The sequence below is a fragment of the Rhinoraja longicauda genome, chromosome 32, assembly GCF_053455715.1.
Source record: "Rhinoraja longicauda isolate Sanriku21f chromosome 32, sRhiLon1.1, whole genome shotgun sequence".
Classification (NCBI taxonomy): Eukaryota; Metazoa; Chordata; class Chondrichthyes; order Rajiformes; family Arhynchobatidae; genus Rhinoraja; species Rhinoraja longicauda.
Genome location: NC_135984.1, coordinates 28,231,177 through 28,289,035, shown reverse-complemented (window position 1 = coordinate 28,289,035; position 57,859 = coordinate 28,231,177). Strand labels below are relative to the sequence as shown.

The window sequence follows — 57,859 nt, the reverse complement described above, 5'->3', positions numbered from 1 at the left end:
CTGACTCCGGGGTTGGCGGTGAGTGAGGGGGCCGAGGCTGGTCGCTGGGGGCGGGAGTGAGGGGGGCGGGGCCGGTTTGGGCGGTAAGTGAGGGGGGGCGGTCGCTGGGGCGGGGCCGGGTTGGCGGTGAGTGAGGGGGGGCGGTCGCTAGGGCGGGGCCGGGTTGGCGGTGAGTGAGGGGGGCGGGACCGGTCGCTGGGGGCGGGGCCAGGTTGGCGATGAGTGACGGGCTGGGCCGTGAGTGCAGCACTGGCGGTTGGCGGCCATGGCGCCGGCTGTACGTTGGTCTCTGGGCTTCGCCCTGATGATGCGGTGGGTCTGCGGTGGAGATGGCGCAGGTAACGGGTGGCTGAGGGGGGAGGGTGGCGCTCGGGGCCGGGCAGCGTCTGGCGGGCATGGACAGGCGACGATTCGGGTCAGGACCCTTCAGAGTGAGGACGGCGGCAGCGCGTGGAAATGTTGACTGACAATTAGAGGTTTAAATGAGGAACTCCGAGATGCAGAGCTGGGCGACTCAATGTTGTCCCGCAAGGCTGCACTAACTCCCAGTGTCCCTAATGTACTCCCTTTACACATTCGGATCTAACTCCATCCACAGGTCTGCAGATGACACTATTGAATCGTGAACGATGGTGAGACGGGGTGCAGGAAGGATGTAGAGTGATTGTGGAGAGCTGAGAATGTATAACCATATCCTAATGGGAGTTATTTACAGGCCCCCAAACAGTAGTCAGGATATAAGGTGCAAGTTACATCAGGAGATAAAATTGGCATGTAAAAAAGGCAATGCTACAATGGTAATGTGATGTAAGAAAATAACTGCAGATCGAAGGTATTTATCTCACAAAATGCTGGAGTAACTCAGCAGGTCAGGCAGCATCTCAGGAGAGAAGGAATGGGTGACGTTTCAGGTCGAGACCCTTCTTCAAGTCAAGTCAAGTCAAATTTATTTGTCACATACACATACTCGATGTGCAGTGAAATGAAAGTGGCAATGCCTGCGGGTTGTGCACTGATGTCAGGGGGGCGGGTCATGTGAGATTTCAATATGAAGGTGGACTGGGAAAATCAGATTGGTACTGGACCCCAAGAAAGGGAATTTGTAAAGTGACTCCGAGATGGATTCTTCGAGCAGCTTGCGGTGGAGCCAGCCACCAGGCAATTCAGACAAGGAAAAGGCAATTCTGGATTCAGTGTTGTGCAATGAACCGGATTTGATAATGGAACTCAAGGTAAAGGAACCATTAGGAGGTAGTGACCGCAACATGATAAGTTTTAATCTGTAATTTGAGAGGGAGAAGGTGAAATCGGATGTGTCGGTATTACAGTTGAGCAAAGGGGAGTACAGAGGCACGAGGGAGGAGATGGCCAGAGTTGACTGGAAAGGGACCCTAGTAGGGATGACAGTGGAACAGTAATGGCAGGTATTTCTGTGAATAACCTGGAAGATGCAGGATCTTTTAATTCCAAAGAGGAAGAAAGATTCTAGAGGGAGAAAGAGGTGACCGTGGCTGACAAGGGATGTCAAGGACAGTATAAAACAAAAAGAGAAGGTGTATAACATAGCAAAGATTAGTGGGAAGCCAGAGGATTGGGAAACTTTTAAAGAACAACAGAAGCAACACAAAGAGAAAAGATGAAATACGAAGGTAAGCTGGCCAGTAATATAAAAGAGGATAGTAAGAGTTTCTTCAGTTGTAAAAGGAGTAAGAAACAGGCAAGAGTGGGCGTTGGAACGCTGGAGAATGATGCAGGGGAAGTGATAATGGGGAATAAAGAGTATAAGAAAATAACTGCAGATGCTGGTACAAATCGAAGGTATTTATTCACAAAATGCTGGAGTACCTCAGCAGGTCAGGCAGCATCTCAGGAGAGAAGGAATGGGTGATGTTTCGGGTCGAGACCCTTCTTCAGACTGATGTCAGGGGGGGCGGGACAAAGGAAGGATATAGGCGGAGACAGGAAGATAGAGGGAGATCTGGGAAGGAGGAGGGGAAGCGAGGCACAAAGAATACAGAGCTTTATTTGTCATTCGGTACCGAGGTACCGAACGAAATTACGTTACCAGCAGTCACACAAAAAAAAAGGAAACACCAACACAAACATCCATCACAGTGACTCCAAACACCCCCTCACTGTGATGGAGGCAACAAAACTTCCGCTCTCTTCCCCACGCCCAAGTCCCTGCGGCCGAGCCGCACCGGGCGCTGAAACATCCCGCGGCCGAGCCGGGCGATGGAAGGTCCCGCGGCCGTACCGTGCGCAGCTAAGTCCCGCGGCCGAGCCGCGCCGGGCGATGGAAGGCCCCGCGGCCGAGCCGCACCAGCGATGTAAAGTCCAGCGGCCGAGCCGCACCAGCGATGTAAAGTCCCGCGGCCGAGCCGCGCCGGGCGATGTTAGGTCCCGCGGCCGAGCCGCGCCGGGGGATGGAAGGCCCCGCGGCCGAGCCGCACCAGTGATGTAAAGTCCCGCGGCCGAGCCGCGCCGGGCGATGGAAGGCCCCACGGCCGAGCCGCACCTGGCGCTGAACCGTCCCACGGCCGTACCGGGCGATGGAAGGCCCCGCGTTTTAATTTTTTTTTTAGCGCAAACGGAGAAGGGTCGCATCTCCGTCGAGGAAGAGATTTTTTAAAAGGTTTCCCCCACCCCCCCACCACCCCCCACATATACACAGCTAAAGATAGGCTATTTCATACATCTAACACTAACAAATAGACAAAGAAAGAAGAAAGACAAACAGACTGCCGGCGAGCTGCAGGGCAGCGCCGCCACTTCCACTTAAAGGAACTATCTAAAGTTAGAGAAGTCGATGTTCATACCACTGGGCTGCAAGCTGCCCAGGCGAAATATGAGGTGCTGTTCCTCCAATTTCCGGTGGGCCTCAATATGGCACTGGAGGAGGCCCATGACAGAAAGGTCAGACTGGGAATGGGAGGGGGAGTTGAAGTGCTCGGCCACCGGGAGATCAGTTTGGCCAACGCGGACCGAGCGCAGGTGTTGAGCGAAGCGATCGCCGAGCATGCGCTTGGTTTCGCCGATGTAAATAAGTTGACATCTAGAGCAGCGGATGCAATAGATGAGGTTGGAGGAGGTGCAGGTGAACCTCTGTCTCACCTGGAAAGACTAAGGGGGGGGAATAAAGAAATGGCCGAGGAGTAGAATCAGTCTTCACAGTGGAAGACACCAGCAATGTACTTGAAATTCAAGAGAGTCAGGGTGTGGAAGTTAGTGTAATGGCTTTTACTAGGGAGAAGGTGCTTGGGAAGCTGAAAGGGCTATGGCAATGAAGGAGGCCCAGGACAGAAAGGTCAATATTGGAATTGGAGTTTAGATGGTTAGCAACTGGGAGATCCAGTAGGCCTTGGTGGACAGAAAGCAAGTATTTGGCGAAACCAACTCTACAGCTGGTCTCGCCGATGTACAGGTGGCCAATCGGGAATGCCGGATGCAGTAGACGAGGTTGGAAGAGGTGCAGGTGAGCCTCTGTCTCACCTGGAAGGACTGCTGAGGTCAATAGTCAATAGGTGCAGGAGTAGGCCATTCGGCCCTTCGAGCCAGCACTACCATTCAATGTGATCATGGCTGATCATTCTCAATCAGTACCCCGTTCCTGCTTTCTCCCCATGAATGGATGAATTTTTCAAAGAGAGTTAGATAGAACTCAAGGGGCTAGTGGAATCAAGGGATATGGGGAGAAGGCAGGCACAGGTTACTGATTGTGGATGATCAGCCATGATCACAATGAATGGCGCTGCTGGCTCGAAGGCCTAATGGCCTCCTCCTGCACCTATTTTCTATGTTACCTATTGTATGCTATTGTGGTCATGTATGTTTTGATCTCATGCATGATTTTCCTTGAGCATGCAAATCAAAATTGTTTCCACTGTAGGAAGGAACTGCAGATGGTGGTTTACACCAAAGATAGACACAAAATTGTGGAGCGACTCAGCGGGACTGGCAGCATCTTAGTTTTAGTTTAGTTTGGAGATACAGTGCAGAAACAGGCCCTTTGGCCCCCGAGTCTGCGTCAACCAGCAATCCCCTTACACCGACACTATCCTACACACATTAGGGACAATTTTCATTTCTACCAATCCAATTAACCTACAAACCTGTACTTCTTTGGAGTGTGGGAGGAATGAAGATCTCGGAGAAAACCCATGGGGAGAACATACAAACAGACAGACAGCACCCTGTTAAAGTTCTAACTGCGCTATCAGACAACAAACCACATTAGTCACCTTAAGAATGAAATAATACCTTTTTATTCACGCATACAGCAGTGGGAGAGCAACCCCGAGTATGGCTATATACTCGCTGTCCCTCGTGGCCCCACTCAATTGAATTGTGCACAGAAAGTACATTTATACCGGAGTATTCATGGGTAGTTAATCACACACATTCCTCAGCACATTCCTCTACCAGTTCTTATCTTTTCTGGCACCAGTTCTTATCTTGTCTGGATCAAGTCTTGTCTTTCTGAGTGGTCTTCCTTCGCAATCGGGCATCTTATCATTTTAGTTACAACACCTTGGATCTGTTTCTTTTGTCATGCTTCTTCTTAGGTCCCCTTGGTCATGGCTGACCATGGGTGATGCATCCTAGTTGGCTGCTTGCTCCACACCTCGGCTAGAGCAGTGTCGCTTGTGGCTGAAGACACCAATGCGGGAGTGACAGTCTCTGTCGCAAAGGTCACATTTGTGTGTGATCTCTGGTCTGTTGAAGTTGCTGCGCTCCTTTCTGCGTGCCCGCTTGTCTGCCGCTGCGTTCATCAGTGTCTCTTCCCCCGTTTTGAGATGTTGGTTCAGGGTACCTCTCCACCTCGTACGGTCAGCTGCAAGGCTCTCCCAGGACTCCACATCGATGTCGAGCGCCTTCAAATCTCTCTTGCAGACATCCTTGTAACGTAGCTGGGGTCGGCCGATGGTTCTCCTTCCAGATGTCAGCTTTCCTAGAGGATGTCTTTTGGAATACGGCCATCCTGCATGCGGTGGACATGGCCCAGCCACCTCAGGCTGCGTTGCCTGAGTAGAGTGTACATACTTGGAAGGCCAGCACGAGGCGGAATCTCGGCGTTGGACACTCTGTCTTGCCAGGATATACCCAGGATACGGCGGATGCTTGTAAGGTAGAAGGTGTTGAGTCTTCTCTCCAGTCTGGCATATGTAGTCCATGTCTCACTGCCATACAGCAGCGTGCTGTTGACACAGGCGTTGTAGACTGCTATCTTTGTCTTCACTGTCAGCTTTGGATTGGTCCACACTCGAGTTGTGAGGCGAGCGAGAGTTGTAGCTGCCTTCCCGATCCACTTGTCAATCTCTGTGTCCAAGGAGAGGTTGTCGGTGATGGTGGAGCCGAGGTACGTGAACTGAGGGACGGCATCGAGTTCGTAGTCGTCGATGGTGATGACAGTCGGTGCCTCTGTATTCTGTCCCAGGACGTTCATCTTCTTCAGGCCGATAGAAGCGGTCCATTAGTGACTGTAGTTCCTGCTGGGTGTGGGACACAACTGCTACGTCATCGGCGAACAACATGTCTCTGATGAGAGCTTCACGTACTTTTGTCTTGGCTCTGAGGCGGTGAGGTTGAAGAGCTTGCCGTCTGATCTAGTACGCAGGTAGATCGCCTCTGTTGCGGTGCGGACGCAGCCTTGTTTGACGCCTCTGCGGATGCCGAAGGGCTCCGAGAAACTGCCATTGAACTGCACTGTCCCCTTCGTGTTGATGTGGAAGGATTCTGTCATGCTCTGCTGTTTTGGTGGGCAGCTGATCTTTGGGAGAGTCCTGAAAAGGCCATCTCTGCTGACGAAGTCGAACGCCTTGGTGAGGTCAATGAAAGCCATATACATGGGCATCCGCTGTTCTCTGCACTTCTCCTGGAGCTGGCGAAGGGAGAAGACCATATCTACTGTTGACCTTCCAGTTCGGAAACCGCACTGTGACTCTGGGTAGACACGTTCTGCCAGCTTCTGCAGGCAGATCAAGATGACCCGAGCAAAGACCTTGCTGACGATGTTGAGGAGGGAGATGCCTCTTGTTGTTGCAGTCGCTTCACTCGCCCTTGTTCTTGTCGAGGGTAATGATCGTGGCATCCCTCATGTCCTGCGGTACAGCTCCTTCTTGCCAGCACTGGCAGAGGACTTCATATAGAGGAAGCAGTAAGGTAGTCTTGCAGTGCTTGATCAGGTCAGAGGGAATCCCGTTGCTGCCTGGGGCCTTGCCTGAGGCCAGGCTGTCAATGGCCTTCTACCATCGGCTCTCCATCTAAATCATCCATGGTCGGCAAGGGCTGAGGGGGACACGGTATTCTCTCTCGAGTAGAGGTCGGAGTAGTTCCACCCATCTCTCCATCTGCTGGCATTTGTCTGTGATTACTTCCCCAGTGGAGGGTTTGAGGGGGCCTGTCTTGCTCTGGACTGGTCCTACTGCCTTCTTAATGCCATCGTACATTCCCCTGATGTTCTCTGTTATGGCGGCCGTCTGGATGTCCTCACTAAGCTGTGTCCAGTACTCATTGGCGCAACGCCTGGCAGTCTGCTGAGCCTCGCTCAAGGGGCGGCCCTGAGGATCTGCAGGTTCTTCTCGTTGGCTGACCGCTTGTACTCGGCTAGGGCGGCATGCTTCGGTCGACTTGGCCTTAAACCAGTCGTGTGTCTTTGAGATCTTCTTCCCAAAGCTAGCCAAGGCTGTGTGGTGCATGGTGTCCTGCAGAGTTTCCCACTTCTCTGTTGCAGAGTCTCCAGGATGCGAGGTGCCAAGTTCTCTCTCGAAAGCCTCTGCAAACTGTTGCACGAGGTCTGGATGGGGCATCTTGCTGACATCGATGCGGGGTTTCCCCTGCTTCTATGGTACGGTAGAACCTCTTTGGTTGCAGCCTGATCTTGCAAAACACTATGGAGTGGTCTGTGTGGCAGTCTGCACTGTGGTAGGAGCGTGTGTGGAGAACGTTCTTGAGGGCAGCACGTCTGACTAGGATCAGATCCAGTTGATGCCAATGCTTTGAGCGTGGGTGTCTCCAGGAAACCTTGTGCTGGGACTTTGTCTGGAAGTACGAGTTGGCGATGCACAGGTCACGGTAAGTGCACAGCTCGAGCAGTTGCTGTCCGTTCTCATTCATTTTGCCCACACCAAACTGCCCAAGGCAGGAAGACCATGATTCGTGGTCTGCGCCCACTCTGGCGATGAAGTCGCCCAAGAGAACAAGTTCTTCCTTGCTGGGGATGCTGCTGCTGATGGATGCGAGGTTCTCGTAGAACTCGTCCTTTGTGTCTGATGTGGAGGACAGTGTCGGGGCATACACGCTGACAAGGGTGACTGGGCCTGCGGTGGTGTTGAGGCAGAGAGTCAGGAGTCGCTCTGAGCCATTTCTGCCTGGTTCCACCGTGTTCAGCAGGCTGCCCTTTACTGTGAAGCCTACTCCGTGCTCTCTGGGCTCGCCAGAGTCCTTCCCCTGCCATTAGAACACGTAGTCCTTCTCCTTCAGTGTGCCCGAGTCTGCCAGCCTTGTTTCCTGAAGGGTGGCTATGTCTACGTTGAGTCTCTTGAGCGCGTTGTTTATGACAGCTGTTTTCCTGGAATCGCTAATGTCCTGTGGGTTTCCAGAGAGGCCGGTCATCATTGTCCGGACATTCCAAGTTCCCAGCTTTAGAGCTGGTCTCTATTGATGTGTTCATTTGTTGGCAGGTGCGATGGTTGCGATCTGCTGTTCGGATGGTTCCTAATCCCCGTGCACCCAGTGAGGATAGCAGACCGTGGTGGGACAGCACCTTATTGGCTGGGGGCTGCCCAGCTTGAGGCGGGCGGTAGCTGTCCAGTGAGATCCGAAAATCCCTCCCACCATCGGGAGCAACCCCTGGCGTCTCGCTTTACGCCAATCTAGCGATGACTTATAACCGGTAACTGTTACTCCCCGTGTTGTGTCGACACCGCAGGCGAAGCTGGAGTGTCCTCTCCAGGTTGTAGGTGTAGGTTTGCAGTGATGTGTGGTCGGATGCAAGCCTGGGCGATGTCATATGAAGGACAGGCTGTTGCCCATGCAGCACGTCCCCCCTCTCCACGTCGCTGAACGATCCAAAGAAATAGCAGAGCCGTTACAGTTTGGCACCAGCACCATCGCAGCAGCTGCCAGAATGAGGTTGTAGACAACGACCAACTGCCTTAGGGACTCCGACTCCGGATTATTCTTGAGGTTTACTCCTGGAGCCTTTTCCGTGACTGAATATGGCCACAAGGCAGTGGAGGTTTTAGATCAGACTATTCCCTCTCCTAGATGGACTGCCTTCCTAGGCTGACGAGCCTCATCTGCCCGAGACCCGTGGGGGCGGGAGCGTCTACCTTCCCTGCCCATGTCTATGACACACGGCCACTGCCCATGTCGTATATCTTAATATGCTAATATCAATTATTTTTTCTTGATGTGACATTCTTTTGGATCATATACACAATAGACAATAGATAATAGGTAAGGGGTAGGCCATTCGGCCCTTCGAGCCAGCACCACCATTCAATGTGATCATGGCTGATCATTCGCATTCAATACCCTGTTCCTGCCTTCTCCCCATACCCCCTGACTCCACTATCCTTAAGAGCTCTATCTAGCTCTCTCTTGAATGCATTCAGAGAATTGGCCTCCATTGCCTTGTGAGGCAGAGAGTTCCACAGATTTACAACTCTGACTGAAAAAGTTTTTCGTCATCTCTGTTCTAAATGGCCTACCCCTTATTCTTAAACTGTGGCCCCTGGTTCTGGACTCCCCCAACATTGGGAACATGCTTCCTGCCTCTAACGTGTCCAACCCCTTAATAATCTTATATGTTTCGATAAGATCCCCTCTCATCCTTCTAAATTCCAGTGTATACAAGCCTAGTCGCTCCAGTCTTTCAACATACGACAGTCCCACCATTCCGGGAATTAACCTAGTAAACCTACGCTGCACGTCCTCAATAGCAAGAATATCCTTCCTCAAATTTGGAGACCAAAACTGCACACAGTACTCCAGGTGCGGTCTCACTAGGGCCCTGTACAACTGCAGAAGGACCTCGTTGCTCCTATACTCAACTCCTCTTGTTATGAAGGCCAACATTGCATTGGCTTTCTTCACTGCCTGCTGTACCTGCATGCTTCCTTTCAGTGACTGATGCACTAGGACACCCAGATTTCGTTGTACGTCCCCTGTTCCTAACTTGACACCATTCAAATAATAATCTGCCTTCCTATTCTTACCACCAAAGTGGATAACTTCACACTTATCCACATTAAACTGCATCTGCCATACATCCGCCCACTCACACAACCTGGCCAAGTCGCCCTGCAACCTCATAGCATCTTCCTCACAGTTCACACTACCACCCAGCTTTGTATCATCTGCAAATTTGCTAATGGTACTTTTAATCCCTTCATCCAAGTCATTAATGTATATTGTAAATAGCTGCGGTCCCAGCACCGAGCCTTGCGGTACCCCACTAGTCACTGCATGCCATTCTGAAAGGGACCCATTTAACCCCACTCTTTGCTTTCTGTCTGTCAACCACCGATTTTCCGGCAATTGCTGGTCCTGTGCCTCCTTAAATTTGGACAAAATTACAAGAGTGCATTTGAAATCCCAGCTGGAAATCCCTCAGAAAATGTAATGCCTAGGCTAGATAAGGTGGCCGATCTCAACCTCATCGGGATTTCTGCGCTAATCGGTGGATCGAATATGCCCCCTGCTCTGTATCTCTGGCCCAGCTGAAACCGGTAGTTCCCTTCCCATTGCCGACTTCTGCGGCTGACTTTGTGGTCCCAGAAGGCTGTGTCCTCCGTTGGTCTGGCAAAACTGATAATATGGCAAGACTGTGGAAGCAAGGGTGCTGGAAAATCGGTGGTGGACAAGTAATCACACAATAAACAAGAGTACAACAGGCAGTGTAAAATGAGAAAGGAATCAGTGTAGAATATAGTGTTACATTTACGGAGAAAGTGCAGATGAGTGGTCTTTGATTATGTTGGCTGGCTGCTTCGTAGCATGGTGTTGATGAAGTCAATAGAGTGGTTGATGGGGGTGGGGGAGAGAGAGAGCTAGTTTGTGTGAAGGACTGGGGTGTGTGCACAACTCTGCAGTTTCTTGTGCTCTGGGCAGAGCAGCTGCAAAACCAAGCTGTGATGCATCTGGATAGGCAGCTTTCTATGCTGCATCTGTAGATACCGGTATGGGTCATTGGAGACATGCTGAATGTCCTTTGTCTTCTGATGAAGTAAAGGTATTGATGTACTTTCTTGGCCTTAGTTTGAGCGTGATTAGACCAGGTCAAGTTGCCGGTGATATTTATACCAAGCTCTGAATATCTCAACCATCTGCACTTCAGCTCCATTGATACAGGCTGGGGTTTGTACTCCACCCTGCTTCCTGAAGTTGATGACCAGTTGGAGTCCTGAGACCAGGAGTTTGCAGCTGGGTTTGATGACCCTCTCTTGTGCCCATGCCTCTTCCCTGTCTTATAATAATATAATATAATAATATATTCCTTTATTTGTCCCACCCCTGCACTCCAAAGGATCCGAGTCCTTTATAGACATATAGATTGGGTGAATCAAATTGGCAGAGGTGCTGAGGAAGAGGAGTTCTTGGAATGTATGCGGGATAGTTTTCTAAACCAACATGTAGAGGAACCAACGAGAGAGCAGGCTATTCTAGACTGGGTATTAAGTAATGAGGAAGGGTTAGTTAGCAGTCTTGATGTCCGTGGCCCCTTGGGCAAGAGTGACCATAATATGGTTGAGTTCTTCATTAGGATGGAGAGTGACATAGTTAATTCAGAAACAACGGTTCTGAACTTAAAGAAAGGTAACTTTGAGGGTATGAGACGTGAATTGGCCAAGATTGACTGGCAATTGATTCTTAAAGGGTTGACGGTGGATATGCAATGGAAGGCATTTAAAGACCGCATGGATGAACTACAACAACTGTTCATCCCAGTTTGGCAAAAGAATAAATCAGGGAAGGTAGTGCATCCGTGGCTAACAAGGGAAATTAGGGATAATATCAAAACAAAAGATGAAGCAAACAAATTAGCAAGAAAAAGCAGCCTACTAGAGGACTGGGAGAAATTCAGAGTCCAGCAGAGGAGGACAAAGGGCTTAATTAGGAAAGGAAAAATAGATTATGAAAGAAAACTGGCAGGGAACATAAAAACTGACTGCAAAAGCTTTTATAGATATGTGAAGAGAAAAAGATTAGTTAAAACAAATGTAGGTCCCTTGCAGTCAGAAACAGGTGAATTGATCCTGGGGAACAAGGACATGGTAGACCAATTGAATAACTACTTTGGTTCTGTCTTCACTGAGGAAGACATAAATAATCTGCCGGAAATAGCAGGGGACCGGGGGTCAAATGAGATGGAGGAACTGAGTGAAATCCAGGTTAGTCGGGAAGTGGTGTTAGGTAAATTGAATGGATTAAAGTCGATAAATCCCCAGGGCCAGATAGGCTGCATCCCAGAGTGCTTAAGGAGGTAGCCCCAGAAATAGTGGATGCATTAGTGATAATTTTTCAAAACTCTTTAGATTCTGGAGTAGTTCCTGAGGATTGGAGGGTAGCTAATGTAACCCCACTTTTCATAAAGGGAGGGAGAGAGAAAACGGGGAATTACAGACCAGTTAGTCTAACATCGGTAGTGGGGAAAATGCTAGAGTCAGTTATTAAAGATGGGATAGCAGCACATTTGGAAAGTGGTGAAATCATTGGACAAAGTCAGCATGGATTTATGAAAGGTAAATCATGTCTGACGAATCTTATAGAATTTTTCAAGGATGTAACTAGTAGAGTGGATAAGGCAGAACCAGTAGATGTGTTATATCTGGACTTCCAGAAGGCTTTCGACAAGGTCCCACATAAGAGATTAGTATGCAAACTTAAAGCACTCGGTATTGTGGGTTCAGTATTGATGTGGATAGAGAACTGGCTGGCAGACAGGAAGCAAAGAGTAGGAATAAACAGGTCCTTTTCAGAATGGCAGGCAGTGACTAGTGGGGTACCGCAAGGCTCAGTGCTGGGACCCCAGCTATTTACAATATATATTAATGATTTGGATGAGGGAATTGAATGCAACATCTCCAGGTTAGCGGATGATACGAAGCTGGGGGGCAGTGTTAGCTGTGAGGAGGATGCTAGGAGGCTGCAAGGTGACTTGGATAGGTTAAGTGAGTGGGCAAATGCATGGTAGATGCAGTATAATGTGGATAAATGTGAGGTTATCCACTTTGGTGGCAAGAACAGGAAAGCAGACTATTATCTGAATGGTGGCCGATTAGGAAAAGGGGAGACTTGGGTGTCGTGGTACACCCGTCATTGAAAGTAGGCATGCAGGTGCAGCAGGCAGTGAAGAAAGCGAATGGTATGTTGGCATTCATAGCAAGGGGATTTGAGTATAGGAGCAGGGAGGTTCTGCTGCAGTTGTACAGGGCGTTGGCGAGACCACACCTGGAGTATTGCGTACAGTTTTGGTCTCCTAATCTGAGGAAAGACATTCTTGCCATAGAGGGAGTACAGAGAAGGTTCACCAGATTGATTCCTGGGATGGCAGGACTTTCATATGAAGAAATAGATTCGGCTTGTACTCGCTGGAATTTAGAAGATTGAGGGGGGATCTTATAGAAACTTACAAAATTCTTAAGGGGTTAGATAGGCTAGATGCAGGAAGATTGTTCCCGATGTTGGGGAAGTCCAGAACAAGGGGTCACAGTTTAAGGATAAGGGGGAAGTCTTTTAGGACTGAGATGAGAAAGTTTTATTTCACACAGAGAGTGGTGAATCTGTGGAATTCTCTGCCACAGAGGGTAGTTGAGGCCAGTTCATTGGCTATATTTAAGAGGGAGTTAGATGTGGCCCTTATGGCTAAAGGGATCAGGGGGTATGGAGAGAAGGCAGGTACAGGATACTGAGTTGGATGATCAGCCATGATCATATTGAATGGCGGTGCAGGCTCGAAGGTCCGAATGGCCTACTCCTGCACCTATTTTCTATGTTTCTATGAGTCTCCTCAGCAGTCAAATGTGATGATGCATGTCCTAGATCCCAGTGGGGTGAATTGTTAAGGAGGGATTTCCATTTTAATGCTACCTTTCTCTTTCAGAGTCAAGATTTTATTTTGGATCTTACTATGCCAGTCACATGGTACTACAGCAGCAGCCGTCTCGAGCTGTTGTTTGGGGATATGGTGTAGTGGGAGCAACAGTCGCTGTGAGTGTGTGGAGGGAAGATGGCACCTACAGTCAGCAGATTACTGCAGTCAGTGAAGGTGAGAAGTTCTCTCTTTTGTGAAATGTACCTCCAACTGCTGATTTGTAACAGAGATAGAGGTGGGAAGGATTAACATCTCAATGGAAGAGAGATGAAAAATGAAGCCCAAAATAAGTGTTGCATTATCATATCATATCATATCATATATCTACAGCCGGAAACAGGCCTTTTCGGCCCTCCAAGTCCGTGCCGCCCAGTGATCCCCGTACATTAACACTATCCTACACCCACTAGGGACAATTTTTACATTTACCCAGCCAATTAACCTACATACCTGTACATCTTTGGAGTGTGGGAGGAAACCGAAGATCTCGGAGAAAACCCACGCAGGTCACGGGGAGAACGTACAAACTCCTTACAGTGCAGCACCCGTAGTCGGGATCGAACCTGAGTCTCCGGCGCTGCATTCGCTGTAAAGCAGCAACTCTACCGCTGCGCTACCGTGCCGCCCTAATAACAGAAAAAATATTAGATCACATTCAGAACCAGTGGAAGGAATTGACAAGAGAAGTGAGAGACGCGGGTTGTGGTTGAGGAGAATTTAAAAGGAAATATAAAAGCATTATTGAAGTAGTACAAGAAAGATGGGGTCTCCAGTAAATCTCCAGGGGATTACTGGTGGGGCAGAGAGCATTCTGAGATAGATCACCAGTGGATCTACAAGTGTAGCATACAGTGCGCTGAGACAGATCACCAGTAGATCTACAAGTGTGGCATACAGTGCGCTGAGAGAGATCACCAGTAGATCTACAAGTATAGCATACAGTGCGCTGAGAGAGATCACCAGTGGATCTACAAGTATAGCATACAGTGCGCTGAGATAGATCACCAGTGGATCTACAAGTGTAGCATACAGTGCGCTGAGATAGATCACCAGTGGATCTACAAGTGTAGCATACAGTGCGCTGAGAGAGATCACCAGTAGATCTACAAGTGTAGCATACAGTGCGCTGAGAGAGATCACTAGTAGATCTACCCGTGGGGCACAGTCTGCTGAGACAGATTACCAGTGAGGTAGAGAGTACTCTGGGATTGATCACAAGTGGATTTACCGGTGTGGCAGAGTGCACTGAGATAGATCACCAGTGGATTACCAGTAGGCAGAGAGCGAGCTGAGATAGATCACCAGTAGATCTACCGGTGTGACAGCGGGCCCATTGAAATAACAAATCTGTACTTTGGCACCTTTTTAAATGAAGTTAATGGTAATGTCACAGTATGAACTGATGTTCATTTCAAGGAGAAATTACTTCCCTCAGAGGGTGCGGAGTATTCTGAGTCAATGTATATTTCAAGCAGAGACAGACGTTTAGGCCACAGAAGACAGTTATGGGAAACGGGCAGGGAGGTGAAGTTAAGGTCAACAATCAGATTGACCTTATTCTTGCTGGAAGAGGAACAGCAGCCTAACCACGTTCCTGGCCCAGCAGTGCAACTAACAGAGTTCCTGTTTTGTGAATCCAATGCCATGAGTTTATTTCTGACTTATGATACTATACGTGTGTCCGTTTGCCCTGTGACCATCAAAATTTACCATGCACTTTGGTTTAGAATGGGGGAACGAAATGGGATTTGTGTAATGGGTGCTTGATAGACATGGTGGCTCCTGCACATCTATCAAGCAGATATCAGACTCGGTAAAACAAATGGTCTATTCCTGTGTCACAGTGTTAGATTACATAAACAGGTTGCAGGAGCCACCATGTCTATGCAGACAGTCAAATACCCATCTGTACCAGAATGGTTCAGGCCAACTATGCCTTGGCAAATTAAATGTTTGTCTTGCCTCTGGTCTTGGACATTTCGGCCGTAGGAAAAGGTCTCTTCCTAATTACCCTAGTTATTATTCATAATTTTATATTTCTCCATACGGTCTCCCCTCATCCTCATTTGCTCTAAGAACTGTTTCTCCTTGGACCTTAAATATTTCAATGCAGGCAAGATCCTCTGTACCTTGTCCAGTCTATCATGTTCTTCCCACTGTGTGTTAACCAGATCTGCATGCGTTATTCCAGCTGCATTCCAACCAGTTTATAAAGATGCGTCAATACCTCCATTACAACTTCCTTTTTGATCTTGACATGGTCGGAATTTCCCAAATGAAATCTCTGGCCCACTGTCTTTTTTCCTTGCTGAATATAGATGAAAAACATTAACTGAAAATCTTGCCCTTGACCTACAGATTGCCCTCGCTGGAGTTTAGGATGAGGAGGGATCTCATTAAAACCTACCGAATAGTGAAAGGCTGGGATAGAGTTGATATGGAAGAACATGTTTCCACTAGTGGGAGAGTCTAGGACCAGAGGTCATAGCCTCAGAATGAAAGGACGTTCCTTTAGGAGGGAAATAAGGAGGATTTATTTTTGTCAGAGGGTGATGAATGTGGAATTCATTGCCACAGAAATCTGTGGGGGCCGTCAGTGGATATTTTTAAGGTAGAGATAGATAGATTCTTAGACACAAAAAGATGAAGTAACTCAGCGGGACAGGTAGCAAACCTGGAGAGAAGTAATGGGTGACGTGTCGAGACCCTTCTTCAGACTTGTTAGGGATAAGGGAAATGAGAGATTTAGGTGATGATGTAGAGAGATAAAGAACAATGAATGAAAGATATGTAAAAAAAGTAACGATGAGAAAGGAAACAAGAAACTAGTGTGACTTGGGTAGGGGAGCAATGTAGAGCGAGAGGGAATACCGGGGCTACCTGAGGTTAGAGAAATCTATATTTATACCACTGGGCTGTAAGCTGCCCAAGTGAAATATAAGATGCTGTTTCTCCAATTTGTGTTTAGATTCACTCTGACAATGGAGGAGACCTAGGACAGAAAAGTCTGTGTGGGAATGGGAAGGAGAATTAAAGTGTAGGAAGGTTGCCTCCATCCTTGGGTGGAGTTGGATTCATGGGAGTTGGTCTTGGAGGGGAGGATGCTCTTCAAACTAGAGAGCATCCTGGACAATACAGCTCACCCCCTCCATAACACACTGGTCAACCTGAGGAGCACCTTCAGCAACAGACTAGTTCCACCAAGATACAAGACCGAACGCCACAGGACAAACTTCTTCCCTGTGGCTGTTAAACTGTACAACTACTCCCCGTTCCGTTGTGGGGTAGACTGATTCCCTCTCCCCCCCCCCCCAATCTTTGCACACCCCCAATCCTTTCCACTCATCACTTGTGCAGCGAGACCTGGGTGGCCTTGTATACCAGTCACTGAAAGTTGTCATGCAGGTACAGCAGGCAGTGAAGAAAGCCTTCATAATGAGAGGATTTCAGTACAGGATTAAAGAGGTTCTTCTGAAGTTGTATAGGGCCCTGGTAAGACCACGTCTGGAGTATTATGTACAGTTTTGGTCTCCTAATTTGAGGATGAACATCCTTGCAATTGATGCAGTGCAGCGTAGGTTCACGAGATTGATCCCTGGGATGGTGGGACTGTTATATGAGGAAAGATTGAAAAGACTAGGCTTGTATTCACTGGAGTTTAGAAGGATGAGAGGGGATCTTATAGAGACATATATAAAATTATAAAAGGACTGGCAAGCTAGATGCAGGAAAAATATTCCCAATGTTGGACGAGTCCAGAACCAGGGGTCACAGTCTTAGAATAAAGGGGAGGCCATTTAAAACTGAGGTGATAATGAACGTTTTCACCCAGGGAGTTGTGAATTTGTGGAATTCTCTGCCACAGATGGCAGTGGAGGCTAAATCACGGGATGGATTTAAGAGAGAGTTAGATAGAGCTCTAGGAGCTAGTGGAAGCAAGGGATATGGGGAGAAAGCAGGCATGGGTTACTGATTGTGGATGATCAGCCATGATCACAATGGATGGCGGTGCTGGATGATCATCCACAATCAGTAACCTGTGCCTGTTTTCTCCCCATATCCCTTGATTCCACAAGCCCCTAGAGCTCTATCTAACCCTCTTTTAAATTCATCCAGTGAATTGGCCTCCACTGCCTTCTCTGGCAGAGAATTCCACAACTTTACAATTCTCTGGGTGAAAAAGATTCTTCTCACCTCAGTTGTAAATGGCCTCCCCTTTATTCTTAGACTGCGTCCCTTGGTTCTGGACTCCCCCAACTTTGGGAACACTTTTCCTGCATCTAGCTTGTCTAGTCCTTTTATGATTTTATACATCTCTATAAGATCCCCTCTCATCCTTCTAAACTCCAGTGAATACAAGCCTAGTCTTTCCAATTTTTCCTCATATGACAGTCCCTACATCCCAGAAATTAACCTTGTGAACCTACGCTGCACTGCCTCAATAGCAAGGACATCCTTAATCAAATTAGGAGACCAAAACTACACACAATACTCCAGATGTGGTCTCATCAAGACCCTATACAACTGCAGAAGGACTTCTTTGCCCCTGTACTCAAATTATCTTGTTATGAAGGCTAACATGCCATTAGCTTTCTTCACTGCCTGCTGTGCCTGCACGCTTACTTTCAGTGACTGATGTACCTGCACGCTTACTTTCAGTGACTGGTGTACCTGCACGCTTACTTTCAGTGACTGGACTATTCCAGCTACATGATGAACAAGCTGTTTATGGGTTAAGCTGAGCAACAGAAAAGCAGCAATTACATATTGATTAGTTCGCCATTGATTCCCAAATTATTTGATGGGAAATGTGGGGCAAAAAATAACCAGGCAATCACGATGAGGCATTTCAACACATTAATGTACACTGAGAGAGCATCAGGATGAAGGGTATGAAAAATGAAACATATTTGAAATGCACTGAACATCAGAACATAAAACAGTACAGCACAAGAACAGGCCCTTTGGCCCACAGTGTCTATGCCGCCATCAATTCTGTGCTGCCTACACATCATCTATATCCCTCCATTCTCCACATATCAATGTGCCTATTCAAAAACCTCCTAAATGCCACCATCATATCTGCCTCGATTTTATCTGGAAAGTTCACAAAAAAAAGGGTTGTTGGACACAAGTGGTAACTTAGCAGGTCTGGAAGAAGGGTCCCAACCCAAAAAGTCACCTATCTTTTTTCTCCAGAGATGCTGCCTGACCCGCTGAGTTAGTCAAATGCAGGTGGTCCATTTGTCCCTCCGCAAATGCCGTCTAACTTGCTGTTTTACTTTGTTTTGCTCAAGATTCTCAAGTCCCCAGCAATTGAAAGCACATGCTTGGGATGTGGGGAGAGGAGTCATGAGGGGAATGGGAAGAGGACAAGGGGACTGCGGAGAAGCCGGGTGGCGAGGCCTGTCTGGGCCGAATTAAAAGATTTTCACTTTTAATTTTAATTTCAAGTATTTGTGTACCTTGTGTGTAATGACTGTTGGCAGACCAATTTCCCTCCGGAGATGAATAAAGTTCTACCGTATCATATTGTAGAAGAGACTTACAATCTCAATCTCAATAGCTCAGTATCCATCCCTACTAATCTCTCAGGCCCCAGTATTCCAATTTTCTTGTAGTCTCTTGATTTTAATGTTCTCCCTAAATGTGTGCCTTTAGTTTCCTCAGCCCAAACTCTGAAATTCACAACCTAACTTGTCTGCTGAGTCACAAAGTTAGACGGTCACCAACCCACTACTGTTCCATGTACTCGACAGCTATCGTTAGTAGTTTGACTTGCACAGATGAGGGGTGGCACAGCTGGGAGAGCTGCTGCCTCACAGCGCCAGAGACCTGGGTTCGATTCTGATCTTGGGTGTTTTTGTGTGGAGTTTGCATGTTCTCCCTGTGACTGTATGGGTTTCCTCCATATGCTCCAGTTCACTCCCACCTCCCAAAGATGTGGGTTTGTGGGTTAATCGGCCTTTGTAAATTGCTCCTTGTGTGAATGGGTGAGCATGTACTCGGTGGGCCAAAGGCTCTGTTTCCATGCTGTATTTCTTAAACTAAATATTAAATCAACACTTTATGTTTGTAGGTGGCTTCCTCAGGACTACTTAGGTCTTTGCTGATTTGGATGGAGGATATTAACAATGGTATTGCACTTGTGCTGAGCAGGAGATGGGAGTAGTAGTGTTTGTGGTACCTGCTATTCTATGAATGCACAGATCCTACTCTGCAGTTATCATTGTCTTTTTGATGAAATCTCTTTTCTCATTTTCAGGTATATCTCCAGGTGTCGCTGGTGTCTGGAAGGTTTTACTTGATCCCATTCATGCAGGTGGTCCATTTCTTGTCAGGGCAGAACAGAGGATTGCTGTGGCTGTGGACATAATTACTTTAGAAGATGTGTATTTTGGAGACGTGTGGCTGTGTGGGGGACAAAGTAATATGGAAATGACAGTGCTACAGGTAATTCTCCTGTTATGAATTCTATAAGAGACAATTCAAAACCTTGATGCGGTTTTCAGGAAAATGAGGGAGAATGCAGCATCAAGCTGAGAGTTTTAGGGGTGGAGTATTTCTGCTATCCACAGAGAACATAGCATGACCTTGACCACTGTGAAGACGTGTTAAAGATCTTCTTGTTGATTGAGGGCCCCAAAATATTCTCATTGCTGAGCATATTTTTGCTGTCTCGATCAGCACGGGCTGTTAGAATAGGTGTGATTAGGAAGCTGACTTTATGGTAGCATTAGGCTGAGTCAGCCTGAAGTCTGACGCGTTGTATCTAATCAAGCCCAAATTACTATAATTGTGGAATTCTGAAATAAAACAGAAAATGCTGTGAATTTTTAGACAGCATCTGTGGAGACCAGTCATCAGTGGCAAGCAAAATGAGGACCATTCATTGACTGAAGACATGTCAAATATTACAGAAACAAGAACTGTGGATGCTAGAATCTGGAGCAACAAACAATCTGCTGCAGGAACTCTGCAGGTCGAGTGGCATCTGGGTGGAATCTTAACCCGAACAAGTGTGGGGTGTTGAGGGAAAATGGGAGGATGAATCTAAGGGGAAAATTTACAGTTAACTAGACCAAGTGGACCCATTGGGCCCAAACCTCTCCTGCATTGGTGCAGCACCCTCTCCCCCTCCCTCCCCTCGCCCCCTCCCCTCTCCCCCCTCCCCCTCTCCCCCCTCCCCACTCCCCTCTCCCCACTCCATTCTCCCCACTCCCCCTACCCCTCCCCTCTCCCCCGCTCTCCCTCTCCCCTCCCCTCTCCCCATCCCCCTCTCCACTGCCCTCTCCCCCTCCCCTCTCCCCTCTCCCCCTCCCCTCTCCCCTCTCCCCACTCCCCTCTCCCCACTCCCCTCGCCCCTCTCTCCCCTCTCCCCCGTTCCCCTCCCCCTACCCTCCCTCCCTCCTTCCCTCCCCTCTCCCTTCCTCCCCCCTCTTCCCCTCTCCCCCCTCCCCCTCCCCTCTCCTCTTTCCCCTCCCCTCTCCTCTCTCCCCTCCCCTTTCCTCTCCCCCCTCCCATCTCCCCTCCTCCCTTTCCCGCCCTCCCTCCCTCCCCCATATCCTATGGCATGGTGAAAAAAATATTGGTAGTTTAACTGGCCATTGTAAATTGTAAATGAGGTGGGATTGATGGAAATGTAGGATTAATGTAAATCTTGTTTGACCGAAAGACATTTCCATGTTGTATCTCTCTGACCATGATCTTTTAAAATTTGTGCGTAGCAAGCTGTGCAATAGAGGAAGTAAATGTGGAGTTGACGAGCAATAGAAGTTGAAGTGAATCGAAACGAGCAGGAAGGGAAACGTGGGGTGGGGGGGGGTGGCATAGAGCCTGCTGGAAGTTCTGGCCATACTTCCATTAATTGTAGTGTAGCCATTGAGATGGTTAAGGCCTCGGGATTAAACCATCATTATTTTTAGCAGAACCATTTGCAGGATTAGCTGCTGCAGTGCTCGGGAATAACACAAGCCTTTAATGCTATCTGTTGGGAAGGGCTGTGTAATACTATATTCAAATATGGCTGTCCACTCAAATTTCTTTCCCTCTTACTTTTATTCCACAACGGCACGATGTTAACCCAAACCATTCTTAAAGAAGACTCTTGTCAAAGAAGGATACATCATTGCCCAGGACCCTTCTCAATCTTTCTTGTTGTCCTTCACTTCCAGTAATCTCCCAAGGGCATGGGCCTGGAGCTTACCATGAAGATGAATGGGGAACAATACACCAACACAGTCACACTCCAGAACCATGTCCCATATCTCAGACCTGGAGCGATAACAAAAAGGATTCAGGTGGGACTCTGGAAATGGGGCCATTTCTCAGCAAAAGCACGTTCAGTCAAGTGAAGCTTATTGTCATGTGCAAGGTCAGTAAAGTAAAGGTAGAATGAAAATTACAGCAGCATCAGGCATATAGATGCAGACAACACACAAACATTTAAATTATCCATAACTTACATATCTTACAAGACTGTAAAAGAGAACAAATGTGCAATAAACAAGGGATCTAGGTGTGCAGGTACATAGTTCCTTGAAAGTTGTGTCACTGGTAGATAGGGTGGTCAAAAAGGCTGTCATCAGTCAGCGTATTGAGTATAAAGTTAGGAGGTCATGTGGCAGTTATATAAGATGTTAGTAAGGCCACATTTAGAATATTGAGTTTAGTTTTGATCACCATGTTATAGGAAAGATGTTGACAAGTTGGAAAAGGTGCAAAGAAGATTTCCAAGAATGTTACCAGGACTTGAGGGCCTGCGCTTTAAGAAGAGGCAGAGCAGGCTGGGACTTCATGCCTTGGAGAGCAGGAGGATGAGGGGCAATCTTATAGGTGTCAAAATCATGAGAGGACGAGATTGGGTAAATGCAATCAAGACCCAGAGGAATCAAGAACCAGAGGACATAGATTTAAGATGAGGGGGGAAAGATTTAACAGAAAACTGAGGGGCAACTTTTTTACACAAAGGGTACTGGGTGTATGGAACGAGCTGCCAGAGAAGGTATTATTGCAATGCTTAAGAAACATTTGGACAGATACATGGATTGGATAGGTTTAGAGGGAAATGGGCCAAACGCAGGCAGGTGAGACGTGTAGATGGGGCATATTGGTCGGCGTGGGCAAGTTGGGCTGAAGGGTCTATTTCCACACTGTTTGACTCGACGACTCGATGACTCTATAAACAGGTCATAAGCGCAAAACATAATTTTTTTTAAAAACACCATGGTAATGCAAAAGGTGACCTGTGGTGTTCTGTTTCTGAGGTGGGATTAGGGTTGTGTGGGTTGGATCAAGAACCTGACAATTGTTAGAATGTATTTGTTCCTGAACCTCCAGCAAATATCAGTGTGGAATTTACCACCACCTACCATGCAGTAGCACATCGTTTGGTCAATTTTGGAAACGCTTATTTGCAAAAGAAGACCTAATGTCTACATCGTGGCTACCTCCTGCACCTCTGCAGAACTCGTGTACTTTTTTAACTTTACCACTAACTTCCACCCTGCCCTCAAATTCATCTGGAGTATCTCTGACATCTCCCCTTTCCTGATCCCTGTTTCTCCATCACAGGAGACAGACTATCGACTGACGTCTACTAAAAATCTACTGACTGTCCCAGTTATCTGGACTAAATATTTCTTCACACTGTGAACATTTCTTCACACAGAGAGTGGTGAGTCTGTGGAATTCTCTGCCACAGAAGGTAGTTGAGGCCGGTTCATTGGCTATATTTAAGAGGGAGTTGGATGTGGCCCTTGTGGCTAAAGGGATCAGGGGGTATGGAGAGAAGGCAGGTTCAGGTTACTGAGCTGGATGATCAGCCATGATCATATTGAATGGCGGTGCAGGCTCGAAGGGCCGAATGGCCTACTCCTGCACCTATTTTCTATGTTTCTAAACTTCTTCCCACCATGCCTTGTGCAAAGATGCTACCCCTGCCCTCAATTCCTCTGTCACTGCTGCAGCTGCTTCCAAGCAGAGGTTTTACATAAGACATCTGAGATATCTTCATTCTTAAGTGAATGTGGTTTCCCTCCTCCTGCCATCGATGGGTCGCTCACATGTATCTTCTCTGTGTCCCGGGGAGTTTTCTCTTGCTCCCACTCCCTCTCTCCCCAGACGCACCAAGGACAGATTTCCCCTGGTCCTCATCTTTCACCCACCAGCCTCCACATCCGATACATCCTCCTCCACCATTTCCATAACCTGCAACGTGATCCCACCACTAATCACATCATCCCATCACTATTCCTTTCTGCCTTCTGCAGAGACTGCTCCCTCTGCAACTCCTTGGTTCACTCATCGTTTCCCACTCAAACCACCCCCTCTCTAGGTACCTTTACCTGCAACCGCAGGAAATGTAACACCTGCCTTTATACCTCCCCCTCACCTCCGTCCAAGAACCCCAGCAGTTTTTGTAGGTGAGATAGACATTAACATGCACCTTCTCTATCCTTATCTACTGCAACTGGTGTTCCTGATGTGGCCTCCTGCTCATCAGCGAGACTAAGCATAGATTCAGCGACAATTTCGCTGAACACTTACGCCTACCAACTTACGTCCACCAACGCCTACTGAATCTCCCGGTTGCCAACCACCTTAACTCCCCCTCTGATTCCCACTCTGACCTTTCTATCCTGGGAGGCTACTATTGCCAAAGTGAGGTGGCACGCATATTGGAGGAACAGCACCTCATATTTTGCTTGGGTAGCTTATAGCCTAGCACTATGAATGTTGAATTCTCTAATTTTAGGTATTTCTGCAAACACTTCCCACCCCCCTTCTTCCCTGCCCCTTTCCCCCCTTCCTCCAGTAAAGTTGGTTAACAAGTTCCACAGTTCATAACTGTATATCCCTCTTGGTCTCATACCTGTGTCCAGCCAACAGTCAGCCTATCAGGAACCTCCATGCCTAAGATCATCTGTTGCCGACCACAATTTTTCCTGTTTCTTTGCTTCCATTTCTTCCCCCCTCCCTTCACCCCTACTTTCAGTCTGTACAAGGGCCTGACCTGAAACGTCACCTATTCTTTTTCTCCAGAGATGGTGCTTGACCCGCTGAGTTTCTCCAGCATTTTGTGTCTGTCTAAGGAATGATTTGGAATAGTCAGCATGGCTTTATGCATGGGAAATCATGCCCCATAAATTTGATTGGGCCGTTTGGTGGTGACCATGAAGATTGACAAGAGCAGGACTATATACGTTCTCTACATGGACCTTTGTAGGTCTTTGACAAGTCCTGCATTGTGGGATGGACCAGAAGGTTTGGTCCAAGGTGAGCTGGCCAATTGGATTCAAAATTGGCTTGATGGCAGGAGACAGGATGGTTTTGCACATTAGAGGCCTGTGACCAGTTGAACGGTGTTATGGAGAATATAAAATCATGAAGTTTATAAAATCATGAGGGGCATAGATAAGGTGGATGGTCACAGTCTTTTCCCGAGGGTAAATAAGTCTAAAACTAGTGTGTTTAAGTTTAAGGTGAGGGGAAAAATGTTAAAGGGACACAAGAGGCAATTTTTCCACAAAGGTGGTGGGTGTCTGGAATGACTTGCCAGATGCCCATTGATTGGAGTGATAGCTGGGCTGACATAATAGTCTGCTGTAAGACACTGCCATCAAGGCCGTTGAGGTGGTCGTTGATGAGGAATGGTTGAGTAAACTGGACGTTTTGAAGGATGCAAGCACATTTCACTGAAACCTAGCAAATTACAAGACTTGACAGGCTAGATGTGGGAGAATGTTGATTGGTCTCGGTGAATGGTCTCGGTGCAGTGACAGAGCCACAGGTTTGGGCTTTAGGACAGTGATGAGAAATATTTCATGGCAGAATTCTCAGCCATTAATATTATTCAAAATAATAGGGTGTGTAGAGAATTGTATTAAAGATGAAGCTCGGTTGTGATCGCGACAAAGGCTGAACAGCCTATTCCTATGTTTATGCAGCGCTGTTTTGGTTCAATAATATCCTTTCATGAAGGAAATAAGCTACCCATTTTCAAGTTTAAAATGCTATTCATGTGGTGAACGTTGTGTGTAGTTGGATTAGATACCCCACACAGCGATTCTCCAACATCTCCTCAAGAGACAGTTCTGGGTTCTACTGTAACTGAATGAATTACACTTTTCCAAAACCACTTCTACACTATGCTGAAAATTTGTTCATTGCAACACTGTCTCTTTCAGATTATGAATGCAAGTGAAGAGCTGTCTCTGGCTTCCCATTATCCGTACATTCGTCTGTTCCAAGCGGGATTAAGGGAGTCAGCTGAAGAACTAACTGACCTGGCGAGTATTGCAGTGCAGTGGTCAGCTCCCACTGCAGGTAACAGCATATTTCCCAGCGCAGGACACCTGTATATCCTCCACCTAGTTACACAAAACCTATTTCAGAACATTCTCTTTCATTAAAATACAGAAAAAATAGAACGGGTAACGAAAAGATTTCACAAGGGTGTTACCAGGACTGGAGGGTTTGAGTTGTTAGGAACAATTTGGATGGACTAAGACTGTTTTCATAAGTTAAAGGAGCAGAATTAGGCCATTTGGCCCATCACGTCTAAGCCGCCATTCAATACGATACGATAGGACTTTATTTGTCCCAGGAGGCAAATTGGCCTGCCAATAGTCAGAAAACACAAAAAAAAACACGAGGCATGAAATTAAAGTGATGTGGAAAGGATTGAGGATGTGCAAAGATTGGGAGGGGGGGGGGGGGTCAGTCTACCTCATTACGGAGGGGGAGGAGCTTTACAGTTTGATAGCCACAGGCTATCTCCTGTGGCATTCTGTCCTGCATCTTGGTGGAACCAGTCTGTGCTGAAGGGACTCCTCAGGTTGACCAGTGTGTCATGGAGGGGATGAACTGTATTGTTTGTCAATACTCCGCAATTTGAGGAGCATCCTTCCCTCCAAGACCACCTCCCATGAATCACTGGACAAGCTAGATGCAGGAAAAATGTTCCCAATGTTGGGGGAGTCCAGAACCAGGAGCCACAGTCTTAGAATAAAGGGGAGACCATTTAAAACTGAGGTGAGAAGGAACTTTTTCACCCAGAGAGTTGTGAATTTGTGGAATTCTCTGTCATGGAGGGCAGTGGAGATTAAGTCACTGGATGAATTTAAGAGAGAGTTAGATAGAGCTCTGGGGGCTAGTGGAATCAGGGGATATGGGGAGAAGTCGGGCACAGGTTACTGATTGTGGATGATCAGCCATGATCACAATAAATGGCTCAAAGGGCCGAATGGCCTCCTCCTGCACCTATTTTCTATGTTTCTATGGCTGATCTATCTTTTCCTTGTTATCCCATTCTCCTACCTTCCCCATATAACCCCTGACACCTGTATTTTTCCCTGGAGCACAGGAGGGTGAGAGCTTAAAGAGATATATAAAATGGGCACAGATAAAGTGGATTGGATGTTCACAGTCATTTTCCCAAAGTAGGGGAGTCTAAAACTAGCGCACATAGAGTTAAGGAGAGAGAGGAAAGATTTAAAAGGGATCTGAGGCATTTTTTTCAAACAGAGGGTATATGGTACAAACTGCCAGAACAAGCAGGTGTCGCAGTAACAATTACAATGTTTAAAAGACATTCAGACAGCTACAGGGATAGAAACGGTTTAAAGCAATATAGACCAAACACAGGCAAATGGGATTAGCTTGGTTAGAAGTCTTGGTTGGCCTGGACAAGTTGGGCCAAAGGGCCTATTTCTCTATGATTAACTCTATGATTCTAAATGGGCAAAATTGAAAAGCTGTTATTAAAGGAAGCTTTGTTGTTAACAATTAGAATGAAGATAGGAGAGAGGAGGTCATCTCTGCAGGAAAGACAAGTGAAATTACTGGGTGGAAGCAGCAAGGAGCAGAAACTTGGGTTGCCTTTTGGCACTTAAACAGTGGTGATAATGCAGGACACAGTATCACAGGGAATACAAATCTCATGGGCTCTGTACTCTGTGCATGGACGGCACTTAAACAGTGGTGATAATGCAGGACACAGTATCACAGGGAATACAAATCTCATGGGCTCTGTACTCTGTGCATGGACGGCACTTAAACAGTGGTGATAATGCAGGACACAGTATCACAGGGAATACAAATCTCATGGCTCTGTACTCTGTGCATGGACTGGGCAAAGGGATTCAGCTGTGATTGTTCAGAGTGAACACTTGTTTTAAGCTTTAAAGTGCAGTGTCAGAGAAATTTCAAGGTCAAACGTAATTGCCTTAAAAATGAATCAAAGAAAGTAAACAAGTGATTGCTGACATTTCGCAAGTACACTGTTAATGGTGTACACCTCAAGGTCAATTGTGGTTCAAAATAGCAAAGAATAGTTTAAAAATTGCTGAGTCGGGTAGACAGGGTCGTGAAGAAGGTGTTTGACATGTTTTCATTGGGGAGGGTATTGAGTACAAATGTTGGGACATCGTGATGCAGTTGTACAAGGTAATTGTGAGGCCAATTGGATTAAAAATTGCCTTGGAAGAAGGAGTCAAAGGTAGTTGTGGAGGGTTGTATTTCTGATTGGAGGCCTGTGACCAAGGAAGTACTGCAGGAGTCAGTGCTGGGTCCATTGTTGTTTCCGGATGACAATTTAGTGAATGGAGTTAATAAATTTGCAGATGACATGCAAAATTGGTGGTATTGTGAAGAGTGTGGGAAGATATTTAAATATAGAATAAGAATCCATTGGGAAGATGGTCCATGGAATGGCAAATGGAATTTAACTCTGACAAGCATGAGGTGTGCACATTGGTATGTCAAACCACGATAGCACTTTCACAGCAAATAGACATCATGATGCATCAAGAGAGTATTCTGAGCGATAGGTTATACAGGCAATTGGATGGGCAAGGGCTGATTAGGGATAGTCAGCATGGTTTTGTATGTGGGAGGTTGTGTCTCACAAATCTGATTGAGTTTTTTGAAGACGTGACCAAAAAGGTCAATCAGGGCAGAGCTGTAGATACACCATCCTTATTGACCGTCTCCGGTACGCGGTTGGCATTGATGGCACTGCCCTGAGCTGGTTCGCTTCGTACCTCAAAGATAGGAGTTTCGCCATCAACATAGGCAGTTATTCCTCTGCTCCAGCTAGCCTCTCCTGCGGAGTTCCACAAGGCTCTATCCTAGGCCCCATTCTCTTCTCCCTATACATGCTCCCCCTTGGCCAAATCATTCAAAGGCACGGCATTTCCACTGCTATGCCGATGACACTCAGCTTTACCTCCCCCTGAAACCCAACAACCAGTCAAATTTAAACAGCCTCTCACACTGCCTTGAGGACATAAAATGTTGGATGGCACAGAACTTCCTCCAATTAAATGAGAGCAAGTCTGAGGTCATCCTATTCGGCCCCCCCCCCCCGACTCCATCAAATTGATAACAGGCAGTCTTGGAAGTCTATCCTGCCTAGTCAAACCGCATGTCAAAAACCTCGGCATGATATTTGACTCTGCATTAAAATTTGATAAGCAAGTCAACGCTGTGGTAAAAGCCAGCTTCTTCCAACTTCGAACCATAGCTAAAATCAAACCTTTCCTCCAATTCGACGACACAGAAAAAATCATTCAAGCTTTCATTTCCTACCGCCTAGACTACTGCAACTCCCTATACACTGGGATCAGCCAATCTTCCCTGTCCCGCCTGCAACGGGTCCAAAACGCCGCAGCGTGACTCCTGACGGGTTCCCATAAAAGGGACCACATCACCCCGATTCTGGCCTCTCTCCACTGGCTCCCTGTACGGTACAGAATCAACTTCAAGCTCCTCCTATTCACGTATAAAGCCCTAAATGGACACTCCCCCCCCTACATCAAAAATCTTCCAACCCCCCTCTCTAACTCCAGGTCCCTCAGGTCGGCCGACTTGGGGCTACTCACTATCCCGCGGTCTAGGCTTAAGCTCAGGGGTGACCGCGCTTTTGCGGTTGCAGCTCCTAGACTGTGGAACAGCATCCCTCTCCCCATCAGAACTGCCCCCTCCATCGACTCCTTTAAGTCCAGGCTCAAAACCTATTTCAACTCCCTAGCGTTTGAGGCTCATTGAGGAGGCGCTGTGAACTGTTTGCGTGCTACTGTATGTTTCATTTTTTTTCCATTGGAACCTAATCAGATGTACAGCACTTTGGTCAACGTGGGTTGTTTTTAAATGTGCTATACAAATAAAATTGACTTGACTTGACTTGACTTGACATGGATTTCAGTAAGGCATTCGTCAAGGTTCTGCATGGTAGGCTACTTTGGAAGGTTAGATCGCATGGGATCCAAGCTGAATTGCTAGAAAATTTCCTTCATGGAAGGAAGCAGAGGGTGATGGTGGAAGGTTGCTTTCATTGAGTATAGAAGTTGGGAAGTCGTGTTGCAGTTGTATAAGATGTTGGTGAGACTGCATTTAGAGTATTGTGTTCAGTTCTGGGCACCATGTTATAGGAAAGATATTGTCAAGCTTGAAAGGGTTCAGAGAAGATTTACGAGGATGTTACCAGGACTAGAAGGTCTGAGCTATAGGGAGAGGTTGAGTAGGCTGAGTCTCTATTCCTTGGAGCGCAGGAGGCTGAGGGGTGATCCTATAGAGGTGTATCAGATCATGAGAGAAACAGATCGGGTAGATGCACAGAGTCTCTTGCCCAGAGTAGGGGAATCAAGGACCAGAGGACATAGGTTCAAGGTGAAAGGGAAAAGATTTAATAGGAATCTGAGGGGTAACCTTTCCACACAGGGCGGCACGGTAGCGCAGCGGTCGAGTTGCTGCTTTACAGCGAATGCAGCGCCGGAGACTCAGGTTCGATCCTGACTACGGGTGCTGTACTGTAAGGAGTTTGTACGTTCTCCCCGTGACCTGCGTGGGTTTTCTCCGAGATCTTCGGTTTCCTCCCACACTCCAAAGACGTACAGGTATGTAGGTTAATTGGCTGGGTAAATGTAAAAATTGTCCCTAGTGGGTGTAGGATAGTGTTAATGTACGGGGATCACTGGGCGGCACGGACTTGGAGGGCCGAAAAGGCCTGTTTCCGGCTGTATATATATGATATGATATGATGTGAAAGGGTGGTGGGTGTATGGAGCAAGCTGCCAGAGGAGTTAGTTGAGGCTGGGACTATCCCAATGTTTAAGAAACAGTTTAACAGGTATATGGATAGGACAGGTTTGCAGGGATATGGACCAAGCGCAGGTAGGTGGGACCAGTGTAACTGAGACATGTTGGCCGGTGTGGGCACTTGGGCCGAAAGGCCTGTTTCCACACTGTATCACTCTATGACTATGACTCTATGACCATCTGCATGTCTTTGATCCCAGGAATGAGTTGGTGATGAGCATTAGACGGCACTCGGCCTGTACTCTCTTGAGTTTAGAAACGTACAGAATAGTGAAAGGCTTGGATAGAATGGATGTGCACAGGATGTTTGCACCAGTGGCAAATTCTATGACTAGAGTTCATAGTCTCTGAATTAAAGGACGTTCTTTTCGAAGAGAGATGAGGAGGAATTTCTTTGGTCAGAGGGTGGTGAATCTGTGGGGTTTTTGCCACAGAAGGCTGTGGAGGCCAGCTCAGTGGATATATTTAAGGCAGAGATAGATAGATTCTTGATTAGTACGGGTGTCAGAGGGTATGGGGAGAAGGCAGGAGAATGGGATTAGGAGGGAGAGATAGATCAGCCATGATTGAATGACGGAGTAGACTTAATGGGCCGAATGACATAATTGTGCTCCTGTCACAAGACCTTGTGATCTTTGGTGAGACCACACGTGGAGGACTCTGGTTGTGCAGTTCTGGTCATCCATCAATAGGAAAGATGTACACAGAAGATAGACACGAAATGCTGGAGTAACTCAGCAGGACAGACAGCATCTCTTGAAAGAAGGAATGGGTGATGTTTCGGTCGGGTCAGGACCCTTCTTTAGACTGAATGTCGGGGGGAGAGACAGATATGGAAGGGTAAGGTGTGAAAGTTGAAGAACAAGGGAACATAGATAAAGGAAAATGTAGAATAGATCATTGTTAGCTAGGAGAAGATGATAACGAGGCATGTCACGATAAAATTCAATCAGTCGGACAGTCAGACTGGTTGGAGAACTAGGAGGAGAGAGAGGGAAAGCAAGTTAGAGGTCAATATTCATGCTGCTGGGTTGTAAACTGCCTAAGGAATGATATTGAGTTGGAAATGTGCAGTAAAGATTCAGAATTGGCTTGGAGGAAGGAGTCAGTGGGGAGCTGTGGAGGGTTGGCCAGAGTGTTACCTGCAGATGAGGTGTGGGGAAATGCTGGAGAGGCTTCAAAGCAAAACCTCCCTGCATCTCTAGCATTTCCCCACACCTCGTCTGCTGGCCTGGATGTTACCAGCGGACAAGGCATGGGAAATGCTGGAAAGGCAGAGAGGTTTTGCTTTGGGGCATCTCCAGCGTTTCCCCACACCTCGTCCACAAGGTAACATCCTGGCCAACCCTCCACTGCTACCCTTTGACTCCTTTTGCTTTGGAGCAGAGGAGGCTGAGGAGAGAGCTTGCTGAGCTGTACAGAATGATGAGGGCCGTAGATAAAGTGAATGCTCAATAGTTGATACAATGCTAGATTTAAATGGTATTTTGACAGTACATGAAGGGGAAGTATTTTTAGAGGACTCTGGGTTAAATGCAGGCAATTGGGACTATATCAGTATGCAAATAATTGACATTGTCAAGGGTGGGTCGAAGGGCCTGTTTCCGTGATGTACAGCTTTATGGCTATGTCTCTCATAATGCTTCATACCTCTGTCATGTCACCTCTCTGCACCCTTCACTCCTGGGAATATAGACCTGCCTATCCAATGTCTCCCGATGACTCAAGCCCCCTCATCCGGGCAACAACTTTGTGAATCGTCTCCATCTTCTCAATTCATCTTTCCTGCACTGTGGTGACCAGACCACACACAATATTCCTCTGCAATCTAACCAAGCCAAACAACTCTTGTACTCAATATGTTCCGCCAATGAAGGGAACTGTGATACCACTTCCAGGGTACTACGTGCCTGTACTCTGACGACACTTTGATCAAGAACACTCCTCAGAGCCCTGCCATTCACATCGTATGATCAGACCTGGTGTAACTTCCCAAAATGCATCACCTTATACTTTGACTCATAGTCCAGCATTGAAACAGGCCATTCAGCCCAACTAGTTCATGCTGACCAGTAGGCAGCCTTCGTATTAATTTCATCTCCCAGCACCTGGTTAATAACCCTCCAGCTGCCTTCGCCTAAGGGAATAAAGTGCTCCTCTGGACACTCAATCACTTCCAACTTACGCTAAATCTTCATCCTCTAATCTTATCTACAACTGATAGGGGGGAGAGCTTCCTGCAGTCTACCCTGTCTCTACGCATCACAATGATATAAACCTCAATCATGACTGCCCTCACCCATTTTCATTCGGGGGAAGAACAGACTCAACCTCTCTAGTCTTTATTCATGTGAACTGCTCCACCCCAATAACAATGTAGAATCAAAGAACTGCAGATGCAACTGCAGAGAAAAATAGGCTCAAAGTGCTCGAGTAAGTCAACAGGTCCATGTTCTCCAGAGATGCTGCCTGACCCGCTGAGTTACTCCAGCACTTTGCCTATCCAACCTGGTGAATCTCCTCTGCAGCATCACATGCTTCCTGTACCTTGCTGAGTAGAACTGCATGCAGTACAAGAGTTGAGCTCTGACCAGGTTGTATGAGGTTCGAGCATTACCTACCTACTCATGAATGAAGGTCAGTAGCCCAATTGTCTTACTAACTACCTTCAAAGATCTATGGACTTTTACTTCAAGATTCTTCGAGATCCTTCTGTTCTTCATACACCCTCAGACTCCATCCTTCATGGTATATGCCAAGCTCCCAAAAGGCATCACCTCATGTTTGTATGGATTAAACTCCATCTGCCATTTCTCAGCCCATTTCACAAACATATATTGAATTCTGCTACCTTAAACTATTCTCCACACCATCAACAATTCTGCCAGAGGAAACAAAATTGGTCACTAAATGCTGTACAATTACAACACATTTCTATTTCTAAACTTCAGCTTCTGTGTCATAAGCCTTACATGCCATTTGCCTTCTTCATGACTTACTGCGCCTGCTTGCTCACTTTGTGTGTAATACACAACAGCAGCCTCAGTATTCACTCATTTGCAATTTCATTTACATAATAGTCCATCTTGGATTCTTCTTCTGAAATGTACTTTGCACATTCCCAAATTAAAATACATTTACTGAATGTTTACACATTCATCCTGCCTATCTCTACTGTTGCAAAATTCAAATATCGTCATCTCACAAATTTGTCCCACCTATTTTCATGTCATTAAGAAACTTGAATATCGTACATCAAAGGTCAATAGTCAATTTATTTGTCACACACATGAAAATAAAACACTGCAGTTGCTGTAAATCTGAAATTAAATGTTGGAAAACCCAACAGGTTAGGCAGCATCTGTGGAAAAAGAAACAATTAATATTTCAGGTTGAATATTCATCAGAACTGAGTAGCAGAGAAAGTGTTCACCTAGGTACAGGTGGGGGTGGGAACAATGAGTGGAACAAGTGGGATAGCTGTGATGTCCTCCACTCTGTTCCCTCCTCTGTAATAGTATACAGTAACTGAGTCCAAGCACTGATCCGTGCAGCACTCCACTTGATAATCCTTCCAGCCTGAAAACATGTTATTCATGCTATGCTTTGAACAAGCAGTCTACGATCTATGTTAATGTACTACCATCACCCAAGACCTCTTATCTCATGTGCCAATCTTTATCTAGCACTTACTGAATGTAGACACAAAATGCTGGAGTAACTCAGCGGGACAGGCAGCATCTCCAGAGAGAACGAATGGATGATGTTTCGGGTCGAGACCCTTCTTCAGTCTTCAGACCTTATTGAATGTCTTCTGTAAATCAGAACGCATCTCTAAATTTCCCTCTGTCAAAATAACTAGGTTTCCCTCTGTCAACTCTGTTTATCCCATCCTCTGAGAACTGCCAAGAAACTTCCTTTCTTGAATCCACGTTGATTTAGTGCGATTGCAGTAAGCTTCTCTACGTGACTAGCTTTGGTCTAGTTATGATTATAGACTCCAGCATCTTGCCAACCACAGATATTAGTCTAACTAGTCCACGGTTACCCATCGTTTCCCTCCTTCTCTTCTTGCATCTGCATTTCGTATTTCTGGTCCATTTGATGGTTTTCAGAAAGCTTTATTAAAATTTTCACACTGGAGGTTGATCAACAAGATTTTAGCATATTTTACTTTCCTAATCTACTGGTAGTCTTCCAGAACTTAGTGACTTTTCAAAAAGTTCTCAATGGCTCTACTCTCTCTACAGCCACTTCCTTTGAGACCCTTTAATGCAAGTCCTTGGGTCCTGATGACCTGTTTACCCTGTGCCTCGTGATAGTGTCTGTTACCAGTTCTTCCACATTATTTAAAACGAGTCTGTCTTTTATCTTTGAGGGTGTTTGCAGTGTGCTTTACCATAAAGCCTGGTTGCTTTGCATTATCTGCCATTTCCTTGCCTCCAGCCCCCGCACACCTCAGCTATCCTCTTCCTCGTAGGTCTTTCATTTGTCACCAGTTTGCTCTCGTAAACAGTGAAATCAAGCAAAATTGCAGATGCTGAAAATCTACAATCAGAACAGAAAATGTTGGAAATATTCAGCAGGTCAGGCCGCATTGGTGGGGACGAGAAACAGTTAACATTGCAGGTCAAAGTGTTTGATGTACAATGCTAATTCTGTTTCTCTTCCCACAGATGCAGCGTGACCTGTTGAGAATTTCCAGCATTTCCCATACCTTAATTTGGTTTCCAGTTATAGCCTGGACACAGACCCTTTGGCCCACTGATTTCCAGCCACCACCGATCACCCGTTCACACTTGTCCTATGCTATCCCACTTATGCATTCACTCCCTACGCACCAGAGGCAATTTACAGAGGCCAATTCATTCCACGTCTTTGGAATGTGGGAGGAAAGCAGAGCACCTGGAGGATACCCACGTGGTGATGGAGAATGTGCAAACACGATACAGGCAGTCTCCAAAGTCAGGATTAAACATGGGTCTCTGGCACTGTGAGACAGCAGATCTACAAGCTGCAACACCCATTATCATCGGCTTTCCTTCCTCCTCCTTAGCTTTTTAGTCTCCTGCTTTAGATTTTGAAAAAAATCCTTGCTTGGTCTCTTCGTTCTTAAGGAGTTTCTCGAGTTCTTAATTTGAATATTTTTCTTGACCAGCTGTGACTGGATGATTCATCTTTTGCATTGAGTCCCTCTTTCAATTATGATATACCTCTGCTGAGAGCTGCTGAAATATGTGCTGCTGCTCATTCATTGACCTTTCCCTGAAAATATTTTTTATCATTTCTTTTACCTCATCTTGCTAAGAAAGGTAATTTTGTTGGCTGATTGTCATTATTTATTGAATCATAGAAATTCTAGGCAAAGGCAATTTCACCTCATTCTCAGCCGTCTGCTGGTTGTTTGGCCGCTATCTCTATGAAAAGCTGAAGTATCCTATTGGGTTGGTCGAATCGTGCTGGGGAGGCACTCCCATTGAGGCTTGGTCTTCAAAACGAGTCCTCAGCAAATGTGGACTGAATGGGTAAGTTTACAATTCACCCTTTTAATTCATTCTTGGTTTAAAATTTCTGTTGTACAATTTCACAGCTTTAAAAAGCCGCAGATTTGACCATGGCTGCTACCTGTACAGAGTTTGGATGTTCTCCCTGTGACCTCGTGGATTTTCTTCAGGTGCTCCAGTTTCCTCCCACATTCCAAAGCTGTGCAGGTTTATAGGTTAATTGGCTTCTGTAAATTGTGTAGGACAGAACTAGCCTACGATCGCTGGTCGGCGTTGCCTCGGTGGGCCGAAGGGCATGTTTCCACTCTGTATCTCTAAACTAATCTGAAACCATTTAAAATAAATCAGTCATTGTGCTCTACAGCAGGGAAACAGGCTCTTCAGACCACCTCGTCCATGCCGACCAAGTTGGCATCCAGTGCTTGCAATCTCATTTTTTATTTTCAGAATAAAAAATATAATTAATTTTGGAATGAGGGTGGCAATTGATCCAAACCTGATAGCATACAATATCAGATGAAAAATTAGCAGGTAATAGTTATAGACAATAGACAATAGACAATAGGTGCAGGAGGAGGCAATTCGGCCCTCCGAGCCAGCACCGCCATTCAATGTGATCATGGCTGATCATTCTCAATCAGTACCCCGTTCCTGCCTTCTCCCCATACCCCCTGACTCCGCTATCCTTAAGAGCTCTATCTAGCTCTCTCTTGAATGCATTCAGAGAATTGGCCTCCACTGCCTTCTGAGGGCTTGTGGCTTGTGCATCACTTTTAAGTAGAATTCTGCACAATATGCACAGCCCCCGATATCTACTTTGGCAAGTCCAACCAAACAGCTGCCTCCCTGGCTGGTTTCACCATCAGGCTAAAAGCACGTGAAGCAGAGTTAACCACTTGCGCTTCAAGCCTACTGTGGAGGAATTTCCCTTCAATTCTAAATGGCTCATTTATTCTGAGACAGTTCTGCCCAGTTGTAGATTGATTTTGTAGAGGAAACATTCTCCTGTAGCGAAACTGTGGAGCTCTCAAAAATCACCTCTGACTTTTCTAAACTCTCGGAATCGAGGCCCAGCCTGCGTACTTTCTCAGCTTTTGTCAGACCTGTCATTTCGGTCACTAGCCTGGTGCATCTCTTCTTAGCATGAACCACCTTTTGGTAAAGGAACAGAAACTGCACACAGTTCTCCAGGTGTGGTGTTCCCATAACCTTAGACCATTGGAAATTACTGATCAGCTTTTTGCCATGGTAATCCAGCTATCACCCTGCCTGCCCTCTCTAACATTCAGCTCACAATTTGGAAGGCAAGCAAAATGTTTGCCTTTATAAGAGAGGGTTTAATTACACAAATCTTTGCAATAGTTTGGGGCTTTGTGTATAGTTTTGGTGTGGCCACAATAGGAGTGAAAGGAAGGGGGAGGCATAGATGTGCAGCATGTAGAGCTACTGTCTCAAAGCTCCAGTGATTCGGATTTAAACCTGATTGCTGATGCTGGCTGTGTGGTGCTTGAATGTTTCACATGTTTCTTCTCAAATTCCAAAGCCATGTGGTTTGGTGGATAAATTGGCCACTGCAAGTTGGTGTGTGTTTAAATCTGGTTGGAGTTGATAGAAATGTAGGGAGAGTAAAATGGGTATTGTGTAGAATTATGTAGAGTGCTGACGGTTCGTGTGGACTATGGATGAGGGCTCACTTCCTTGCTGAATGACTCTGACTATCTAGATTCACTGGATTGCCTCAAGGGATGATGGGTTTGCATTTTGAGAAAATACTGAAATGTATACTTAGAATCAAAGTTTTTCTTCATAAATGAAACATTCCATTCCAGGCAATGTCCTGCTAAATATCCTCTGCATTCCTATGTAATCTCTAAAGTTTAGAAGAATATGAGGACATCTTTATGAATTTACAAAATTGTTTCCGTGTCCCTTGCCTACATAGGACCAGGGGTCATAGTTTGAGAGTAAGATGGGCTGTTTTAGGACTGAGATGAAAAGAGCATGGTAAACCTTTGGAATTTTCTATCACAGAAGGGCGTGGAAACTCTGTCATTTGGTTCACTGAAAATAACAAGGGAAGGTTGATTACTAAACTGATAACAAGGATTAAATTATGAGACCTGGTTTATAATTCATTTCAGCCACTTGCCCTCCCTCATCTCCCAACAGAAGGACCTGTGTTGCCCACTGTAGATAACTAGTTGGGTTATCTATATGTTAGTTTTTAAATAGTGAAGGAAGAAGATAGAGCTGCTTCACAAATTAAAATTGGAAATTGGGGCAAGGATAATTTTGGTGGGATTAGTCAGAGATTTGCAAAAATTGATTGGGAGAGACTGTAATAAAGAGATATCTGAAAAATGGGAAGCTTTTAATAGTGCGTTGGAGAGGGGGTTAGGGCCAGCATGTTTCCCTTAAGAGTGAAGGGCAAGGCTGCCCGGAAGATGAAACCCTGGTTGACTAAGAATATTGAGGGTCTGGTCTTGAAAAAGAAGGCATGTCAGCTATGGATAACCGGGATCAAGCAAATCTCTCGAGTGTAAGGAATGCAGGAGAACACTTCATAGATAAATCATGATGGTTTATCAAGACCATGAGATGCTTTTGGTAAATTAGGGAAAAGAAAATTCTAAAATAAGGTAAAGGAGAATCCTGAAAGATTCCATAAGTATATTCAGAGCAAATGGATAACGAGTACACGACCCCACAGGATTAATATGTTCCAGAATGTGAGGAGCCACATGCGAAGAGGCACATTCCTTGTCTGTATTTACCATGGAGAACATTACGTGAATTCAGGGAAGAGAATAGTATCGCATATCTACATTACAAAACTAGTTGCTTGGCAGTCTTAAAGCACATAGAGGCAGATAAATTCCCAGGGCCTGATCAAGGGTGCCATTGTGCATAGAAAATAGGGAACTGCTGGGGATAGACACAAAATGCTGGAGTAACTCAGCAGTATAGGCAGCATCTCTGGAGAGAAGGAATGGGTGATGTTTTGGGTCGAGACCCTCCTTCAGAGGAATCTAGACCCAAAACGCGAGTCTAATGAAGGGTCTTGAGCCGAAATGTGACCCATTCCCTCTCTCCAGAGATGCTGCTTGTCCCACTGAGTTACTCCAGCATTTTGTTTATCTTCGGTGTAAAAAAGCATCTGCAGTTCCTTCCTACACAAGGAACTGCTGGGGTCCTGGCTGAGATGCATGTGTTTTCTTTGGCCAGGGGTGAGGTACTGGGGTAGTGCAGGGTGTGTTTCTGTGCTGTATTAATCTATAGACCAGTGTATAGGTACCTGAGATGGATTGGGTAAATGTTGAGCGAATATTTCTGCACGTGGGGATATGTGGAACAAGGAGTCATCGTTGAAAAATAACATCCCGTATTTGAGATGAAGACGAGGAAGAATTGCATCTCTCAAGTGGAACTATTAGAATGGCAACCATAGAGAGCTCAGGAGGTGAACTCATCAGTGGTAGAAAGCGGGAATGATCGGAAGGTTGATTCTGGCCTGTAACTAGTGGTGGACAGGTCGGTTCTGAGCCAACGATTTGGTTGAGAATGTACCAAGCATGGATTTTGTGGATGACACAAAAATAGGTGGTATCATAGACAGTGAAGGTAATCAAAAATTGCCGTGGGATCACGATCAGTTGGGCAAGCGGGCCAGGGAATGCAGATGGAATTTAATTTGGATGAGAGTGTGTGTTGCATTTTGGGAAGTCAAACAAGGGGCAGGACGTTCACATTATGTTGTAGAGCAGAGGGATGTAGGAGTATGTACATAGTTTCCTGAAGGTGGTAACATGGATATACACAATGGTGAAGAAGGCCTTTGGCATGCTGCCCTCAGTGAGGGCATTAAGTGTAGAAGTTTGGATGTGATGTTGTAGTTGTATGAGACATTGAACATTGTACTTCAAGTATGGCCTCACAATTTTTGGACACCCTTCTGATAAATGGTGCAATTAAGCCAAGAAGTGCAGAGGAGATTTATAAAGATGTTGTCAGGACTTGAGTTACAGGGAGAGATTGAATAGGCTAGGACTTTATTTCTTGGAATGCAGAAGGCTGAGGGGTGATCTTAGAGAGGTGTATAAATCATGGGGGACTTAGATAGGGTGAATGCAGTTTTCCCCAGGGTAGGAGGATGAAGAACTAGAGGGCATAAGTTTAAGATGAAAGGGGAAATACCCAATAGGATCCCAAGGGACAGCCTTTGCACATAGAAGGCAATGTGTATGTGGAATGAGCTGCCACAGGAAGTAGTTGAGACATGTATAATAACATTTAAAAGACATTTGGAATGGTACATAGATAGGAAAAATTGGAGGTTTATGGGCCACACACAGGCTAGGTCTAGCTTGGATGGGCATCTTGGTTAGCATGGGCCTGTTTTTGTGCTGTGCAACTATGTATTTGGGTAGACACAAAATGCTGGAGTAACATCAGCGGGACAGGCAGCATCTCTGGATAAATATGTATTTGGGTAGTGATTTATAGCCGTTTAAATTGCAATGGAATCTCGTGGCCTGGGGACTGAGTGGGAATGTGGATGGCAGGGGAGGGGCATGAGGATTCTGGTGGTTGGAGATGGTGGTCCTGTCTTTCTGTTCTTATGCAAAATAACAACATTCTAACCCAACATTTCTCCTGTAATGTGACCAAAGGCTCACTTTGCATTTCGCCTGTTTCTACCATTTCCCTGCTTGGTTAACAATGACAGTTATCTTGCAGTACTTTGAACTGCTTTGCCTGTCTATCATGGCTAATTGTGAATGATTTGTTGGCAATCGGTTCAAGATCTCCTTTATTCTGGCCTGCCTGGCATGCAGCCAGAGTTGAGTTGTCAGCTCTAGCCCAAAAGATATTTATGGCTCACTTTCTTTTCCCTCAAGCGCTGATAACTGAAGTCTGTCATTATTGGGATGGGATGGGAAAGGCTTTAAAAGAAAATGCCATTAGCAAGAAATATATGGTAGGTGGACAGGAATACATTACAGTTGCTGAATTTTCAATTTGAACTTTTAAATCTGAAATGAAATGATATGCAAACATGACAATATTGCTGCATCAAAGGGACAAAGGCAGTGGAGATTCTTTTGCAGAGGAGAAAGCACTGAGAATTGGGTGGTGTGCGAGGAGCTGCATTGGACCTGCAGTTGAAGTTAAGGTGCGTGATTGATGATTTATCTGTGTCTTTTCAGTGTTAGTGATGATAATGAAATATGTGAAGCAACTGGACCTCATCAACCTTCTGTCCTGTGGAATGCAATGATATATCCATTGAAAAGGATGGTGTTCAAAGGAACCATCTGGTATCAAGGTAAGACATCTTGCGGAGCTGGGGAAAGTTGCTAGTGTAATGACGTAGGTGCTGATTTCTGAGGATGAAGGTGGTGGAGGGGAGGGTGGGGGAAGAAGAGGGTGAAGGTGGAGGAGGGTGTAGGTGGGGGGAGGGAAGGGTGAAGGTGGAGGGGAGGGTGAAGGTGGAGGGGAGGGTGAAGGTGGAGGGGAGGGAGTAGGTGAGGGGAGAGGGTATAGGTGGGGGGAGGGTGAAGGTGGGGGAAGGGAGGTTGCAGGTGGGGGAGGGGAGGGTGTAGTAGGGGGGAGTAGGTGGGGGGAGGGGAGGGGGAGTAGGTGGGGGAGGGGAGGGTGTAAGTGGGGAGGGGAGGGTGTAGATGAGGAGGGCAGGGTGTAGGTGGGGGGAGGGTGTAGGTGGGATGGGGAGGATGTAGGTGGGGAGGAGAGGATGTAGGTGGGAAAGGGGAGGGGAGGATGTAGGTGGGGAAGGGGAGGGTGTAGGGGGGGAGGGTGTAGATGGGGAGGGGAGGGTGTAGGTGGGGAGGGGAGGGTATAGGTGGGGAGGGGAGGGTGTAGGTGGGGAAGAGGAGGGTGTAGGTGGGAGGGAGGGGAGGGTGTAGGTGGGGAAGGGGTGTAGGTTGGGGAGGGGAGGGTGTAGGTGGGGGAGGGGAGGGTGTAGGTAGGAGGGAGGGGAGGGTGTAAGTGGGGGAGGTGAGGATGTAGGTGGGGAAGGGGTGTAGGTGGGGGGAGGGGAGGGTGTAGGTTGGGGTGAGTGGAGGGGGAAGGGAGAGTTTAGGCGGGGGGTGTAAATGGGGGAGGGGTGGTGGGGAGAGGCGGTGGTGGAGGAAGGGAAGGGAGAGTCTAGGTGGGGGGTCGTAAATGGGGGTGGGGAGGGCGCCCATGGGGGGGGGTGTCAGTTGGTGCAGGGTGTAGGTGAGACAGGTGAGGGAGGGGGGCATGTCAGTGTCAAAGGCTGCCACATCTGCAATCTGGCAGTAAGAAAGGTGAAAATGGGAACCTTTTGGGGGAGGGTTGAAGGACATTTAGAACCAGAAGCGAAGGGGAAGGGGAACGGGTGGAGCCGGTGGGTAAACACACATATAGTAGGTGGATGGAACTGGGAGGGAGAGGGGGGATGTAAAAGGGCGATCGGGAGTTTGGAAAAGGGAATAATGGGAAGCCTAGAGATGGATTGGACGGAGAGAGAGAGAAAGGGTGGAACATGGAAGAGGAGGGTTACCTGAAATTGGGAAATTCCATATTCATTCCAATGGGTTGTGGAGCTCCCTGGTAGAAGGTAAACAACACCTCAAAACATTGTTCACCCCTGCATCCTTCCGATCCACCACCTCTCATTTTGGCTCCCTCCCACCTCTTCTGGTTCTATCCAGCTATTACCCACACATTTATCCACCTACTCTCCCTCTCCATCTGATTCTAGCTTCACCTGCCCTTACCCCTCCCCTAATGTGTCCTTTATCACATTTCTTACTATCAGTTTCCAGCACTGGCAGCCTCTATTTCCAGCTGATCACCCCCCCCCCCCCCCCCGCTGCTGACTCGACCTTCACCCTTCCCTCCTCCACCTCCCAACATCTAGCTCTGCCTCTCACCTCCACCCTACCTGTCTCCATCTGCTCATCATCGTTCACCCCTCCTCGATCCACCATTCACCCACTGACCCCATCTCACCCCTCCCGTGCCTCTTTCTGCTCATTGTCTGCCCTACACTCTGTCCTAATGCAGGGTCTCGCGCATTCCCCCAAAAATGTGTTTGATCTATTGAGTTCCTCGAGAATACTGTTTCTGTTTTACAGAGTGAAATGTGATGACAATTTTGGGGTAGTTTGAACTTGCACTGGAAATGCATTTTCTGGTGACGTGGTTCTTGTGTTGGTTTCATGATGATTTAGTTCAGTAAATCGAAAGCCCAAGAACAAAGAATGCTGTCGAAAGTGATGGACATTACTTGGTCCATCACGGGTGTTGACCTCCCCACCATAAAAGGGATCTTCAGTAAGCACTGTGTCAGGGAGGCAGCTGCACTCACACCACCCTGGTCACACTCTCATCTTGCTACATCCAATGGGGAGAAGGTACGGGAACCTGAGAGCCGTGACCACCAGATTAAAGAACAGCTTCTTCCCATTACACATCAGCCTCTTGAAGGACACTGCACAACCTGAACCACAACTCTACCCAAGCAACCAATCACTCTTGGCTTTGTATAACTTTGCACTACGTATTTCATCTTGTTATCTTATTATACTTCATATGGTTATCTAATTGTACTGATAATTTATTGTATTATTGGTTATTATATATTTATTGTGTTGTTATTTTAACATGTATGTAAAGCTGTAGCAAGTAAAAGTTTCATTATTCTGGCCCTGCATATTGTCTGCATGTCACAATTAAAGATGGTGGCGCAGAGACCCAGGTTTGATCCTGACTATGGGTGCTGTCTGTATGGAATTTGCTCTCCCATGAACTACGTGGATTTTCCCGGATGCTCTGCTTTTTTCCCACACTCCAAAAGACATAGAGGTTTGTAGGCAAATTGGCTTGGTAAAATTGTAAATTGTCCCAGGTGTTTGTAGGATAGTGTTAGTGTGGGGGGTCGCTGGTCAGCTCGGACTCGGTGGGCCGAAAGGCCTGTTTCCGCGCTGAATCTCTAAACTAAACTCTCAACTCTGAATTCCACGCTCATAACTCATTGCCATAACTAAACAAAATTTGAGAATAAGGAAAAAGAAAACCTGGAGTTCTGTCACTTTGGCTGAACTGTTAAACTAATCCAGATGTTGGCCTTTGCTGTGGTCTCTGGCTGTTTACAGCTTCATGTGATTTCCTCGCAGGAGAAGCAAACACAGTCTGGCATCAAGAAGAATATAACTGCACCTTTCCAGCTATGATTGAGGATTGGAGGCAAGTCTTTCATCAAGGATCTGGAGGTTCCACAGAAATTAACTTTCCTTTTGGGTTTGTCCAGGTAACTTAACACCTTGATCTTATGCTATCTCTAATTCTCAACTTATAGCCAGAATATTTTAAGCTTCATATTATTGGTTGTGCTCGTGCCTTGTTGTGAATCATTGAATGGTACGAACATAGAAGGTGGTCATTGTGTCCCTGCTGACCTCTAGACCCAAGTTCTGTGTTCTAAAACTTGATACTGGTGCATTTGTCATCATTAGAGCCAGGATGTTTAGGTGCTAAAAATCTCTGAAATAGGCAGGCAAATAGGCATAATAAAATTACAAAAAAGGCATGAAAAAGGCATGTAATGACAAAAAAAGGCATAAAAGGGCATATATTTCCACCACCAAAATATTTGGTAAAAATATTAATATAAAGGTATAAAGGTAAATTACCAAAGTTGTCTGGTTGCACATAATTACTAGTATTTTTTTCAAATAATCTGGTGTTATACTATACTGCCTGTCGGACAGAATATGCTTCAGTTGTGAAAAACTTTCTACCCCAGCTGAGGTCGCTGGTGCATACCCAAAACAAGCTACAGACTCTACATTCATGTTGATATCTTGTGCATAACAACTACCTTTGAAAAAATTAGCCATGTTTTGTATTTTCTTCTAGATCTTTGTTACCTAAAATCAATCTCTCACATTTTCCTTGTATGTCTTTACCTACATCGCCAGGAACTTTACGTATATCGTCAGCTACTTTGTTGAAAACCTGCAAGTTATTCACTAATTTTTCCCCACGTTTCTCAAGGGAAGTGATAGCTTGTGGGATGCAAAATTGGAAGCAATAAACCAGCTCAAGATCGCGGTGGAGGGACTTTTTCTGCATGATTTCACTGACGATCCTGACTGTAGCAGATTCTTCCTCTTCAAAACAGTTGACGATTTCTTTTATCTTTGCAGCATAGTAGAGTTCAGCAGAGAGCCATGTACCCCACCTAGTCAAAATGGGCTGAGGAGGTAGCGGAATCTCGGGTGCTATTTCCTTGAGCAACTGCACATGTGACGGTGCTTTGAGGAAGATTTTCTTGACATTGGAAACTAGGCGATCGGCATTTGGAAACAAGCTACATATGTGCTCGGCAATTCTATGGAGTCCGTGAGCTAAGCATGTAAAATGCAACATTTTGGGGAATAAAACTTTAAGAGCACAAGCAGCATTTTTCATGTACGGAGCTACATCAGTCACAAGCAGAAGAACATTCTTGTGTTTTATACCTTCTGGCCAAAGTATAGCAAGTGAAGATGTAAACAACTGAGCAATAGTTGAGCTGTTTGACTTCTCCAATGCAGTGCATTCAGAAAGTATTCAGACCCCTTCACTTTTTCCACATTTTACTACATTACAGCCTTATTTTTAAATGGATTAAATCCATTGTTTTAATCATCAATCTACACACAATACTCCATAGTAAAAAAGCGAAAGCAGGTGTTTAGAAATTTTTGCAAAGTAATTAAAAATAAATAACTGAAATATCACATTTACACAAGTATTCAGACCCTTAGTACTTTGTTGAGGCACCTTTGGCAGCTCAAGTCTTCTTGGGTATGACGCTACAAGCTTGGCATACCTGTATTTGGGTAATTTCTCCCATTCTTCTCTGCAGACCCGCTCAAGCTCTGTCAGGTTGGATGGGGAGCATTGATGCACAGCTATTTTCAGGTCCCTCCAGAGATGTTCGATTGGGTTCAAGTTTAGGCTCTGGCTGGGCCACTCAAGGACATTCACAGACTTGTCATGAAGCCACTCTTGCCTTGTCTTGGCTGTGTGCTTAGGGTCATTGTCTTGTTGGAAGGTGAACCGCTGCCCCAATCTGAGGTCCAGAATGCTCTGGAGCAGGTTTTCATCAAGGATTTCTCTGTACTTTGCTTCGTTCATCTTTCCCTCGATCCTGACTAGTCTCCCAGTTCCTGCCACTGAAAAACATCCCCACAGCATGATGCTGCCACCACCATGCTTCACTGTAGGTATGGTATTGGCATTCATGCCAAAGAGTTCAATCTTGGTTTCATCAGACCAGAGAATCTTGTTTCTCATGGTCTGAGAGTTCTTCAGCTGCCTTTTGGAAAAACTCTGAGCGGACTGTCATGTGCCTTTTACTGAGGTGTGGCTTCCGTCTGGCCACTCTACCATAAAGGCCTGATTGGTGGAGTGCTGCAGATATAGTTGTCCTTCTAGAAGGTTCTCCCATGTTCACAGAGGAACTTTGGAGCTCTGTCAGACTGACCATCGGGTTCTTGGTCACCTTCCTGACCAAGGCCCTTCTCCACCGATTGCTCAGTTTGGCTATTCCTTCTCTCCTGAGATGCTGCCTGACCTGCTGAGTTACTCCAGCATTTTGTGAATAAATACCTTCGATTTGTACCAGCATCTGCAGTTATTTTCCTACACTATGAAGAGTCCTGGTGGTTCCATTTAAGAATGACGGAGGTCAGTGTGCCCTTTCAGGACCCCCTTTCCCCTCCCCCCCACTCCATCCCCCTCAACCCCCCTTATCCTCCTCCCCCCCATGCCTCCCTCCCTCCCTAGGAGATAGATTTAAAATTTTAAATGTGAATAACTTAATAAATATAACACCAATTTCAATGAAATTTCTTCCATTAGCACCAAAAGGACGACAGCGAGTAAGATGGGCCTAAAATTGTTGTGCTATCGTGTACCGTTTTGGCTGTAGTTCAGGAACAAACAAACGAACAAACGAGAGTTTTAGTATATAGATGCCACATGGTTTGCTGCTCACAACTGCGTCACCCCTGCACTGTACTCGAGGTGGGAACACAGTCTTTCCCTTCGGCTCAAATTATGTAGAAACTCTCCTTCCAAAAACATTCCTGGCAACTTTCTGTTGGGTGACCTCGGCATTGGCCCAGTGCAACAAAAGCCTTGTGCCTTGGGTTATCCGAGCCCGAAGAGTACTTCATCTCCCCATCCGACCACTGAAGCAAACATTCCTGAAGCTGCATCGCTCTCAAGCAACTGAATCAAAGAAAATTACGAGTGGAATCATCTAATGTTAAACACCAATGAGTCCATCTGCTCAACCTTTCCTGATAAGAATGGCATAATGGGATGTAGAGGATAAGCTTACCCTCTCTGCATCCCATTGTGATGTTCTTACAACTCGCATTCCCACTCATCATTGTATCATAATCACACCTCGTGTCTGTGCACTCAGTCCGTGCATCTGAATGGCTGCTCTGGATTGTGAAGTGATTTCAGTGCTGGCCCCACTGCTCACAGCTGCAAGCATCTCTGTGGGACATGTGTGCTAAGATTGGCACTCAGTGTGCTTTTATCACAAGTGAAAAGCAGGAAAGAAGTTTCTTGCCTCTGGTATTTCACATTGCTGTATTTGTTTATTTATAGCTTTCTGCCGATCATCATATAATCCCAGCTGATTCCTTCCCCTGGATCCGCTGGCATCAAACAGCTGATTTTGGTTATGCTCCAAACCCTAAAATGAGAAGAACATTCATGGCAGTTGCAATGGACCTAGGTGATGCGAATTCTCCTTTCGGCACGTACGTAACAAAGTTTAATATATTTTTTCAAGATATGGCTAAGTAACCTGTAGTTAAGTTTAGAGATACAACGCAGAAACAGGTCCTTCAGCCCACTGAGTCTGCACCGACCAGTGATCCACGCATGCTAACACCATCCTGCACACTAGGGACAATTTACAAATTTACCAAGCCAATTAACCTACCAACCTGAACTCAGTTAAGAGAAAAAGAGTGGCAAAGTCAAATGTGGGTCCCTTGAAGGGAGACACGGTTGAAATTATTATGGGTAACAAGGAAATGGCAGAAGAGTTGAACAGGTACTTCGGATCGGTCTTCACTAAGGAAGATACAAACAATGTCCCAGATGTACTAGAGGACAGAGGATCTAAGGGGATAGAGGAACTGAAAGAAATTTTCATTAGGCGAGAAATAGTATTGGGTAGACTAATGGGACTGAAGGATGATAAATCCCCTGGGCCTGATGGTCTGCATCCCAGGGTCCTCAGGGAGGTGGTTCTAGAAATAGTGGACGCATTGGTGATCATTTTCCAATGTTCAATAGATTCGGGATCAGTTCCTGTGGATTGGAGGATAGCTAATGTTATCCCACTTTTCAAGAAAGTGGGAAAGTGAGCGAGAGAGAAAATGGGGAATGACAGACCAGTTAGCCTGACTTAGGTGGTGGGAAAGATGCAGGAATCAATTATTAAAGAGGTAATAACAGTGCATTTGGATAGCAGTAAAAGGATAAGTCTAAGTCAGCATGGATTTATGAAAGGGAAATCATGCTTGACTAATCTTCTGGAATTTTTTGAGGATGTGACAAGTAAAATGGATGAAGGGGAGCCAGTGGATGTCGTGTATCTAGACTTTCAGAAAGCCTTTGATAAGGTCCCGCACGGGAGATTGGTGACTAAAATTAGAGCACATGGTATTGGGGGTAGGGTGTTGACATGGATAGAAAATTGGTTGGCAGACAGGAAGCAAAGAGTAGGAGTAAACGGGTCCTTTTCAGAATGGCAGGCAGTGGCGAGATGAGTGCCGCAAGGGGCCACAACTGTTTACCATATATATTAAAGATTTGCAAGAGGGAATTAGAAGCAACACCAGCAAGTATGCGCAAGACACAAAGCTGCATGACAGTGTGAACTGTGATGAGGATGTTAGGAGGTTGCAGGGTGACCTGGACAGTTTGAGTGAGTGGGCAGATGCGTGGCAGATGCAGTATAATATAGATAAATGTGAGGTTATCCACTTTGGCGGCAGAAACAAGGAGGCAGATTATTATCTCAATTGAGTTAGGTTAGGTAAGGGGGAGGTGCAGCGAGACCTGGGTGTCCTTGTACACCGGTCACTGAAAGTTGGCGTGCAGGTACAGCAGGCAGTGAAGAAATCTAATGGAATGTTGGCCTTCATAACAAGAATATTTCAGTATAGGAGTAAAAAGGTTCTTCTGCAGTTGTATAGGGCCCTGGTAAGACCACATCTGGAGTATTGTGTACAGTTTTGGTCTCCTAATTTGAGGAAGAACATCCTTGGAATTGAGGCAGTGCAGCGTAGGTTCACGAGATTGATCCCTGGGATGGCGGGACTGACATATGAGGAAGGATTGAAAAGACTAGGCTTGTATACACTGGAGTTTAGAAGGATGAGAGGGGATCTTTAGAAACATATAAAATTATAAAACGACTGGAAAAGCTAGATGCAGGAAAAATGTTCCCAATGTTGGGCGAGTCCAGAACCAGGGACCACAGTCTTAGAATAAAGGGGAGGCCATTTAAAACTGAGGTGAGAAAAAACGTTTTCACCCAGAGAGTTGTGAATTTGTGGAATTCTCTGCCACAGAGGGCACTGGATGGATTTAAGAGAGAGTTAGATAGAGCTCTAGGGGCTAGTGGAATCAAGGGATATGGGGAGAAGGCAGGCACATGGTATTGAATGGGGACCATCAACCATGATCACAATGAATGGCGGTTCTGGCTCGAAGGGCCGAATGGCCTCCTCCTGCACCTATTTTCTATGTTTCTATCTCTGGTGTGTGGGAGGAAACTGGAGTTTCCGGAGAAAACCCTCGCAGGTCACGGGGAGAACATACAAACTCCATATACACAGCACCCATAGTTAGGATCGAACCTAGGTCTCTGGCGCTGTAAGGCAGCCACTCTGCTGCTGTGCCACCATGTCACCCCAACTTCATAGAGTCAGAGTCATATGGCACAGCACAGAAACAGGCCTTTCAGCCCAACATGTCCACGCTGACCAAGTTGGCATTCCAGACATCCCATCTGGCCCATATCGCTCTAAACCCTTCCTGTCCATATATTTGTCCAATGTCTTTTGTAAGTTGTAATTGTTTCCGTTTCTAGACCATCCTTTTACAGCTCATTCCAGATACAGATGACCCTCTGCGTGAAAAAGTTGACCCTGATGTCCCTTTGAAATCTCTCGTATCTCATCTTAAATCCATGCCATCTAGTTTCAGGATCGGACCTGGGTCTCCGGCGCTGCAAGTGCTGTAATAATAATAATAATAATAATGCATTACATTTATATAGCGCTTTTCTAGAAACCCAAAGACGCTTTACATATTAGATATAACATAAAGATAAATAAATAAACGAACAGAAAAGGAAGAATAAGGTGGAGCGACGGTCAATGATTGAAGGCAGTGTTGAACAAGTGAGACTTCAGTGATGTTTTGAATGTGGTGAGTGAGGAGGAGTCTCTGATGGTTTGAGGTAGTGAGTTCCAGAGGGTGGGAGCAGCGATGGAGAAAGCCCTGTCGCCCCAGGATCTGAGTTTGGTCCGGATGGGGGGGGACAGGAGGTTAGCAGCAGCAGAGCGGAGGGTGCAGGTGGGAGTGTGTCTGTGGAGGAGGTCAGTCAGGTAGGATGGGGCCAGGTTATGGAGGGCTTTGTAGGTCATGAGGAGGATTTTGTACTGGATTCTCTGAGGAATGGGGAGCCAGTGGAGCTTGTAAAGGACGGGGGTGATATGGTCACGGGTCGGGGAGTGGGTGAGTAGACGGGCAGCGGAGTTCTGGATGTATTGGAGTTTATTGATGATAAGGCAGCAACTCTACTGCTGCGCCACCGTGCCATCCTTTTTTTACTCGATACCCTTCCCAATGAATGCAAACAAGCTAAATGTCGTCTTCATCCTGTCCACCTGACCAGCCACCTTTGGGGAACTATGCACGTGTTCTCCTTGAACTTTGTTTTCAACACACTCTAGGCCTCTACAAGTTACTGTGCCCTGGTTTGACATATCAAGGTGCAACACCTCACACTTGTCAAAGTTACATTCATTTGGCCATCGTCCCAGCTGCTCTGGATCCTGTTTTTAACCTAGATATCCGTCCTCCCTGTTCACTAGATCACTAAGTCTGGTGCCATCTGCAAATTTACTAATAATGGTACCGACGTTGTCATCCAGGTCGTTAATATTGATAAACAAACACTGACCTCAGTGGCACGCTGCTGGGTGCAGGCTCCCTCCTCAACTACCCTTTTACTCCTTTCTCCAAGACAATTTTGAATCCATTGGACTAGATCACCTTGGATTCCATGTGATCCAATCTTCCAGATGAAAAGTGGATATGTTCCAAGACATCAGTATTCATTTCCCTTATTTTTTTTAGCTTCCATGACCACCTTCACAGTAAAAATGAGATGAGATGGATGGCCAGATGGAACACATTGTGTTATCAATATGCACTGACTCTTCAGGCTGTATTTTCACAGGAGTTCCAGTATCAACACGAAATAGGGATTGTGGGGAAAATCAGAAGCCATCTAGGTGGGTGCCTTATGCAGATGGTATCCACATAAACAGACTGTCTTAGTAGAGTTGCAACTGTGGCAAAGATGCTCATGTGAAGAGTTATTTCAAGATGAAGAATCTGGTTTTATTTGTTATAATTATCACTCTTGAATGCTTCATGAATGGCACTTGCTTTTGATATATGGGCAAATGCAACATGAATGGCAAGTCCTACAAAATGCCAGTTGACAACAGTTTAATAGGAATATTGACCGGAACTTCGAGAGGACTCCTGTCTATTTGTTTAGGATGTTTTGCAGTATTGAAGATGCCGAGAAGTGTATTCAGCCCTGGCTGAACGATATCTAATCTTGTGATGTGGACTCGATAAGAAGCATTGCACAAAGTGCCTGCCTTCCTTCTTTGATCAATATTTGGAGCTGGTGTGGAATCCACAAAACAGATTCTTTTGAATCCGATCTTCAGAAAAGCGCCTGCAAACCTATACATTCCTATTTTTCAGCATTCACCCTCGGTATAAACAAGATGTGGCCTACAGATTGTACCTTGGTGCTCGTGCCATAGCTTATGGAGAGACAGGAGTCCTTTTCCAGGGTCCTTTTCCAAAACATCTCCAGCTAAAGAACAAGGAATTGAGCATCATCTATTCTCAGGAACTTGCTGTGCTGGAGCTCAGTAAAGACATATTTGAGGTATGGTGCAGTTGTGGTCTGCTCCTGATGGCGATCACACCTGTTTGTGGGGAGTTATATAATTAAATGGGGGGAACTCTACCTCACTAAATGGAGGAACTCTACCTCACTAAATGGGGGAACTCTACCTCACTAAATGGGGGGAACACTACCTCACTAAATGGGGGGAACACTACCTCACTAAATGGGGGGAACTCTACCTCACTAAATGGGGGGAACACTACCTCACTAAATGGGGGGAACACTACCTCACTAAATGGGGGGAACTCTACCTCACTAAATGGGGGGAACACTACCTCACTAAATGGGGGGAACACTACCTCACTAAATGGGGGGAACTAAACCTCACTAAATGGGGGAACTCTACCTCACTAAATGGGGAACTCTACCTCACTAAATGGGGGGAACTAAACCTCACTAAATGGGGGGAACACTACCTCACTAAATGGGGGAACTCTACCTCACTAAATGGGGGAACTACCTCACTAAATGGGGGGAACTCTACCTCACTAAATGGGGGGAACACTACCTCACTAAATGGGGGAACTCTACCTCACTAAATGGGGGGAACACTACCTCACTAAATGGGGGGAACACTACCTCACTAAATGGGGGAACTAAACCTCACTAAATGGGGGGAACACTACCTCTCTAAATGGGGGGAACACTACCTCACTAAATGGGGGAACACTACCTCACTAAATGGGGGAACTCTAGCTCCTCAACCTTAATACATTTTAAATGGATGGAATGATTTCCACAGGCTGCCACTTCAGTCTTCCATCTGGAGATATACAGACTCCGGATTCTGGTCCTCAAGATAGAAATATAGAATTTAGCATGGTCCACAAGGATTTATGAAATAAAATTGTTTAACTAAACTCTTGGAATACTTTGAGTAGGTAACCGGTAGAGTAGCTAAGAAGGAGCTAATGTGTTTATGTTGATTTCTGAAAAACTTTCAATAACAGAAACACAAAACCAGGCAGGAGTTGGGCATTTAACTCGTCAGACATCTAATACTGTTCACTATTCAGATTTAATAATTTGGCTTCATCTGTTTCTTCTGGTTGTGAATTCAGGTTTGCTACTTTGGGAGAAGAAATTTCAGTTGATCACAATCTTAGTTGCTCGTCCCTTATGCTTAGACGGTACCCCTGGTTGAAGTATTATTTGCAGTTCCAGGTGCCCCATGACAGGAGGATGCGGACATTTAGCAGAATGCTGTCCAGATTAGACGATGTTAGCTATAAAAAGGGGTTGGACAAATGGATTATTTTCTCTGGAGTGTCAGAGGCTGAGGGGAGACCTGGGTGGGAATGTCAAAGAAAAAAGGGAGTAACTTTAAGATGAGGGTCAAAGTTTAAAGGAGATGCAGGGCACGTTTTATACACAGAGGGTAGTGGGTGCTTGGAGCACACTGCCAGTGGTAATAGTGGAGCCAGGTACGATAATGGCATTAAAAAGGCTTTTGGATCGACAGATGGATATGCAGGCAATGGAAGGATATGGATAACATGCAGCAGAGAAGATTGGTTTAACCTGGCAGTATGTTCAGTACAGACATTGGGGCCAAAGGCCCTGTTCCTGTGTTGTACTGCTCTATGTTTCTGGACTGACCCCTTGCATCCCCCCAAGAAAACAAAATATCCTTCCTACGTCAGGTCTATCCTGTCAAATTTGTAGATTTCTCCATCTTTTAGATGGTGTACACAAGCCTAATGGGCCCAATCTCTCGTATTGCCATCAGTATTGCCGCCTTACTGGTGAATCTCCACTGAACCTTCAAAACAAGAAAGTCTTTCCTCAGATGTTTGTCGGAACACTGCACACAATTCTCACTGTGGTCTCTGTACAATCGCTCCTGTGCTTAAACCTTCTCGCTCTGAAGACTAACATCGGCCATCATCACCTGCTATACCTGCAGTCGCTGATGCATCAGGACACCCAGGGCTTGCTGCACCCTTCTATTCTGTCACTTAGGGTCAGATTATCTGCTGTCTTATTATTGCCACCAAAATGGCTAACCTCATTTCCACTACATCTGCCCATTCCTCAACTTGTTCAACACCTGCAGCTTCTCTGCATCCACCGCAAGGTATATCCTCGTACCTTCTATGTATCATCCGCAGACTGGAAACGTTACATTAAATTTCCTCGTCGAAACCATGAATGGAGAAATAAGGGTCTGGTCAGATATTGTTGTGGATTGAGAATTGGTTAGAGACAGAAAGCAGAGTGGGAATGAGTTGTTCACTCCCAGGCTGGCAGGCTTTGCTCAGTGGGTACTGTATGATGAATTATTCACAAACTATAATCAGTGGATCCACTGAGGGAAGCCAGTGTCATGTTCCTACTTGTTCAACTAAACTAAGCGGGATTGCAAGTACACAGGAGGATATATAAAAGCATCAGGGGGATATGGACAAGCTGAGTAAGTGGGCAAGAAGATGGCAAATAGAATATAAAGTGGAAAATACAAAATCATACACTTTAATGAACATAGCAGAATGCAGAAACAAAGTGCTGCAGATACTGGTTTACACCAAAGATAGACACAAAGTGCTAGAGTAACTCACCTGGTCAGGCAGCATCTTGGGAGAAAAAGGATAAGTGACATTTCGGGTTGGGACCCTTCACATTGAAAGTAGGGTGGGGGTTGAGGTGGAGAGCTGGAAGCAAGGAGACCGGGACCAATTAGGGCTGGCAATAAATGACCTTGGGCAGGGTGGAGCCCAGGTAGGCCCATTGTTGGCTGGGGATTTTTTTAGATTTAGATTTAGAGATACAGCACGGAAACAGGCCCTTCGGCCCACCGGGTCCGCGCCGCCCAGTGATCCCCGCACATTAACACTATCCTACACACACTAGAGACAATTTTTACATTTGCCCAGCCAATTAACTGTACGTCTTTGGAGTGTGGGAGGAAACCGAAGATCTCGGAGAAAACCCACGCAGGTCACGGGGAGAACGTACAAACTCCGTACAGACGGCGCCCGTAGTCAGGATGGAACCTGAGTCTCCGGCTCTGCATTCGCTGTAAGGCAGCAACTCTACCGCTGTGCCGCCCTGGTGTGATCTTAAAAGGGATGAAATGTGTTGAACTGGTTAAATGACTAGGGTGGAGAAAGTGGGAAAGAGGGGAGTGTTTGTAGAAGTTATTTAAAATTAGAAAATTCAACGGTCATGCCACTGGTTTGTAAGCTAGTCAAGCAAAATGGGGTGCAGTTCCTCAAATTTGAGTGTTGCTTCATTCTTGCAATGGAAGAGGCCCAGGACAGAAATGTTAGTATGGAAAGGGGAGATGAAATAGATGGCAACAGGGAGAATCTGTAGGCTTCGTTAAGCGCAAATGTTAAGGGCCTGTCCCACTTAGGCGATATTTTTGGCGAATGTCAGCGACTGTCAAAGTCGTAGCAGATCGGCAAAATTTTCTTTTACCCTACGACAATGACCATGGCAATGCCGAGTCAGGTCGAGATTACACCGTCTTCAGAAACATCGCGAAATTCCCACGCTGTCGATGCTTCTCTGGAGTCCTAATTTTCGCTGTAATCATTGTTCATCAGTTTTAAATGAAGGACGCTGAGACTGGTGTGCAGCTGTGGTGGGGCGGAATAATGTTGCTGATTCGAGGTGTTTCTCCCCCACAGGTTTATTGCTGCACAAAGTCGAAATCTTCGAGCTGTAATTGGGTTCCTGCCCCCATTGTTGACTATTCCTCCAACGCTTTGTCCTTATCTCTGGAGCAGTGTCAGGAGAAAGTGTATGGTGTGCGTTACGCATGGAAGGAATGGCCCTGCGCCCTGAAGAAATGTCCTCTCTACGACAAAAGTTCCGGGTTACCTGCCCCAACGTTCCTGCTACCAGGAAATTATCCTTTTGTAACATTGTAGTGAAGAAGATCAGGTATATCATCAGCATAAAATCAGATGTTTTATAGAGTCGCAAGGAACTGCAAATGCTAGTATATAAAAAGATAAGGAACACAGCGGGTCAGGCAGCATCTCTGCAAAACATGGATAGGTGACATTTTGGGTCTGGACCTTTCTTCAGATGTTTTACTTTAGTTTGAGTAACAACTGGGCTGGATATGGATGACAATGAAAATTATGCCTTTTTGCCCTGTAAAAGTGATTAATTGTGTGACTTATTTTCATGAATGTAGTGAACAATGATTTATCTGCTTTTCAGTTGAATGAAATATTGATTATGTTTTTAATGCAAAAAACCGAGCTTGTATGCAGGTGTGATCATGTGATAGCACATGCTTCTTCAGATTAATACATATCTTCATCTTTGCAGAGTGTTTCCAAATGATACATTATTTTCTCTTTTAGTGACGAAGATGATAGCCTTAGGTTTCTGCATCCCGATTAGATTGAAAGACTTATAATGCCCACGAACTGGAAAAACATTTAAACCTTCAAGGAATTATTAAATCTGAAGGGACCCAACACAAAACATTGTCTGTTCATTCCATCCACAAATGCTGCCTGACCCATTGATTTCCTCCAGCATTTTGTTTTTTACAAAGGATGATTAAAGCTGAGATTGGAGAAATAGAATGAGTCAACTAGCAAGTAATGAAAACATTGTAAGAGATCTCTTGACAATAATACAATTTGCTATCAGTCAACATTGATTTGTGAGAGGAAAAACACATTTGATAAATCTGTTTAAAATTTGAGGATATAACCAACATAATCGTTACTAATGGACCAGAGAATGTGGGCTATTACGATTTTCAAAAGGGCCCACACATTGTTCCAACTTGTTTAATAAACCATAATTGGGGCAATTTACCAATATGAATTGAGGCTTGGTTAAAGGATAGAAAACAGAACAACAGTAACTTTGCCATTTGTGGGTTGGGTGTTGTAGCTGCTCACAATCTGTACCAGTGATTTGGATGAAGGGTCACATGTGATAGTAACATAGAATTAAAAAATCTGGAAGAGGAAATTGGTCCCTTGTGTCTGAATTGTTATTCAACATGATCACAGCTGATCTATTCTTGGTTTCCAGAGCTTTCCTGTTCTTTGGCCGTGCACTTAATCCCTTGTAGTTTAAATGTCAGTCAGGCTCCACTGTGAGTATGTATCTCCCATGTCCCTGCCTTCACCACTCGGTGCAGAGTTCAGCTGATTCAATACCTTCTGAGAGCAGAAATTCTTCTCCTCCTTCACCTTAACGACACGATACGATAAAACAATTCATCCCGGAGGGAAATTGGTCTGCCAAGCCACAACACAAAAGGTACACAAAAAATTGAAATTAAAAGTTAAAGAAAGTATAAGCGACTTAAAGTATAAGCGGCCGTGTGCACAGCGCCTAAACCGGGACGAGCCAGAGTGAACAACAAACGAACGCAGACTTATCCCGTGGGCAGAGGATTCTAAAACTAAAGTGCCCCCCCCCCCCCCCCCAACACCGGGTCCCCCTTTCTTCCCACCGTCCCTCACGGCGCTCCCCCCACACCGGGTTCCCATTGTCTTCCCTGTTCCACCCCCCTCACATTCCACCGCCGCTGCCGAGGCTCCCGCTGCCGCCGAGGCCCCATCACCATCAAGGCTCCATCACCACCGACGCTCCCGCCGCCGCCGAGGCCCCATCACCGTCTAGGTTCCCGCTGCCTCTGAGGCCCCATCACCACCGAGGCCCCATCACCACCGAGGCTCCATCACCACCGAGGCCCCATCACCGCCGAGGCTCCATCACCACCGACGCTCCCGCCGCCGCCGAGGCCCCATCACCGTCTAGGTTCCTGCTGCCACTGAGGCCCCATCACCACCGAGGCTCCATCACCATCGAGGCCCCATCACCACCGCCGAGGCTCCATCACCGCCGAGGCCCCATCACCGCCGAGGCTCCATCATCACCGCT

At 46.2% G+C, this 57,859-nt stretch overlaps 1 protein-coding gene across 2 annotated transcripts; it reads left to right on the top strand.

Annotated features, from left to right (window-relative positions):
* Positions 1 to 204: 204 nt before the first annotated feature.
* Positions 205 to 57,340, top strand: siae (sialic acid acetylesterase). 2 transcript variants are annotated; one of them, XM_078426546.1, is made up of 10 exons: positions 205 to 338; positions 13,109 to 13,273; positions 19,365 to 19,552; positions 25,288 to 25,426; positions 35,553 to 35,724; positions 40,911 to 41,029; positions 43,866 to 43,999; positions 47,362 to 47,516; positions 51,784 to 51,973; positions 55,627 to 57,337. In XM_078426546.1, the coding sequence occupies exons 1-10, from the start codon at positions 266 to 268 to the stop codon at positions 55,867 to 55,869; spliced, it is 1,578 nt and encodes a 525-aa protein (XP_078282672.1). In that variant the 5' UTR covers positions 205 to 265; the 3' UTR covers positions 55,870 to 57,337. The 2 variants fall into 2 exon arrangements, with proteins under 2 accessions (XP_078282672.1, XP_078282673.1); XM_078426547.1 differs by lacking the exon at positions 51,784 to 51,973 and having other exon boundaries at positions 55,627 to 57,340.
* Positions 57,341 to 57,859: the final 519 nt, after the last annotated feature.

What these genes read in the sequence shown, in the direction of transcription:
- siae (XM_078426546.1), top strand. Translation starts at nt 266, where the DNA reads ATGGCGCCGGCTGTACGTTGGTCTCTGGGCTTCGCCCTGATGATGCGG. An exon ending in AGCAAATGTGGACTGAATGG is followed by an intron (nt 35,725 to 40,910) that starts GTAAGTTTACAA and finishes GTGTCTTTTCAG; the next exon opens with TGTTAGTGATGATAATGAAA. An exon ending in AGGAACCATCTGGTATCAAG is followed by an intron (nt 41,030 to 43,865) that starts GTAAGACATCTT and finishes ATTTCCTCGCAG; the next exon opens with GAGAAGCAAACACAGTCTGG.